This window comes from Pinus tabuliformis, chromosome 9 (genome assembly GCF_031772625.1).
Source record: "Pinus tabuliformis cultivar Carrire ecotype Pingquan chromosome 9, CPIR1, whole genome shotgun sequence".
NCBI classification, from domain to species: Eukaryota; Viridiplantae; Streptophyta; class Pinopsida; order Pinales; family Pinaceae; genus Pinus; species Pinus tabuliformis.
Genome location: NC_142307.1, coordinates 1,480,167,504 through 1,480,239,592, shown reverse-complemented (window position 1 = coordinate 1,480,239,592; position 72,089 = coordinate 1,480,167,504).

Below are 72,089 nucleotides of genomic sequence, written 5' to 3'. Positions count from 1 at the left end.
GGAGGACTTTTTGAGTACTGTCCATCCCCGAGAGGTGGCCACCACAAGCCCCATTGTCGAAATAATTTAAGACTTGCCCATCTTGTTCATGAGTAATGCATCGAAAAAGTATGGTGTTGATGCCTCATCGATAGAGGACATCCCCCAGAAGAAGGTATCGGTGGGCCTGGTGGCATATGTGCATTTGGTCGTCACAAGTAAGATGAGGTTTAAACTTTTGAGTTCATAAAAAGAGGAGGATGTCGTCATACCAGGGGTCATCTGTTGATACTAAAAACAAATTTTCATCAAGGAATGCATCATTAATGGGGGATCCTTTGGTCTCTAGTGGGAGATCAGTGATAAAAACGGTGAGGATAATTTCTTTCTTACTCTTGGGGGAGGCAAACTAAAGATTGAATTATTGCAGAATAATGACCCATCGAGCGTATTTTTGGTTCATCATACGACGAGTGAGAAATTATTGCATAGGGTTGATATTTTCTGTTAAGGTGGTGGTTCATAAGATTATGTAATGTCGAAGGTTTTGTACCGAGTAGGGCTAATGTTATTTTCTTAGTTGGTTCATATTTCAATGCAGGTTTGGAGAGGTTTTTGCTGACGTAGTAGATTACGTGATCTCTATTGTTAGGTCATTCTTGGACTAGCACCCAACGATGGATACTTAATATGTTGAGAGGTAAAGGGTATAGTCCTTATTATGGTTAGTGTTGTACCTTGGAAGACAACCTCTGGCTGAGGAGAGGTCAGTGCCCAAGACATTTGTTTAAAACTGTGATGAAATAAGTTTGTTGTCCCATTGTTTTAAAACCCTAGAAATTATAATTATAAAGACAGTGCCTCTTAATCTTCTATGGGAAAAAAAATCATTCAAAGTGGCCTTTTGATGCTTAATACAATTTTAATGGAAGTGTAGTGAGAAAAGATAGTGGAAAGTCTTCAACAACATGTTGCTTAATGCATAATCTTTTGTATTCAACTTTAGAGGAAATATGTAATTAACATGGAATTATATATAGAAAAAAGGAGCACATAATTAAGGTACTTTTAACTTTAACTCATAGAAATCTGATTTTTTGCAGAATTATAAAATTAAAGGCCAATGGCTTCATTACTCTCTTCTACGAAAGATAAACATAAAATGAAAGTTAATAGGAAACAAATTTTTTACTCAATAGGTGTCTAGAATCACTTTGAAATATTTATTCAAATCCACATGAAGGTTGAGAATACCAGTAGTGTCTACTTTTGAGGTCCAAAACTCAGAACCCTCACTTATCTTTCTGAATTGATTTTACACAAAATTTCAAAAAGGACAGTTATGAAACTATCAATTGACAAAACTGCTAACTTCCTAAACTACTTTGGAATTAATTGTTCTTTCGAACATTACATTTTTAAAAGGAGAAAACATAAATACATCATTTCATAAATATCTAAAAAGAAATTGTTGTATGACAGGTGGCACTGCTTCATTTAGTAATCTAAGACTCTGGTGTAGATGAAGGTCCAGCTTTTTCCCTTGTTTCAGTTGGTGAGATCCATTCTCTTCATTTTTTCTAGATGGTTGTATCTGAACTAGGACTCTTGACAAACCTAGTGTGTGCCATTCTGAAGTTGGTAATTCTGTTGTATGTTGGTTTTTCAACAAAAAGAGTTCTCATTAACCATAAAAGCTGGAAATATTTGTGTAAATAATTCACAATCATTGCTCCCTTCAACATTGTTATTCTTTCATGAGTTGAACTAATTTTTCTCTTGGCCTCCACCAGAAAAGTTTCATAAGTCTCCCAAGGTAATAGATTTCCCTGTTGGTCCCAACATGAAGGAAAACCTGCTCTAGTCCTCTTATCAAAATCAATATTGAACTTCATTACAGCTTCTTTAACCTTTGTTAATTTTATCTTTGTCTTCCTGTACAAGTTTTTCACAATCATCTTATTAATCTCTAAAACATACTCAGTTATGTCTTCAACTCTTAATTCCCTTATCTATTGTGAAGATCTTGAGTTAAGGAAATCAATCATTTTCTTAGCAAACTAAGCTCGCTACTGTAACTTTTTCTTATTAGCAGTGATGAAGTTTTCCAGGTCTCTAATAATGATCTTCTCCTCTTCAACTATAGACAATGATTCCCATATGTTCCTTATAGTATGGATGATATCATTCCATAGAATTTCTCTTTCTTGAATAAGGGACATATTTCCCTTCACCTTCTCCTTTAGCTCTTTAATTTCTTGAGAAGCAACCTGAAAATCATTTCTGTACTTCTCAGCATTCTCCTTGGACATTTCCAAGTCTCTTTCAGTGGCTTTTATAATATTCAAGGCACTCTCATAATCTCTTTGAACTTTCTTCATCTCATTCTCAGAAATTTTTAGCTCAGTCATGACTCTAGTTAGTTTATCAGTTGGGTCTTTAGAATCTGCTTGTACTAAGATAGTACAAACATGAGAGTCAATTTGCTACAGAAAAGAATTAATTTTCTTTATCTTGGAAATCTCATCATTTCTTTGCAAGAGTTCATTAGTTACTACTTCCTTTTCTTTCTCCACCTGTGCTACTTCTGAAGTTGATCCAAATTTAAACAGGAACACAAAAAATTACAAAGATAACCATAAATACAGAGATATGGAAAAAATAATACTTCATTTTGTTAATGTAAAATACTGAAATATGCTTACAAACAAAAATGGAAATAAACTAGCTTGGGAGATGGTAGCTTATCTTTGAGGAGAGATGTGGCGGCTACATGCCTCTAAACTGTCTTACAATGAGGCTTGAAGGCCTATTTATTTTTGAGAAACAATGGAAAATCCTAAACATCCAAAACCCTAACCCTAGGAGATGAAGCGCCAAACTATGGGCCCCGTTTTGGGTAAATTGGTACATCAACTTCCCGAGGTCATGACTTTGGCATACGATCTCTGTTTGACACGCAAAATACCTCGTTAGAAAGATATATCCAAGGTCTACAACTTTGGGAAGAGAAACATCAGTCCATGGACCCATGCTTCTCTTTTTTTTCCTAAAAAAAACGTCGTTTAGGGCCTCAAAACAACTCAGGAAGTTCATGACCCAAAAAACTGCCAAAAATAGTAAATTGTGCTACAAATAAGGAAACTGAAAAATTGAAAGAAACAATGGTGGGGGTCCAAGTGGAATTGGCAGGTGGCCACCAATATCCACTTGGATCATTCCTCCCCCCTTAGGAAGCAATGGTCCTCGTTGCGTTGATTTCCTCCATGAGATGAGGAAACTTCTATTGAACTTGGTCCGTGGTGAGCCACTTGCCCTAGTGAAAGAGTTGGCCTACTTTGACAACTTGGTATAGTTGGATCTTCTACTGGTGAGTGTGCTTGATCTGCGTGTCCATGATCCGATCAGTTGCAGCTTGTTCCATGCAATTTGGATTTAACTCTGTTGGTGTGAGTTGTTCTACAATGTCGGATGTGTCTAGTAATGGTGCAAAGTATGGTTGGAGGCAATCCACATTGAACACTAGGTGTAGGCCAAGGAATGGGGGAATGATGAGCTCAAATGCATTGTATCCCACAACCTTGGTAATGGTGTAAGGACCATATCGAAGTGGTTTGAGTTTCTGATAGGCTCTGGTAAGGCATTCCTTTTGCAAATGCAACCAGAATTTGTCGTCCACCTGAAACTTGTGTGGCACCTGATGTTGATCATGTCACTGCTTGTACTTGGCATTTTATTTCTCCAGAATGTCATGGACCTGCTGGAAGATATGTTGGATGTGCTCAATGAATTTGTTTTCCTTATCTGTTTCAGACTGGACATGAGTCGAATCCGCCTGAGTAGTTTCAAATGGCATGGCCACATCAATGGGATATAGTGGCTGGAATCTCAAGCCCACCTGAAAACGGTTGTGGCCAGTCGAGCTGTGGAGAGCCCAGTTATAGTTGTGTGGAACATAGGGGAGGCTCTCATCCCATGTGTGTGGATGCTTTGAGTTGTACATGTGCAGAATGTGTACGATCATCCTGTTGACAACCTCTGTCTGGCCATCAGTTTGGGACAAAAGGTTGTGGACTTAGTGAGTTTGGTGTCCAACATCGACCAGAGACTAGACCAAAATGTACCGAGGATCCTGTTGTCCTGATCTGATATGATACACTGTGGGATCCCAAAGTGTACCCACACTCATTCAAAGAAGATTTTAGCAATGGCTTATGCTGTGATATTCTTCTTGCGGGCTGCCATAATGGCCATCTTTGAGAACCTACCGATGACCACAAAAAACATAGTCGTTTCCATGCTTAGTAGAAGGAAGGCTCAACATGTAATTCATGGAGATGGATTCCCAAGGTTGACTAGGGGTAGGCAGCAGAGAATAGAGCCCTTGCTTCTTGATGGTCGGTTTGGCAATGGCACAGGCAGTGCAGGATCTGATGTACTTTCTAACATCCTATCAAAGATTCAGCCAATATAAATACTTCTGCAGTACTACCACCATTTTCTCGACCACGAAATGCCCAGCAGCCCAACTGTAGTGTGCTTCCCAAATCATCTTGGCATGCTTGATTGAAGGAACACAAAGGTGACCCAGGTGGCATAACAGGGCATCTTGGAGGTGAAAATCTAGAACATGCTGACCCTCCAAGGGTTTCTGGTATGTGTGGCCAAATTATGGGTTGCTTTTGTAGAGAAGTGGCCAATCATAAGTCTCGTGCCCACAAGAGTTGAGCACAGTGGTTAATGCCATGATCGATGGTTGACTGAGGCAATCTGCAACATTATTGGTGCTACCCTTCTTATACTTGCTATTCAAATGGAACTGTTGCAGGTATGTGGACCACTTCTTATGGCGATCATTCCGCAACTTCCCTTGCATATGTATGAACTACAGGGGCCAGTGGTGTGGGTGGATGACTGTTTCCTTCCCTAAAATGTAATGCTTCCATTATCGGTAGACTTGCACAATGGAATACATCTCTTTGTCATCAGTGGGATACTTCTGGACTGTGTCTAAAAGTGTCTCACTGTGATATGCCACTGGATTCCTTTGTTGAGTAAGAACTGCCCCAATAGCATAGTCAGAGGCATTTGTCTCAATCTCAAATGGTTACTGCAAGTCTGGTAATGCGAGCACTAGTGTCGAGAAGAGGCGATGTTTCAACTCTGTGAATGCCTTCTATTGAGATTCAGACCAAAAGATTTTTACTTTCACTCCTCCCTTGGTGACTTGACTCAAGGGCCAAGTGATATGAGAAAATTCCAACATGAACCTGCGGTAGAAGTTGGCAAGACCTAGAAAGTTGCGGAGCTCTGTCATAGTGGTTGGATATGGCTAATCCCGAATGACTTGGATCTTGGCTGGATCCACATGCACCCCCTGTTCATCAATAATGTATCCCAGATATTAAACCTGGGTCATGCCTAATGTGCATTTCTTCAAATTGGCACATAACGTGTGTTTCCGCAGTGTTTGGAGAACCTGTCGGATATGGTGGAGGTGCTATTCCTAACTCTGGCTGGAAACCAGGATGTCATCCAAGTATACCACTACAAATGAGTTGGTGAATGGCCACAAGATGTCATATATTAGCCTCATGAAGGTTGCAGGAGAATTCATCAACCCGAAAGGCATAACCAACCATTCGAAAAGGCCCTCCTTGGCTTTGAAGGCAATCTTCCACACATCAGAGGGTTCGATTGGTACTTGGTGATATCCTGACTTCAAATCAATCTTGTTGAAATATCTTACCCCCTTCAGTTGGTCTAGAGGGTCATCAATCCGTGGGATCGGGTAATTATTCTTCAGCGCCCGATAGTCAATACAGAGTCTCCAAGTCCCATCCTTCTTCTATACCAACACAATCGGGCTCCCACAAGGCGATGAACTCGGTCGGATGTGACCTTTCTAAAGCAGCTCTTGAATCTATCTCTTGATTTCATTTTTCTCCGGAATGGAGCGCCGATAGATTGGTCCATTGGGCAGCGGCCCACCTGGGGTCAAATCGATGGAGTGCTTGACTTGACAGTGCAGAGGAACCCCTGCAGGGGAGGTGAAGATGTCCTCGTACTCCTTCATGACCTTGTCCATCTATAATTGTCGTGCAAAGGGGCCCTATCTGGAGGTCGTGGCCATCTTCTTCTTATTTCCTTAAGGGCATATCATCAAGAAAACAAATTTCCCAGTTTTGGAAATGAGCTTACTACATTGTTTTGCAGTAACCAAAGAGATGGCGGTAGGTGGTGCTACCTCCGGTATCCTATATAACATATTTCCTAAAGTAACAATAACAGCACGAGGCCTTGACTCATATACAGAATGTCACTTCCACAAGTATGGTTGGCCTAATAATACATCACAAACATTAAGGAGAGCAACGTCACACAATACCTCATTCGTGAAGGGCTTGATGGTGTATGGAAGGCGACATTGTTGACTCATGAGAAGATCTCGTCCTTGGTGAAGCCACCTGATGGTGTACGGTTGTGGATGTGTTGTGGTTGGTAAGCCCAGCCACTTCACGACCTCTACTAAAATAAGGTTCTTTTGGCTCTCGCTGTCAACAATGAACTGTAGCGGGCAGCCCTTTACCCACATATGGGAGTGGAAGAGGCGCTCCTCCTCCTCTGGATCTTCGGGTTCCTCATTCTGGATCTTCGTGGTGGCAATGGTGGCATTGGGCTCCGCATCAATAATCTGCTTCCCTTTGTCATTCCCCTTATTAGGTTTTGACTCAAAGTCTGAACATGTATCTGATTCTGAATACTTTGGCTCAGCCACCAGTGACTACTTGGCACGACACTCACTTATGTTGTGATTGGAGCTCTTATGGAACTCACACCACTTTCCTGTATCCTTCTTTGTCTTCACGGTGTTGTTCTTTTCTTGCGACTTTGGCGGGTTGTCCTGGGCCACCCCACCTTGGCTTTGTCCTTTGTTCAGCGGTTTGGGGGCACCTTTCCCTTGCTCCGAGTTTGTAGATCCAAAGTCTCACTTCTTCTATTTAAACTTCTACTCGATCTTGACAGCATATTGGTACGTCATGTTGTGCGAGGATATGTCCAAGAACTCCATCTCGTCTTGGATGTACCTATTTAGGCAGCCACGGTATTTGAATACCAAATTCAGCTCAGAATCCTTGATACCCAACTTTGTGCGAAGCGTATGAAAAATATTAGTAAACTCTGGCACATGTTGGTCCCTTCCTTGCCGCAGTGTGGTCCACTTTATGTATTTATCCTCATAGCTTTTGACAGAGCAGTATTTCTCCTTGATGGCATTCCAAAATGAATTCCAAGTGGGTGCGGCTAAAAAAAGTGAAGTCGTACTTTCATCCTTCTGCTCGCAATAGGTTTCCCATAAAAGGGTTCAATGGCAGAGCACAATGAGGATTTCAAAAATTTGAATATAAGGGTAAATGATATTCGAGAGAAGCAAAGGATTGATGTCTTCATAGGTACTTTAAAGGATAACAATCAACATGAGGTTCGTCTTTGGGAACCTGATTCATTGGAGAAGGCATTCAGGTGGGCAAGAAAAATTGAAAGCTAAATTATGGAAACAAGGAATCCCACCACTCACGACTATAATTATGGAAGTGTTTTTTCTCCTAGCCTTCCACAACCTACAAGGCTTACACCACAACAATTGGAAGAAAAAAGAGAAAAATGGCTTTGTTACAATTGTGATAGAAAATGCACTAAAGGTCATAAGTGTGCTAAGAAGAAATTATTTTACATAGATTATGAAGAGGAGGAAGAAAAGGATCAAGAAACATCAAAAGAAGAGGATATACACCAGGAACCAACCCCAGAGAAAGAAGAAATAAATCCGACCATATCTTGTAAAGCATTGGCAAGAATTACCACTCCTCAAACTCTCAATATAGAAGGACATATCAAGAAGAAAAAGGTTCAAGAAGTGAAAGATCATATCGAGAAATAAGAAATGTATCCAACCATATCTTGTAATGCATTGGCCGAAATTACCACTCCTCAAACTATCAAGATAGAAGGACATATCAAGAAGAAAAATGTTCAAGAAGTGAAAGATCACATCGAGCATTAAGAAATGAATTCAACCATATCTTGTAAATCATTGGAAGAAATTACCACTCCTCAAACTCTAAATATAGAAGGACATGTCAAGAAGAAAAAGGTTCAAGCAGTGAAAGGTCACATCAAGCATCAACAACAAATTCTCCAACTTTTAAAGGATAACGCCACTTTGGTGCAGAATCGAATGAAACAACAAGTAGATCAACATTACAGTGAAACATGTTTTGATGTAGGTGATTGGGTATTTTTACAGCTACATCTCAAGAAAGCTATTTATGAGAAGGAAATGTTGGCAATACTACATGCACTTAAGAAATGGCAACCTTACCCAATCGGAAGACACTTCAAGGCAAAAATGGATCATGATAGTCTTAAATACTTTCTAGAACAAATATTATCTTTAGAAGAACATAAAAAGTGGGTAACAAATATGTTTTGTTATGATTTTGACATCATCTATAGAAAAGGGAAGCAAAATTTTGTTGCAGATGCACTCTCAAGAAAGGATGAGGATGTGGAAGCATTGTTTTGTGCTATTTCTATTATCCAACCAGATAGGATAAACGAAGCAAGGGATGAATGTAAGAAGGACGAAGAAGTGTGGCCACTCATTCAAAAGTTGCAGAAGATCCCAATTCAAACAATATTGCCAGAACTTGAAGAGGAAGGAAAAATCATATTGGAACCTGGAGCAGTCACAGAAACAAGAACCTGACAGCTACGAAATCAATCAATTTCACAGTATCTCATTAAGTGGAAGAACTTACCTGCTGAAGATTCCACATGGGAGGACAAGAATTTTATACAGAAGCATCAAGAACTACTCAAGCATTGAGGACAACACTTTTTGAAGGAGAGGGGCATGTTAGGCCCCTATATTACTAGTGTAACCCCTTATTGTTATTAGTACAACCCCCTTATTATATTGTTGTACCCATGTAGTCCCCATATTGTTTGCATTGTGCCCCATAGAAGCCCACTATTGTTATTATTGTGCCCTTACATTATCATTGTTATGTCGGCTTTGATTATATTATGACCCCTTAGACTCCTATATATTGAAATGAGGTCTTATCATTTGTATCATCCAAGAATTTTTCATTTGTGTAATGTAAAGGAGGTTGCCCCTCGAAGAGGCTAAATTCTAAGGCGTTGATCTATCTTTTCTATCTTTTTGTGAGCTAGTTTCATAACAGTGGAATTGGCATGTGGCCTCAAATATCCACCTGGATCAGAAGCCATAGGGTGTTCTATAGAAGGGATCTTCAACTTCTTCCTAAGCACCCGAATTTATATTTCAATTCCCTAAAACAATTTCTTAACAACACATCTATCCTCTTGATTGACACCAATTTTAACAATCAATTTCTTTAATTCTTCATTTTGAGTGGTTAAAGCTCTAGAATTTTCTTTTTCTAATTTCAATTGATTAACCACTTTCCCTAACAAATCTTCAGCTTTACTAGTAGGCAAATAACTTTTATTCAAATCACTCTAAATCAGTTCCCCAGTTTGCCTATGTAAGTTGATTTTATCAGGCAATGGTATCTCTTTAGCATTTACTGTCAAGTTAACATTCTTTAAAATTGATGAAGAAGACACATTTAAAGCAGGGGGGTGAGAGAAATCTAGTTTGAGATGAGTTCTCTCCAAATCCATGGTAGAAAGAAATCTAGTTTGGTAATATGAGATAAACTAAGCTTCCAATTGGGACTCCATGCTTTCTTTAACTTTTCTGTTATTTTCTTCTATCTGAGAATACAATTGTTTTTTCATTCAAACAGATCCCTCACCAGTCTCTTCTGGAACAAGAGAAGATGGGGTACAAATAACTTCTCCTAACTGTAATTGAAAACATGATGTTGATGATGAACTACCACCCTCATATAGCTTAACCCTTTTAGTACCTCTGTCTTTTTCTTCCTCCAATTCAATGACATCTTCATTGCCTCTCTTTAAATTCTTTTCACTTTGATGAGGAGTTTTAATCACCACTCCTCCTAACAAACTAGTTTGTCCTCCATTTTCTAGCTTCTTGACATCTGGTCAATGTTCATGTACATAGGGAGCATAAGAAATTTCCACTTTCATGTTTGAAATGATATGGTGAGGATCATACGACCATTTCTCACCCAGTTGCAAATTCATGTCTTCAAGAGCTTTCTGCACTTCTCCTATAGCTTGTATGTTATTCACAATAAAAGGTCCCACTGTCTTTGGCAATTTAAATAGATGCCCCTTCTTTGCTGGAACAAAGTGTACTTGATCAACATTCAAACTCTGCCTGATAAATTCTAATGAAAATAGTCTCATATGCACAAATGTAGGGATCCTGTAGGGGGCAACTTTTGCTCCATATAATCTAATTTTTGCATAATCTTCAAATAGAAACCAATCACCTACTTTAACATCTTTACTGAGCTGAAGAAAAGACTGGGCCTTTGGTAATATGCAAGGTGGAGGAGAATTTTTTATGATTGAGTAAGAAAATGATAAAAAAGAAGTAATAAATTACATCAATCCCTCATTATTTGCAGTACTTCTTACCACATTAGTCCAAAACACCACTGACTATTTGTTGTTGTGAGGATCCATGATATTCAATCCTAGGTGCATAAATATTTCAACATGAGTATACAAGAAGAGGTAAGTAATTACATAAGGAAATATGAAACATCCACTGAGGGAAAGATTTGTGATCCGGATTTAAACAGGAACGCAACAAATTATAGAGATAACCATATACACAAAGATGCAGCGGAAATAATACTTCATTTCATTAATGGAAAATACTGAAATATGCTTACAACCAGAAATGGAAATAAACCAGCTAGGGCGATGGTAGCTTATCTCTGAGAAGAGATGTGATGGCTACATGCCTCTAAATTGTGTTACAATGAGGCTCGAAGGCCTATTTATTGTTGAGAAACAATGGAAAACCCTTAACATTCCAAAACCTAACCCTAGGAGATGAAACGCCAAACGGTGGGCCCCGTTTGGGGTAAATTGGTACATCAACTTCCCAGGGTCGTAACTTTGGCATATGATCTTCGTTTGACGCATACAATAGCTCGTTAGAAAGATCTATCCGAGCACTACCATTGTTGGAACGGGCAACATCGGTCCATTCTATGGACCCATGTTGCCCCCAGATTCCCCAAAAAACGTCGTTTAGGGCCTCAAAACGGCTCCAGAAGTTCAGGACCCGAAAAACTGCTAAAAATAGTAAGTTGTGCTACAATTAAGGAAACTGAAAATGCTGAGAAGGACAATGGTGGGGGTCCAGGTGGACTTGGCAGGTGGCCACCAATATCCACCTGGATCATTCCTCCCCCCTTAGGAAGCAATGGTCCCCATTGCGTTGAGCTCCTCCATGAGATGAGGAAACTTTTGCTGAACTTGTTCCCTGGTGAGCCACTTGCCCTGCTGAAGGAGTTGGCCTGCTTTGACAACTCGATACAGTTGGATATTCTGTTGGCGAGTGTTCTTGATCTGTGTGTCCATGATCCAATCAGTTGCAGCTTGTTCCATGCAATCTGGATTTAATTTTGTGGGTTTGAGCTATTCTGCAATGTCGGATGTGTCTAGCAATGGTGGAAAGTATGGCCGAAGGCGGTCCACATTGAACACTGGGTGCAGGCCAAGGAATGGGGGAATGTTGAGCTCAAATGCATTGTCTCCCATAGCCTTAGTAATGGTGTAAGGACCATATCGGAGTGGTCTCAATTTCCGATAGGCTCCAGTAAGGCGTTCCTTTTGCAAATGCAACCAGACTTTGTCGCCCACCTGAAACTTGTGTGGCACCCGATGTTGATCATGTCGCTGCTTGTACTTGGCATTTGATTTCTCAAAATGTCATGGACCTGCTGGCGAATATGTTGGATGCGCTCAATGAAGCTGGTGGCCTTATCTGTTTCGGACTGGACATGAGTTGAATTCATGTGAGTAGCTGCAAGTGGCATGGCCACATCAATGGGGCATAGTGGCTGGAATCCCAAACCCACCTGAAAAGGGCTATGGCCAGTGGAGCTGTGAAGAGCTCGGTTGTAGCTGTGCTGAACATAGGGGAGGCTCTCGTCCCATGTGCGTGGATGCTTTGAGTTATACATGCACAGAATGTGCACAATCATCCTATTGACAACCTCTGTCTGGCCATCAGTTTGAGGATGGAAGGCTGTGGACTTCGTGAGTTTGGTGTCCAGCATTGACCAGAGACTGGACCAAAATGTGCTGAGAAACCGACTGTCCCGATCTGAGATGATAGACTGTGGGATCCCAAAGTGCACCCACACTCGTTCAAAGAAGAGTTTAGCAGTGGCTTCTGCTGTGATATTCTTCTTGCAGGCCACCATAATGGCCATCTTCGAGAACCTGTCGACGACCACAAAAACACAGTCATTTCCATGCTTAGTGGAAGGAAGGCCTGACATGTAATCCATGGAGATGGATTCCCAAGGTCGACTAGGGGTAGGCAACGGGGTATAGAGGCCGTGCTTCTTAATGGTCGGTTTGGCAATGGCACAGGCAGTACATGATCTGATGTACTTCCCAACATCCTGTCGAAGATTCGGCCAATAGAAATAATTTTGCAGTACTGCCACTGTTTTCTCGACCCCGAAATGCCCAGCAGCCCGACTGTAGTGTGCTTCCCAAATCATCTTGGCACGCTCGCTTGAAGGAACACAAAGGTGACCGAGGTGGCATAATAGGGCATCCTGGAGGTGAAAATCTGCAACACGCCGACCCTCCAAGAGTGTCTGGTATGTGTGGCCGAATTCTGGGTCGCTTTTGTAGAGAAGTGGCCAATCAGAAGTCTCGTGCCCACAAGAGTTGAGCACGGTGGTTAATGCCATGATCGGTGGTCGACTGAGGCAATCTGCAACATTATTGGTGCTGCCCTTCTTATACTTGATATTCAAGTGGAACTGTTGCAGGTATGTAGACCACTTCTGATGGCGATCATTCTGCAATTTCCCTTGGGTCTGTATGAACTGCAGGGGTCGGTGGTCTGTGTGGATGACCGTTTCCTTCCCCAAAATGTAATGCTTCCATTGTCGGCAGGCCTGTACAATGGAATACATCTCTTTATCATAAGTGGGGTACTTCCGGACTGTGTCTGAAAGTGTTTCACTGTGATATGCCACTGGATGTCCATGTTGAGTAAGGACTGCCCCAATAGCATAGTCAGAGGCATCTGTCTCGACCTCAAATGGTTGTTGTAAATCTGGTAACGCGAGCACTGGTGCCGTGCAGAGGCGATCCTTCAACTCCATGAATGCCTTCTGTTGAGATTCAGACCAAAAGAATTTTGCTTTCGCCCCTCCCTTGGTGACTTGACTCAAGGGCCAAGAAATATGAGAAAACCCCAACACAAACCTGCGGTAGAAGTTGGCAAGACCTAGAAAGCTGCGGAGCTCTGTTAGAGTGGTTGGAGAGGGCCAATCCCGAATGACTTGGACCTTGGCTGGATCGACATGCACCCCCTGTTCATCAATGATGTATCCCAGATACTGAACCTGGGTCATGCCAAAAGTGCATTTCTCCAAATTGGCACATAGCTTGTGTTGCCGCAGTGTTTGGAGAACCTGTCGGATGTGGTGGAGGTGCTCTTCCCAACTCTGGCTGAAGATCAGAATGTCATCCAAGTATACTACTACAAAGGAGTTGGTGAATGGCCGCAAGATGTCATCCATTAGCCTCATAAAGGTTGCAGGAGCATTCGTCAATCCGAAAGGCATGACCAACCATTCGAAGAGGCCCTCCTTGGATTTGAAGGCAGTCTTCCACACATCAGAGGGTTCGATTGGTACCTGGTGATATCCTGACTTCAGATCGATCTTGCTGAAATATTTCGCCCCCTTTAGTTGGTCTAGGAGGTCATCAATCCGCGGGATCGGGTACCTATTACGGACAGTGATCTTGTTCAGCGCCCGATAGTCAATACAGAGTCTCCACGTCCCATCCTTCTTCTGTACCAACACGATCGGGCTCCCACAGGGCGATGAACTCGGACGGATGTGACCTTTCTGCAGGAGCTCCTGAATCTGCCTCTTGATTTCATTGTTCTCCAGAACGGAGCGCCGATAAATTGGTCCATTGGGTAGCGGCGCACCTGGGGTCAGATCGATGGAGTGCTTGACTTGACAGTGCAGAGGAACCCCTGCCGGGGAGGTGAAGATGTCCTCGTACTCCTCCACAATCTTGTCCATCTGTAGTTGTCGTGCAGAGGGACCCCGTTTGGAGGCCGCGGCCACTGTCTTCTTCTTTCCTTGAGGGCGTATCATCAGGAAAACAAATTTCCTGGTTTTGGAAATGATCTTACTGCATTGTTTTGCAGTAATCAAAGAGATGGCGGCAGGTGGTGCTACCTCTGGTATCCTGAACAACTTATTTCCCAATGTAATAATAACAGCACGGGGCCTTGATTCATACACAGCATGTCGCTTCCACAAGTATGGTTGTCCTAGTAATACATCACAAACTTCAAGGGGAGCAATGTCACACAATACCTCATCCGTGAAGGGCTTGATGTTGTATGGAAGGCGACACTGCTGGCTCACGCGAAGATCTCGTCCTTGGTGAAGCCACCCAATGGTGTATGGTTGTGGATGTGCTGTGGTCGGTAAGCCCAACCGCTTCACGACCTCTGCCGAAATGAGGTTCTTTTGACTCCCGCTATCAACAATGAACTGTATCGGGGAGCCCTTTACCCACATCTGGGAGTGGAAGAGACGCTCCTCCTCCTCTGGATCTTCGGGTTCATTTTTCTGGATCTTTGCGGTAGCAACAGTGGCGCTGGGATCCGCATCAATGATCTGCTTCCCTTTTTCATACCCCTTATCGGGTTCTGACTCAGAGTCGGAACATGCATCTGATTCTGAAACCTTTAGCTCAGCCACCAGTGACTGCTTGGCCCGACACTCACTTGTGTTGTGAGTGGAGCTCTTATGGAACTCGCACCATTTTCCAGTGTCCTTTCTCGGCTTCGCGGCGCTGTTCTTTGCTTGCAGCTTCGGCTGGTTGTCTTGGGCTGTCCCGCCTTGGCTTTGTCCTTTGTTCTGTGGTTTAGGGGCACCTTTCCCCTGCTTTGGATTCGCAGATCCAAAGTCTCGCTTCTTTTGTTTAAACTTCTGCTCGACCTTGACGGCATATCGGTATGCTGCGCCGAGCGAGGGGATGTTTAGGAATTGTATTTCTTCCTGGATGTACTTGTGCAGGCAGCCACGGTATTTGAGTATCAAATGTTGCTCCGAATCCTTGATACCCAACTTTGTGCGAAGGGTATGGAAAAGATTGGTGAACTCCGGCACGTCTTGGTCCCTTCCCTGCCGCAGCGTGGTCCACTTTATGTATTCATCCTCATAGCTTCCGACAGGGTAGTACTGCTCCTTGATGGCATCCCGGAACGAATCCCAGGTGGGTGCGGCTGAAAATAGTGAGCCAGTACTTTCATCCTTCTGCTCGCAGTAGGTTTCCCACCAGTCCTTGACGTGGGGGGCTGCTTTGAGAAGAGCAAAAACAATCTTTTCCCGACTCGAAAATTCATGAACAGAAAAATAACCCTCTAGCAGATTTAACCATTTATCTACGGCATCTGCGTCTATCTGACCCTCGAATATGGGGATTTCAAAATTAACTTGTACCTTAAAGGGTGTGGCGTTTCCAGAGTAGCTGCTGGAAGCCGATGCGTCGCTTCTGGGTAGCCGCTGAAGGATCTGGGCAAAGCTGTCCATCATCGCGTTCCGTTGTCGCTCGAGGGCTTCTTCGAGCAAGATTTTGATGGGATCTCCTGCCCCCTCGTCTTTCTTCTCGTCCGCCATGGGAGGCCGTCGGGATTTGCGAGGCTGGTCTTGCAAAGGTTCAACCAGTTCAAGCCCTAACTCCTTATATCCCGACCTTGTTGGGGACATGCAAAGAAAAACAGAGAAAAAAGCAGACCGCTCTGATACCACTGATCCGGATTTAAACAGGAACGCAACAAATTACAGAGATAACCATATACACAAAGATGCAGCGGAAATAATACTTCATTTCATTAATGGAAAATACTGAAATATGCTTACAACCAGAAATGGAAATAAACCAGCTAGGGCGATGGTAGCTTATCTCTGAGAAGAGATGTGATGGCTACATGCCTCTGAACTGTGTTACAATGAGGCTCGAAGGCCTATTTATTGTTGAGAAACAATGGAAAACCCTTAACATTCCAAAACCTAACCCTAGGAGATGAAACGCCAAACTGTGGGCCCCGTTTGGGGTAAATTGGTACATCAACTTCCCGGGGTCGTAACTTTGGCATATGATCTCCGTTTGACGCGTACAATAGCTCGTTAGAAAGATCTATCCGAGCACTACCATTGTTGGAACGGGCAACATCGGTCCATTCTATGGACCCATGTTGCCCCCGGATTCCCCAAAAAACGTCGTTTAGGGCCTCAAAACGGCTCCGGAAGTTCAGGACCCAAAAAACTGCTAAAAATAGTAAGTTGTGCTACAATTAAGGAAACTGAAAATGCTGAGAAAGACAATGGTGGGGGTCCAGGTGGACTTGGCAGGTGGCCACCAATATCCACCTGGATCATTCCTCCCCCCTTAGGAAGCAATGGTCCCCATTGCGTTGAGCTCCTCCATGAGATGAGGAAACTTTTGCTGAACTTGTTCCCTGGTGAGCCACTTGCCCTGCTGAAGGAGTTGGCCTGCTTTGACAACTCGATACAGTTGGATATTCTGTTGGCGAGTGTTCTTGATCTGTGTGTCCATGATCCGATCAGTTGCAGCTTGTTCCATGCAATCTGGATTTAATTCTGTGGGTTTGAGCTGTTCTGCAATGTCGGATGTGTCTAGCAATGGTGGAAAGTATGGCCGAAGGCGGTCCACATTGAACACTGGGTGCAGGCCAAGGAATGGGGGAATGCTGAGCTCAAATGCATTGTCTCCCATAGCCTTAGTAATGGTGTAAGGACCATATCAGAGTGGTCTCAATTTTCGATAGGCTCCAGTAAGGCGTTCCTTTTGCAAATGCAACCAGACTTTGTCGCCCACCTGAAACTTGTGTGGCACCCGATGTTGATCATGTCGCTGCTTGTACTTGGCATTTGATTTCTCAAGAATGTCATGGACCTGCTGGCGAATATGTTGGATGCGCTCAATGAAGCTGGTGGCCTTATCTGTTTCGGACTGGACATGAGCTGAATTCATGTGAGTAGCTGCAAGTGGCATGGCCACATCAATGGGGCATAGTGGCTGGAATCCCAAACCCACCTGAAAAGGGCTATGGCCAGTGGAGCTGTGAAGAGCTCGGTTGTAGCTGTGCTGAACATAGGGGAGGCTCTCGTCCCATGTGCGTGGATGCTTTGAGTTATACATGCGCAGAATGTGCACAATCATCCTATTGACAACCTCTGTCTGGCCATCAGTTTGAGGATGGAAGGCTGTGGACTTCGTGAGTTTGGTGTCCAGCATTGACCAGAGACTGGACCAAAATGTGCTGAGAAACCGACTGTCCCGATCTGAGATGATAGACTGTGGGATCCCAAAGTGCACCCACACTCGTTCAAAGAAGAGTTTAGCAGTGGCTTCTGCTGTGATATTCTTCTTGCAGGCCACCATAATGGCCATCTTCGAGAACCTGTCGACGACCACAAAAACACAGTCATTTCCATGCTTAGTGGAAGGAAGGCCTGACATGTAATCCATGGAGATGGATTCCCAAGGTCGACTAGGGGTAGGCAACGGGGTATAGAGGCCGTGCTTCTTAATGGTCGGTTTGGCAATGGCACAGGCAGTACATGATCTGATGTACTTCCCAACATCCTGTCGAAGATTCGGCCAATAGAAATAATTTTGCAGTACTGCCACTGTTTTCTCGACCCCGAAATGCCCAGCAGCCCGACTGTAGTGTGCTTCCCAAATCATCTTGGCACGCTCGCTTGAAGGAACACAAAGGTGACCGAGGTGGCATAATAGGGCATCCTGGAGGTGAAAATCTGCAACACGCCGACCCTCCAAGAGTGTCTGGTATGTGTGGCCGAATTCTGGGTCGCTTTTGTAGAGAAGTGGCCAATCAGAAGTCTCGTGCCCACAAGAGTTGAGCACGGTGGTTAACGCCATGATCGGTGGTCGACTGAGGCAATCTGCAACATTATTGGTGCTGCCCTTCTTATACTTGATATTCAAGTGGAACTGTTGCAGGTATGTAGACCACTTCTGATGGCGATCATTCTGCAATTTCCCTTGGGTCTGTATGAACTGCAGGGGTCGGTGGTCTGTGTGGATGACCGTTTCCTTCCCCAAAATGTAATGCTTCCATTGTCGGCAGGCCTGTACAATGGAATACATCTCTTTATCATAAGTGGGGTACTTCCGGACTGTGTCTGAAAGTGTTTCACTGTGATATGCCACTGGATGTCCATGTTGAGTAAGGACTGCCCCAATAGCATAGTCAGAGGCATCTGTCTCGACCTCAAATGGTTGTTGTAAATCTGGTAACGCGAGCACTGGTGCCGTGCAGAGGCGATCCTTCAACTCCATGAATGCCTTCTGTTGAGATTCAGACCAAAAGAATTTTGCTTTCGCCCCTCCCTTGGTGACTTGACTCAAGGGCCAAGAAATATGAGAAAACCCCAACACAAACCTGCGGTAGAAGTTGGCAAGACCTAGAAAGCTGCGGAGCTCTGTTAGAGTGGTTGGAGAGGGCCAATCCCGAATGACTTGGACCTTGGCTGGATCGACATGCACCCCCTGTTCATCAATGATGTATCCCAGATACTGAACCTGGGTCATGCCAAAAGTGCATTTCTCCAAATTGGCACATAGCTTGTGTTGCCGCAGTGTTTGGAGAACCTGTCGGATGTGGTGGAGGTGCTCTTCCCAACTCTGGCTGAAGATCAGAATGTCATCCAAGTATACTACTACAAAGGAGTTGGTGAATGGCCGCAAGATGTCATCCATTAGCCTCATAAAGGTTGCAGGAGCATTCGTCAATCCGAAAGGCATGACCAACCATTCGAAGAGGCCCTCCTTGGATTTGAAGGCAGTCTTCCACACATCAGAGGGTTCGATTGGTACCTGGTGATATCCTGACTTCAGATCGATCTTGCTGAAATATTTCGCCCCCTTTAGTTGGTCTAGGAGGTCATCAATCCGCGGGATCGGGTACCTATTACGGACAGTGATCTTGTTCAGCGCCCGATAGTCAATACAGAGTCTCCACGTCCCATCCTTCTTCTGTACCAACACGATCGGGCTCCCACAGGGCGATGAACTCGGACGGATGTGACCTTTCTGCAGGAGCTCCTGAATCTGCCTCTTGATTTCATTGTTCTCCAGAACGGAGCGCCGATAAATTGGTCCATTGGGTAGCGGCGCACCTGGGGTCAGATCGATGGAGTGCTTGACTTGACAGTGCAGAGGAACCCCTGCCGGGGAGGTGAAGATGTCCTCGTACTCCTCCACAATCTTGTCCATCTGTAGTTGTCGTGCAGAGGGACCCCGTCTGGAGGCCGCGGCCACTGTCTTCTTCTCTCCTTGAGGGCGTATCATCAGGAAAACAAATTTCCTGGTTTTGGAAATGATCTTACTGCATTGTTTTGCAGTAATCAAAGAGATGGCGGCAGGTGGTGCTACCTCTGGTATCCTGAACAACTTATTTCCCAATGTAATAATAACAGCACGGGGCCTTGATTCATACACAGCATGTCGCTTCCACAAGTATGGTTGTCCTAGTAATACATCACAAACTTCAAGGGGAGCAATGTCACACAATACCTCATCCGTGAAGGGCTTGATGTTGTATGGAAGGCGACACTGCTGGCTCACGCGAAGATCTCGTCCTTGGTGAAGCCACCCAATGGTGTATGGTTGTGGATGTGCTGTGGTCGGTAAGCCCAACCGCTTCACGACCTCTGCCGAAATGAGGTTCTTTTGACTCCCGCTATCAACAATGAACTGTATCGGGGAGCCCTTTACCCACATCTGAGAGTGGAAGAGACGCTCCTCCTCCTCTGGATCTTCGGGTTCATTTTTCTGGATCTTTGCGGTAGCAACAGTGGCGCTGGGATCCGCATCAATGATCTGCTTCCCTTTTTCATACCCCTTATCGGGTTCTGACTCAGAGTCGAAACATGCATCTGATTCTGAAACCTTTAGCTCAGCCACCAGTGACTGCTTGGCCCGACACTCACTTGTGTTGTGAGTGGAGCTCTTATGGAACTCGCACCATTTTCCAGTGTCCTTTCTCGGCTTCGCGGCGTTGTTCTTTGCTTGCAGCTTCGGCTGGTTGTCTTGGGCTGTCCCGCCTTGGCTTTGTCCTTTGTTCTGTGGTTTAGGGGCACCCTTCCCCTGCTTTGGATTCGCAGATCCAAAGTCTCGCTTCTTTTGTTTAAACTTCTGCTCGACCTTGACGGCATATCGGTATGCTGCGCCGAGCGAGGGGATGTTTAGGAATTGTATTTCTTCCTGGATGTACTTGTGCAGGCAGCCACGGTATTTGAGTATCAAATGTTGCTCCGAATCCTTGATACCCAACTTTGTGCGAAGGGTATGGAAAAGATTGGTGAACTCCGGCACGTCTTGGTCCCTTCCCTGCCGCAGCGTGGTCCACTTTATGTATTCATCCTCATAGCTTCCAACAGGGTAGTACTGCTCCTTGATGGCATCCCGGAACGAATCCCAGGTGGGTGCGGCTGAAAATAGTGAGCCAGTACTTTCATCCTTCTGCTCGCAGTAGGTTTCCCACCAGTCCTTGACGTGGGGGGCTGCTTTGAGAAGAGCAAAAACAATCTTTTCCCGACTCGAAAATTCATGAACAGAAAAATAACCCTCTAGCAGATTTAACCATTTATCTACGGCATCTGCGTCTATCTGACCCTCGAATATGGGGATTTCAAAATTAACTTGTACCTTAAAGGGTGTGGCGTTTCCAGAGTAGCTGCTGGAAGCCGATGCGTCGCTTCTGGGTAGCCGCTGAAGGATCTGGGCAAAGCTGTCCATCATCGCGTTCCGTTGTCGCTCGAGGGCTTCTTCGAGCAAGATTTTGATGGGATCTCCTGCCCCCTCGTCTTTCTTCTCGTCCGCCATGGGAGGCCGTCGGGATTTGCGAGGCTGGTCTTGCAAAGGTTCAACCAGTTCAAGCCCTAACTCCTTATATCCCGACCTTGTTGGGGACATGCAAAGAAAAACAGAGAAAAAAGCAGACCGCTCTGATACCACTGATCCGGATTTAAACAGGAACGCAACAAATTACAGAGATAACCATATACACAAAGATGCAGCGGAAATAATACTTCATTTCATTAATGGAAAATACTGAAATATGCTTACAACCAGAAATGGAAATAAACTAGCTAGGGCGATGGTAGCTTATCTCTGAGAAGAGATGTGATGGCTACATGCCTCTGAACTGTGTTACAATGAGGCTCGAAGGCCTATTTATTGTTGAGAAACAATGGAAAACCCTTAACATTCCAAAACCTAACCCTAGGAGATGAAACGCCAAACTGTGGGCCCCGTTTGGGGTAAATTGGTACATCAACTTCCCGGGGTCGTAACTTTGGCATATTATCTCCGTTTGACGCATACAATAGCTCGTTAGAAAGATCTATCTGAGCACTACCATTGTTGGAACGGGCAACATCGGTCCATTCTATGGACCCAAGTTGCCCCCGGATTCCCCAAAAAACGTCGTTTAGGGCCTCAAAACGGCTCCGGAAGTTCAGGACCCGAAAAACTGCTAAAAATAGTAAGTTGTGCTACAATTAAGGAAACTGAAAATGTTGAGAAGGACAATGGTGGGGGTCCAGGTGGACTTGGCAGGTGGCCACCAATATCCACCTGGATCATTCCTCCCCCCTTAGGAAGCAATGGTCCCCATTGCGTTGAGCTCCTCCATGAGATGAGGAAACTTTTGCTGAACTTGTTCCCTGGTGAGCCACTTGCCCTACTGAAGGAGTTGGCCTGCTTTGACAACTCGATACAGTTGGATATTCTGTTGGCGAGTGTTCTTGATCTGTGTGTCCATGATCCGATCAGTTGCAGCTTGTTCCATGCAATCTTGATTTAATTCTGTGGGTTTGAGCTGTTCTGCAATGTCGGATGTGTCTAGCAATGGTGGAAAGTATGGCCCCATGTTGCCCCCGGATTCCCCAAAAAAACGTCGTTTAGGGCCTCAAAACGGCTCCGGAAGTTCAGGACCCGAAAAACTGCTAAAAATAGTAAGTTGTGCTACAATTAAGGAAACTGAAAATGCTGAGAAGGACAATGGTGGGGGTCCAGGTGGACTTGGCAGGTGGCCACCAATATCCACCTGGATCAATTTGTCAATTGAGAATTAACCATATTCTCCCAAAAAGCAGGTATGTCAAAAATTGTTTCAAGATTCATCATCAAACTGAACATTCCCAGGATAGCTCTGTCAATAATAGTAGTATCTTCCCTTCCTAAAATCTTGGCCAAAATTTGAAGAATAGGTCTAACCTCCTTAGAAAAAGTATCCAAAGTAAAATGAGTAGGCTCCATAGGCAAATGCTTCCTAGCAGGCATTAAAAAGAAAGTCAATTGAGCATAATTCGACCTAGATAAGTCTTGGAAGGTAGAAAACATATTTTCTTCTGAGAAAGGAGTATAAGAACTTGAGGAAGGAAAACATAATTCTTGCTGAATCAAAAGGGAAGACACTTGAAAAATATTTTCACCTAATTTGTTCATGACAAAGCATTTTTGAGGATAAAGGGAAGAGACCAGCCAATATATGAATTATGGGAACACATGGGTTTGAGGAATCATGGCAGCTAAAACACTAGACCTAATAGTATTAGAATATACAGGAGACTCAGTTTGGTTGAGAAGAACATGCTGGTAAATTTCTACGTAATTAATGAGCAAAATGGGTCAAATATATCCCTTTCGGTGTCCAATTATGAAATATGGGAAGAAGAACATTTTAAAATGGATTTCTTCGACACTTTGATAATCTTGGATGTTAGAGATTTCATGCAAATACTTTACTAGCAGGTGATTTTGACTGGAGATGCAATTTGTACAATTGGATTCACATAAGTAGGAGCAAGGGACAATGACAAATGAAATGAGTAGAAGAAACAGGATTTTATGGAGAAAATGGAATAACGTGTGAGAAAAATGGAATTAAATGTGAATGCGGGAAATTTGAATTGATGACATGGTTACAAGATGGATGATGTGACAGATGACGTGGTCAATGAGGTGGTGAAAGGGTACAATGACAATCAATGACAGAGCAGTGGCAGAATGGATACATGGTGCCCACGCTCACTTGGCGATACAAGGGCAGACTCTTATATGGAGGAAATCCAATGGAGTCCCTGTGTAACCATTATAGGTCAATGATTTGCGGTCAATAGAGATCTAAAGAATCCTTTGTGGAGGCACTCGGAGAGCTAACCATCAGTCATGTAGTGTCATCGGGTTTGCTCTATCCGATGGGCCCTGCCTGTATTCTCCACTGCATCTAAAAATGTAAATGACATCTAAACATTTCCGATTGTGGTGTATGAGAACCCACCTACATAAACCTTAAGTCAGCATTAATATTTGATTAGTGCAACCTAATCCACCATTATAAATTAATCAAAATTCAAAATCAAAATTTTTTCCTCTTTATTTTTTTTTCTTTTAATTTTCTTTGATTTTTTTTTCTTTTGATTTTCTTATATATATATATATATATATATATAGATATATATATATATATAGATATATATATACATTTTCTTTTGAACACAAAGAAAAGTAAAATGAGCTACAACAATTAGGAGGGCTAATGAAAGGTGCCTGAGACAATGTGTATTTTAGGGCTTCAAATGAATCTTGTGCTTCCTAGTCTAAGTGAAAAGGGATATCCTGACAAAGCAGGCACAAGAAACCTTGTGCACAAGTGGCGCAATCAGGAGAAAAGTGGCATAATAATTTTTCCTTACCCTAGAAGTTTTAGAGTTGCTTTAAACTTTTTGGAGGTGAAATTTCCTTAATGGCTTGAATCTCGAGAGAGTCAACTCTAATAAGTTGTTGGGAAACAATGAATCCTAGTAGTCATCTTGTGTTAACACACAAGACACTTGAGAGGGTTCAAGTATAGGTTATATTGTCGACATCATTGAAATATTAGGTGCAAGTCCTCCAAATGGTCATCACGTTTTTTGGATCGTACAGTAAGATCGTCCAAATAGGAAAGAATGAGATGAGCCATATCATGGAAGATATAATTCATGGCTCGTTGGAAGGTGGCCCCATCATTTTTAAGGCCAAAGGGCATCACTCGAAATGAAAATATGCCCAATGGTGTTTTGAAGGTCATTTTATACTGATCAATGTGGTGAATATGAATATGATTATACCCAGAGAACCCGTCCATGAAGGATAGGGCCTCATGTCCTGCACAAGCATCGATAACTTGATCAATGAAATGTGTAGGGTAATTTTCCTTAGGACATGCTTTGTTTAGATCTCAAAAATCAATACAAACTCATATGGTGCCCTATTTTTTCATGACGAGTACAGGGTTAGAAACCCAAGACGTGTAAGCGATAGGATAGATGAAACCAACTTTGTGGAGTTTCTCAATTTCCTACTTGATTACTTCTACCTTAGAGGGGTGCAATTGATGTTGTTTCTGCCTAACAATATGGGCGTAAGGCCAGGTGTAAATATGATGTTCCAAAATGGTGGGACTGGTTCTTGGCATTTCAGAGTAAGCCCATGCAAAGATATCCCTATATTCTTAGAATAAGGTAGTGTATGAGGCCACCTCGTCTTGGGAGAAATCTGCCCCTAGTGATATCTCTTCAACTATGCTAGGTTTGTTTGAAATGTTGACCTTAATGGTAGGTGAAATATTTTACATGTTCCCTTCCTCAAATGCATCAAGATTCGGTATGGGATTCTTAAACAAATATACCTATCCTGGAAGCAGGAAACATTTTGATTCTACGATGCAAATATCAAGGCTAGGTGCGTAAATAGGTACAAATGCTTTTTCAAGTATAAAGTACAAGTGATGGTGCATGGCATCCCATGTACATTCAGGTTATATCATGGCTTCTAGAATATCTTCTTTTGAATGAAAAATATTATCTAGCGTTGGATTAGGTTGTGACGGACCTTGAGGTTGGGGTTCATACATAGTTGTGTTGGTCAACAAGAAAGAATAGGATTCGGTGGTTGATGTCGTAGAACCTAGTGAAGTTGACATTGTACAGATAGGATGGGGTTGCACTGGCAGTGAAGTTACCACTGGTGTGGTGGGTTTAGCAGTATCGACAACAAAAAATGATGAGCAGACAACATGAATCATGGTTCCTATGGACGAGGAAATAAATCATATGTGATGTTGCATGTTGTCAACATTAGGTGGTGGTAGAATTTCCGTAATGGTGGGTTGACAATGAGTGGGAGGAATTTCTTGCAACCTGGGTGGTGTTATAGGGGAAAATTTTTATTCATCATAAGGATTTTGATGTTGAATCCTAAGTTGTCAAAATGTTTGTAACATATGACATGTCTCGGCACTATGAGAGCTACTGGTGCAAATACTGCACACAAGACTAGTACTAACACTAAAAATGGTGTGAGCGTAAATATCGTCCACAATGTGAGATGATGACGCTTGATTGGTGTCATGAGGTGGGGAAATCCTAGGTGTCGATAACCTCTAGATCTTAGTATCAACATGAGGTGACTTCCTAGCATGGGGTTTGTCTCAATGTTGTTCTTTCTTCTTTAAAACATGGAAGGTACTGACAATTCAGCGTATGATGTGCTTGCGAGCAGATGTGAAAATAAAAGCTTCCGAGTCTCTTTTAGTTTGAGAGATGGATTTGTGGGATGTGCACTAACAAGTGAAATACATCTCTTCTCTTTCCTAATTATCGGCATTGATTTACCAAGTGGTTGGGTCTATCGCATAGGGCACATGTGAGGGGTGATATTTTTGTCTAAGCGACCTAAGATTGTTCGGTATTTTTTTGCAATCTACACCGATGATGGTGAGAGGGAATTTGTTGATGGGGGCTTGGTTGAACTGTTGGTGGCCTTTTTCCCCCAAACACACATAATATGGACCTATATGCTTCATTCCCTTATGGCGTGGTGTGATCTAATGATTCAGTATCTAATTCAACTAAATCAAAATTCTCAGTGATGAATCACCTCATGAATCCTAGCATAGATCAGAATCAGGGAAGATGTGGGAAGTGTCACACGTGATGGTTTCCAACACAAATCTGGAAAGTATGACGTTTGTGCCTAGGTCTGCTACTTTGGGAAACGTGGGTAACCAGATACAATTGGTTGAATACCCATGATTCAAGACATTGGTTTATCTAAAGGTCTAGTTCATCACATAAAGCGCACGTGGATATATGTTGGGGTGTCACTGATTTTGGTTGCCTCTAATCATGGTGGGAGGTTGAGGGACTAGAAGAGGGATATGAGTAAGAATATTCTTCCCTCGTGATATAAAAAAATGGTTTTAGACCCATCATCTGCTAGTAGTAATGGGGTATTGGCTTGGGTGAGTGCACCTAACGTATCTCGATATTGAGGGATTTAGGGGAAATTATGAATGTAATTCTCATATTCCATGCATATGGTGCATTCATGGTTCATGCACAATGCCTTATTACTCACATGTATTCTCTTTTCTCCAGCAAGAGCAGGGTTCACTAGCACTTCTGGGGCATGTAGAAGAGCTTTGAGCTCGTCTAACTCAGGGCACATATTGGTGGGGTTCCCAACAACTTCACACAAAGCACAGGGTGGAGGCACCCTAGAGGAGGGATAATTTTAAGCTTCCACCTTCTTGCCTTTTTTCTTATGCCTTTTTTTGGCACCAACTGGTGTTAGTGTAGGCGCTACTTCTTGCGAGGTGTTATCCTAAGGAGGTATAGGGATAATGCATGTTTCAGTGATACTTGAAATTTCTAACATGGCCTGAGGGGCCATATACCATATCAATATCACCATAACCATGTAGAGCAATGAGAGTGTTGCAATGACTTGGTGTGAGAGAAAACCAAGTGGGGGGAATAAGAAGGGTGTTTGAGTGATATCATATCGTAAGAAAGCAAGATCAGGAATAACATTGTTGCGAGTATATGAAATTGGTTCTTGAACTTGAGGGGTATTTGATGAACTCATCATGCACATTGGTGCTCCTGTGGCTCGAGAAATATTCTCTATTACAGGTGTGTCTCCTAGGAGTGTCCCTAGGAATGTTAATGGTTGAAATTGGTCGGGGCCGATTTCAGTGTAAGTGGTGACCAATTTGGGAGAAGATGTGACGAAAGGTAGCACACCATCAGGTGCAGTGAATGTCTTATTCTCATAATATGTGAGTTGGTCTATTGTAATAATTATCCCATTATGGGGGAACATCATTATCATGAATACAGAATATGCTATTGATGGAATTTCATACATATAACTTCAACCCAGTAGGATATTGTAATCCAATTGTGCATCCAATATTTCGATGTCATTAGCATGGTTTTTCCGACCATTTATACTGGAACGCCTTGTTATAGGCCTACGAGAACTGAAGGAAGTTCATCGTACACTCTGACACTGATGTCAGAAGGTTTGAGTTCAAGGGACCCAAGTTTTTTCCAAACTTATTTGGACATTATACACGTGGATGCCCCTTCATTAACTATGTAATGATGAATGGTGATATTCTGGACTGAGACTAAGATTTGAAAAGTGATGGCTGATGGTAGACGTGGGGTGGCTTTATCTAGGTCAAAGACCATTAGGCAAGAATCGACAGGATCGATTGCTCCTAATGCAGAAAGTAAGGATTTTCATTGGGTTGGGCATGATTGCAAAACTTCCAATGATGACATAGTTGAAGGTGTTTGGGCTAAGTCATCGACTATGCTATAGTTGTGAGCATCCTTTGAGTTCTATCCTACTCATCGTAAAGGACCTTTAACCATATTTTGGATGGGATCCATTGTGTATCGAGGGATTTTTAAAGGTGTTGTAGGTATTGTAGTAGTCAAGGTGGAAGGATTGGTTTCTGGTGGAGTTTCGTACTCTTGGTTGCACGTCTGTAGGAGAACATCTTCTCCTGCCATGTAAATGTCGCAGTTTGAGGAACTTTGCGAACTTCCTCCATGAGGGTTTTGGGAGTGTTCTTGCTAAGTATTTACCACTCCCTAGTGGGGGAAGGGATGTTTTATCACTGTATTTTGTTGGGTTTTCCCCTCTTTCCCCCCACTATCTTTCATCCTTTTCAACTCAGGGATTTTAGGACAGTGATGGGTGTAATCACCATGCTCACCACAAATGGAACAAGCGTGGTTATTCCATAGACTCGTATTATTTTTTTTCATTTGTGGGTGGTTATTGGCTAATCCCTGGTTTGGTTTTCAGCCGGGGTTGCCTCCAACTAGTGCCAATGAAGGTTGTTGTTGATTTCCGCCTTGGCCAGGCTCTCCTTTTGGATTTATCTTTGGTTTTTTCTTAGCAACATTAGGTGGGTTAACTGAGTTTAGTTTTTCCTTTGATTGTTGTTATTGTGCAATAGAAGGTTGCACTATATTGCGTTGGCAAGTTATTCTGTTGAGGTGCGGGGAAAGAGAAATATTGGTTCCCTTGTCCCTAACTAGCATATGTGTTCTGGGGAGAATGAATTGGTTCCAAGTTCTAAGAGGGGTATGGGCCACCTTGCATGGGAAGGTATTAGCCACCCTACATGGGTTGGTATTAGTTAACTTGCATAGCAGGATTCTACATAGGCATATGTTGTCGAGGGTAATATAATGTGTAGTGTTGTGGTCTTGTGGCACCAAATTGTTGGCCACTGTAATTGAATCCAAGGTACTAGAAAGTGTTTTTGGGGTGATTTTGGGCTATGGTCCCAATCAAACCATTATCAACATTGGATGTGCCTGGTGTCTCTTTATAATTCTACAAGCATGGGGCATCTGGAAGCACATGGTAGAGATATCTAGGCTGGGTGTATATAATATCTAATTATTGAGATTTTCTAATGGCTTCTTCCTCATTATGTGGGGATGAATTTTCCACGTCTTTTGAAATTTATGATGTGAGGGATCTCAAAAATAGGTTGAAGAGGAATTTGTCTTCAAACTATGCTTTACACAAGCTAAGATGTTTCTTCCATTCATGGATATGATCTAATATGTGTGTAGCGGGTGTTTACTTTAAGTGGGTGAGGATTTCCAAGCCCGAGTCATGACAAATTGGGAGCTAGAAGAATATGATGAATGTTTTAGCTATGGAACTAAAGCTTCCATGTGACACAGAAGGTTGGTAAATATACCATTTCATTTTTGGTCTAGTAAGGGTGCATTGAAACATTTGTAATAGAATAGTATCATCTGGGATACTATTATATGAACACCACAGGTGAAAAGTCATGAAATAATTTCCTGGGTCTTCTCCTTGTTTCCCTTCGAATTTTGGAATGCCTAAAAGGAGCTTGGTGGGCATGGATGGCCAATTCTAGTCATGCACAATGGGGTCATTAGTTAGCTTACTCAAATCTGGAAGGTTTAAATAAGTAAGAACTGTAATTATGAGTTGTTCACCATTGCGAAACGATTTTTGACAACTATATGAATGAGGGTTCCCTGATGAGGGTGGTTACCCTAGTGAGTGTCGTGTGGACTCCCTGAAGGGCAGTTGTGGGGGCTCCCCTGAGGGCTAGTGTATGGGGTACTTTGATGAGGAGGAGTTCCAAGAAAAGTTGCATCGATAAAGGAAGATCCTATAATGGTATTTGATTAGTGTCTTTTGTGCCTAAATGTCGAGAGACTTGGCTTCCTCCTAGTAATGGAGGAAGGTTTAGAAAATTTATAGAGTGACGAGGAGTCGTGGGATCCCCTATGGTGTCAAGTAGAGTGTGTGCTACTTTGTGTGATTAAGGGAAGGAGGTGATTCTTAAATAAAATATATCACATACATAGGACAAAGTGAAAATAAAATGATTACTTTCCCTTTAAATTTAGACTATGTGATCAATCAAACAAAAAATGGTTTTCATTAGTTTTTTTGTATGATAAAAGATCCTATGAATACCTATTCATCCTTGCCACTCTCAAAGTAACTAGGCCTTACGAAGATATCCTCTGATGCATACTGAGGCAACATCTCAAAAGAACTAGTGACGCCTTCCAACAGCCTAAGAATCAACAAAGGTAATGAATGGGGCTTTGGTACTACCCACACCTCCACCTATAGGGATGGATGAGCTAGATTTTGTCCATCAAAGTACCTTCATCCCACGTGAGCATTCGATTCTTTAGCTTCTTGGTATTCAGTTATTAGTACTGAGCACTAGACAGGTTAGGTAGCCCCAAATAGTACTACACGCACTTGACCTAAGTCGAATCCCCTCTGAATCGAGTCTCTTACATGCTCAGGTATTCTTTTCTATGGGATGATTGAAGGATTTTAAGCTCCCTAAAAATTCAATTGTTATGTCTCGAAGATGTAATATGACCATGGCAGCTTATGGGATGCCTACCCCCAATGGTCCTAAGCTTAAATATAAATTCTTTGGTGGCCCCTATGGGAAATCTAGTTGGTTCAAGTTATGGTTTATTTTAAGGGTCTTACTTTTCTTTAGGGTGTGATATGTAAGCTAAAATAAATTAAGTATCAAAAGCTCCATAAACTAGATACCTTCTAATATGAAGCTTATAGAAGCATATTGTGTGAAGTGTAATTGTGTGCAAGTGATCAAGTGAGCATGCAAAGTGTGAGAAGATGTGGATATTCGGTGATCCATTACAATATCCTCCTAATTACACTAGATTTCAATTGTTCCTAGCATGAAAAAGAAATTATATGTGAATAATGGGTCACTTAGTCTTTCTCCTATTACACTATGTGTGACTAAAGGGAGATGGAAAACACAAGTGCATTGAGGAGGCTTTCATATGTTATCCCAGTTCACCTAAAAGACGCAAGGAAAGCAAAGAATACTTTCTTTCTGTAATGACATTTGGTCCTGGTCCTAAAACTAATGAAATGAAAAAAGGCTTTGGTTAGAAACAAGACTTGTGGATGATAGACCACTTACTCCTTTACTAATCAAGCTATGTGATTTGAAAAAAATAGCAAATAGATTGAAAAATACATGTGGAATTTGGCCACTTACTTTTCTCCCTAATTAAGCTATATGAGAATTGCACATAAAAATAAATATAATCTAACTACCCAACTAATTGTGATTAGTAAAGAAATTAAGTAATCTAAACTGATTGGGAAAAAAAATTGTAGAGGTGAAGGCAATTCACTAAATGATGCCAATCACCTGAAAAAAGTCAAATTACAAGGAATTTTTAGCTTTCTAGTAACCACATAGGATTAGTTATGCACAGATGCAACTTCATGTCTGTCTAAGAAAATACCGCGCAATCAAAAAGAAACTATGAACTAGCAAGCTTCTCGGCCAACAACAAGTCCAAAAGGTCATGCAGAAATTCTAGAGAAATGTTGAATGCCTTGTAAGTTGATCATGCAAACAGAAGGTCCTGCAAACACAGTCGTTTAGATTAAAGAAAAGAAACTAGTGGAGTCGCCAATCTTGTTGTAGCGTTTTGGTAGCAATGGTGTACCAAAATACACCTTCTTAGCAGTAGGTTGTTCCCTGCAAAGAAAAACAAGCATTTTGTTTGTTGTCAGTGGACAAACATGAAGAACAAAGTATTACAAATGGTGGAGACAATACATATAGAAAAATAAACTACAACAAAGAGATGAACACACAAATAATTATTAATGAAGCAAACAAGTCATCATAATTATGGAAACTGGCTCCCGTTATTGACTGTTGGTGGTAGGAAATGAATAAAAATAGTAGAATACTAAACATTTGAAGGAAATTCTTTGAGCAATGGTGCTAAAAAATCCTTGACAATGAAGTTCTTTTCTTCACTCTCTTTGCAAGATTCTCCTCTCTATCCAAGAAGTATCAACACTCTCTCAATGGCGAAATCTTGTCTACACTAAAGTGATGGATTGCTAAGAAGAAATTCTGCCAACACAATAATGCTCTACTTATTTTTCTTCAACAATGAAATGAAGGTTTGCTCCGATAGAAATTTGACCATCATAACATTGTCTCATGTAGTGGTTCTCCCATGGCCTGTTTATGTAGAATTTATTTTTTGAATCCATCTTCCTTCTCTTGGTTCATGAATGATAATGACTTATGAGTAGGCCAAGATAATTCCATTAAGGGTTGCATATCTTCAGGGTGACTCGAATTTGGTTGTCCTTGACGGAAATCTTGTCAGGGATTTGTCTTCAAAGTGTGGGAAGTGGTCCTGAATTGTTGAGTTGTCCCTTCCTTCTATAACATGGCTTTTGAAGAAAATACCACGCATAGCATGACTATCGAATAAAAATTTGTGCCGACAACAATTTTTAAATTCCATATACTTTGGAACTTATGAGAAATAAAAAAAAAATATCTTTATAATGTCTGCAATTTTAATTTATTCACTTGTGCATTCTACTGGACAATTTTGGGCGTCTTTTGGATTGTAAAAATATGTGTACGATTTACTGAGTGTTAATAGTGATGTTCCAATAATGACATCCTATGCTTTGGGTCACTGCATTGGAGTGGGGATTCAAATGGTGTGATGTTGGTATTTTCAAGGGAGCACAGAGGTCAAATATTTGGGATCTCGGTGTAGGGGGCCAGTGGAGGTGACTTTCTGATGAGTATAGTTCAGCTTCGATCAAGAAACATCTGATTATGTTAGTGCACAAAGGAAATATGAACCATACACTTGTGTTTTGTGGTCTGGTAAGCATCTTGAGACCTTCTTTATGGTTCATTGTTGTGTCTCTTATCCATTGCGAGTTGTTTGTACCTTTTAGGAAAGATATTTGGTTTCTTCCTACTATTTCTACCAGTGGGAGTCTTTTAAATCAGTTCTGTAAGGTCTATGGTTGGAAGGCGTTTCACTCTTCTTAATTAAGAGTTTAGTTCTTATCACATTCGTTTGTTTTTTTGTATCATGGTGTTTTTCTCTGGTTTTGGGACTCCCATGTATTCCTAAATGTAGATGGCGGGAGGTATGAGGTCTATAATGGGTATTGGGATGGCTGTCTATTTCTTGAAAATATCCCAGGCTACCTCTAAAGTTGGGTCTTTCAAAATTCAGAAAATGGAGGAGGTATTTCTTATGGGTTAGTGTTGAAGCCTCTTGTTTCTTTTCATCCTTTGTTTGTTACAAAGGGGTCCCCCTTAGAGGTTTCTGGATTTTGTGTATTGATGACGGGGTTTGGTAAAGTGGTGTTAGGTGTGGAGGTTGGTGTAGTGTCATTTAAGCTACAGCATTTCAAGGGTGTTGTAGCCATTGTGAGGAGAATTTCTTGGTAGGGGAGGTTCTGGTTAGGGGTAGCTCTACTTGGTTGTAAATGGAATATTTATATTGACCATCAGCTTTGAGTGGGCCTTGAGGATGGGAGATATAATTTAGTATTGTTACTGGTTGATTTTGTGTCGCTTTAGTTAAGGAGAACTTTTTTTTTTTTTTTTGGTGCGGGGAGGGGTTGTCGGGGGGGGACTTTCAAATTAAGCACTGTCAACTTGGTGGTGCCCGGAGGGGCATAGGCCCAAGAGGACATAGTGAAAATCACAAGACAGCTGATGTTGAGCTGGGGAAGAAGTTGGACCACAACCCAATTCTCTCTCCTAGCAGGGTATATCTTCCACCACCCTTCTATGCTATTGAGAATCAATTGTGGCATGTCACTTTTATTCTTGAACATCTAGGCCAAGATTTCAATGATGATTGAAATGCAGTGATCAGATTCATGAATGATCTACAGTGCAGCCAATGGAACATACAAGATTTGTCAGAAACATTGCAACAAGGCCAGAGGAGGCTCTATGATAAAATGGATCACTTGGGAGGGAGGTTGGATCACATGGAAACTCATGTCCATTGTGGCTTTAAACCCCCATCATCTCTTGGCAATGGACCAGACAACCTAGTGTTGGTTAATTCCTCGGATCCTTAATGGTTGTGGGTTATATTGTTATATTGGATGTATTTTGGTTTCACTAGTCCTTCTAGATTTGGGTTTTTGGTTGTTACTAGAATTTTTGTTATCGATTTTGGTGTCTCCCTTCTGTCCAAAAATCTGATAGGAGTGAGGCCAAAATACCTTTGAAAAATAGGAGAATCTATTGTAATGTATTTTTGAATTAATAGAATCCTTTTGACCAAAAAAAATATTTTATAAAGATTCTATATTATTATAACCCATTTTCCCCAGATATAAAAATCTTGTGTTTTACTACAAACCCATTTGTTGGAATCTAATTTCAAAAGAAGGTTAGAAATCCTAAAATGAAACAAGAAAATCCTAATTTAATTTTTCCCTTGAATTAAATTAGGAATTAAATTGTAAATCTAATTCTCATAGCAACTTGTAATATTTTAACTAAATTAATTTGACTTAATTGACTCAGCTAATTCGAGTTGGGAGTTTATCTAGAGTCAAGTAGAGTGGTTCCTAATGTTTAGGGGCCCAGGTTGAGTTCTTTTGAGTTGTAATTATTTAATTTAGTTTAATTGAGTTAAACTCAGTTTGACAGAGTTAAACATAGTTAAACTAGTTCCAACTAATGGAGGAATTAGTGGGAGATCTAGTAGTGGGGTGTAACCTGCAGTGGTGGTGTGTAACTTTCACTACTCAACAAATAAACTAAAGATTCACTCATAATTAACTCATGCATGTCAAATCATAGAAATACCTTGTTGAGATTGGAGTTCAGGGACAATGTACTATCAATTGTAAAATCATATAAATTAAACTAATGGTGCATGCAGTTAGAAGAAGACTTGTGAGGATTGCACAATTCATAAATGAGGAATTTCTCCATTAAATAGGAGATAATTCCTTGAGGAATAGCACAAGGAAATATGGGATTGGAAGGCAGCAAATTTGGCTAAGTATTGGTTGGAGCTTGTTTGTGAAGCGGTGAGATAAATTTTGATAGTGTAGAGGTTGCTTAGGCTTGAGCAAAGAATTGTAATCTTCTCAAATTTTCTAATTAATGCAATATAAAGATAGCAGGGGTTTTTAGTTATACCTTTACCTAGAAAAAATTTATGTTATGTGTGATTGGATTCATTATCTTTTATGCTACATGATTTCATTGATCATTTATTATTTCCGCTAATGAGTAGAGTAGATTCAAGTTAATTGTTTTAGCATATTCCATTTTTTAGTTTGAATCTACAAGGAATTTCTACATGATATTGAAGCTGAAATCACTATAGAAAGGGAGAATATGAGTTTGTCTTTTGCAGGAGAAATCAAATTTGTAGTATCATACTTCAGATCAAGTATGATTTCGTTCTACGGATTGAGACTCGAATATGCCCTTGTGGGTAGTTCAAACTATATTGCTTGGAAGGGCAAGATGGAGGTAGGATTGGAAGACAATGAGCTTAAGGAATTCATAGACAATGATATTCCTAAGCCTCCAACAATTGATGTTCAAGATCTAACAGAGTGGAGAAAGTGTGTGGCAAAGGCGAGAATGATTATCCTAGAATGAGTTCAAGATCATATTGTCTCAAACCTCCACGATAAGGAAACTCCATTTGCACTGTGTAAGGCCTTGACGGACCTGTTTCAAAAAAACAGTGGCCACAGGAAGCTGGCACTGAAGGACAAGATTAAAAAGATCCAGATGGAGAAGGGTGATACAATACCGAAGTAGTTGACCAAGTTCACCTAATGTCAGTATGAGAATGGAAGTGTTAGTGTTATAGTTGCTGAAGCTAATCTGGTGAGCCTAGCACTTCCAGGACTTCCCAAGAGTTGGCACAGCTACTAGGGCTTAGTTAATGGGAAGGAGAAGCTACCAAAGTGGGAGTGATTGTGATCTGAATTGGTACAAGAAGAGATCCAATGGAACACTAGAGATGGATCCTCATCCAAGCATGATGATGAGGAGAATTGTGCCTTAGCTGGAAAGGCAAACAAAGGGAAGGGGAAGTCATCCCATTCCAAATTAGATTCTAGTCAGGGCGGGAAGAAGGACATGTTGAAGATTAAATGATTTCACTATCACGAGTTGGGACACTATGCCACAAAGTGTCTGCACAAGAAGGCCAATAAGAAGCCCTCACAAGGAGCGGCAGGTGAAGCTCTTGATTCACAATTCGAACTAGATTTCACCCTCATCACTTGCATGGTGATATCAATGATGGGTAGTGTGTGGTACCTAGATAGTGGAGCCTTATTCCATATCATTGACAATAAAGAGTTCTTAAGTGACTTGGAGGAGAAGGACCTCCATATGCACATCGAGATCGGAGATGATGAGAAGTATAGCGCGACAGGCATTGGTACTGTTACCTTTCATAGGGAGTCTCATACTCCTATCACATTAAAATATGCCATGTATGTTCCTGGTTTGAAGAAGAATTTGGTTTCAGTTTCCATGTTGGAGGACCATGGCTATGATGTGATATTTAGCAAGGGAAAGGCTATCCTTCGTCACATAGCCTCAAGATGGGGAAAGTGGATCAGAGTTTGGGTGAAGAACCTCTACAAATTAGATGTAGAAGAAAGCGTTGCTTTGAGCACTAAAGCAGAGATGGTGCAGAGCTAAGACATCGATGAGTTGTGGTATAAAATATTAGGTCACTTGCACCATGGAGCTTTGAATATCATGTAGCAAATTTATATAAGTTTTCCAAAGGGTACAGTAGAGCAGAGAGACACATGCAAAGGGTGTACATTGGGGAAGTACACCAAATATTCCTTTCATGATAAAGATAGTCGAGCACAAGTGATTCTTGATAGATTTTACTCATATGTTTGTGGACTATTCTCAAAAGCGTCCATGGCCACGCACAGGCATTATGTAATATTAGTTGATGATTTTTCTCATAAGTGTTGGATTTTCTTCATGCAAAATAAAGATTAGACGTTCGCTAAATTTTGTGAATTTAAAGCACTTGTGTAGAAAGATACTAGCAGGAAAGTTAAATCTCTCAGAAGCGATAACGGTGGAGAATATGTGTCGAATGAGTTCAATAAATTTTTTGCATCATAAGGAATTCGACGGGAGTTAATAGTACCTCATAACCCATAGCAGAATGGGGTGGTTGAAAGGAAGAACATAATTATTGTGGGAGAGGCATGGGAGATGTTACATGATCATGGCCTACCATTGCACTTATGGGCTGAAGCATGCAACACAGTTGTTTATTTGCAGAACAAATGCCCTCATCAAATTCTTAGGATGAGTACACCATAAGAAGATTTTTTAGGTAAGAAACCAGATGTGGCACACTTTAGGATATTTGGTTCATTAGTCTACTATCATGTTACAAAGGATGCTCAGAAAAATCTAGAGCCCACAGCTGAGTTGGCCATATTTGTGGGGTACACTAATACACCTCACAACTATTGAGTGTACCTTCCATCTAGTCGAATGACACTGGTTCATAGAGATGTGAAGTTCGATGAAGAGAATTCCATGAGATGTTCCCTTGAGAGGGAGATTCAGTTACATGCAAATGAGGAGCTGTTAGCTCCAAAGGAGGAACCTCATGATGATGTGGAGCAGCCATATGCAGAGGAGCAAAGAGTGGAAGCACCCACTCATGCAGAGACTTCCTGAGATGGAATAAAGCACACTAGAGAGGGTGACAGATTGATGCATGATGCTAGAGAGAATGTGAGAGCACCCACATCACAGCGCAGGCAGAGGAGGTCACCAGATTGGTACACTGACTACATGGCTCTGATGAGAAAGAGTGTAGAGGTTGATCCATCCTCATTCAAGGAAGAAGTGTAGCAACCAGTATGGGTTGATGCCATGGTTGAGGAGTATGACTCCATTATCTGAAACAGTGTTTGGGAAGTAGTCCCAAGACCAAAACACAAGTCAGTGGTGAGTTCCAAATGGCTTTACAAGGTAAATCAAATAGCAGATAGGAGTGTGGAGAAACATAAGGCCAGATTTTTGGCCAGAGGGTTCTCTTAGGTGGAGGGAATTGATTATGATGAGACCTTTTCTCCAGTAGCAAGATACTCACCAATCAGATCTATTCTAGCACTGTCAACACATATGGGATGGAAGATACATTATATGGATGTGAAGATAGCATTCCTCAATGGTATCATTGACGAAGAGGTGTCTATTGAGCATCTGGAAGGATTTGAGACCTTCAACAAAGAGCGACATGTGTTCAGACTCAGGCAAGTGTTGTATGGAATGTGAACCTTTACCATATTGTGGTTGAAGGTAAATTATTGATTATAGTATTATATGTCGATGATTTGATTCTAATAGGTAATGAGAAGTTGATAAAATCTCGCAAAGAGGATCTTGCAAGAGAATTCAAGATGAAGGACTTGGGGCTCATGCATTACTTTCTTGGTATGGAAGTATGGTGAGGAGATGAAGAATTGTTTGTCTCTCAGGGCAAGTATGCCAACGAGATACTGAAGAAGTTCCACATGGAGAGAAAAAAAACCCATGGAGACTCCTCTAGCAGGTAACTGGAGGAAAGAAGACGCTACTTCAAATGAAGTAGTGGAGGCTACTATTTATAGACAGCTTGTGGGTTCACTTATGTATTTGGTGAACACATGACCAGGCGTGTTTTACAGTTAACCAACTTAGTCAAGCCATGGTTAAGCCAACCAAACTTTATTGGAAGGCAGCTAAACATGTGTTGAGATACCTCAAAGGCACCACTCAATTTGGTATTTGGTACAGATGGGCAAAGGGAGTGAAGCTTCAAGGCTTCACAGATGCAGATTGGGTAGGGATTCCATCCAATGGGAAGATCACATTAGGGGGAATCTTCAATATTAGGTTAGCAGTAGTTTCTTCGTACAGTAGGAAATAGAGATCAGTTGTACTTAGTTCAGTAGAAGTAGACTACATGGATGCTAGTCAAGCAGCTTGTGAGGCTATCTGGATGAGGAAGATCTTTGTTGGGTTATTTGGTTAGCAGATGGATCCTACAGTGATTTACTATGACAATCAGAGTTGTATCAAAATCTCTACAAATCCAGTTTTTCATGATCAGTCCAAGCATATTGACATATGGTATCACCATCTACGAGAATGTGTTCAAAGGAGAATCATGTTGCTGGAGTGCATTCCTACATTGGAGTAGGATGCAGATATTTTGACAACGGAATTGTCAAGATGAAAATTTTAGTTCCATAGACGAAGGATCGGGGTAGCAGATAATCCCTTTCTCATTGAGAGGGAGTGTTGAAAAATACAACAATAAAATCCTAATTTAATTTTGTCCTTGAATTAAATTAGGAATTAAATTGTAATTGTAATTCGCATAGCAACTTGTAATAGTTAACTAAGTTAATTTGATGTAATTGACTCAGTTAATTCGAGTTGGGAGTCTATCTAGAGTCATGTAGAGTGGTTCCTAAATTTTAGGGGCACTAGTTGAGTTCTTTTGAGTTGTAATTATTTAATTTAGTTAAACTAGTTCCAACTAATGGAGGAATTAATGGGAGATCCAGTAGTGGGGTGCAACCTGTAGTCGTGGGGTGTAACCAGCACTACTCAACAAGTAAACTGAAGATTCACTCATAATTAACTCATGCAATCAGATCATAGAAAGCCCTAGTTGAGATTGGAGTTCATAGACAGTGTACTATTAGTTGTAAAATCATCTAAATTAAACCGATGGTGCATGCAGTCAAAGGAAGGCCTATGAGGCTTGCGCAATTCATAAATGAGGAATTTCTCCATTAAATAGGAGATAATTCCTTGATGAACAACGCAAGGAAATAGGAGCTTGGCAGGGAACAGTTTTGGCTAAGTATTGGCTGGAGCTTGTTTGTGAAGTAGTGAGATAGATTGTAATAGTGCAGAGGTTGCTCGGTCTTGAGCAAAGCATTGTAATTTTCTCAAATTTTTTAATTAATGCAATATACAAATAGCAAGGGTTCTTAGTTGTGGCTTTCCCCAAAAATTATTTTGTTATGTGTGATTGGATGCTTTCTCTTTTATGCTTCGTAATTTCATCAATCATTTATTTTTTCGTTGATGAGTAGAGTAGATTCAAGTCAATTGTTTTAGCATATTACAATCTACAGTTTGAATCTACAAAGAATTTCTACATGTCTTGAACCAACCATAAATCATATTAGGAATTTGGCCATGTTCCATGGAATCATTAGGAAAAAATTATTTAACTTTAAAATTTATATTTTATTTGTTTTCATTAAATATTAATCTTTATTAGATATTGACATCAATAATTTAAATGCATTTATTAGATATCATTCTTCATTAGACATTGAGATCAATATGAATTATATGGAAAACAATAGAAGAAAGGTTCAAGAGACAAGACAAAATCTTTAAAGTTGAATATTCAAAGTATTGACTCATCAATGTGGACATGCTAGAAAATGAAGACATACTATCAAAGATTTGGATGGCATTTATTTGGAACGTTTAATGTCTTAAGGAGGGAGATACCAAAAGGCGAGGTTACAATAGCGATGAGTTATTTGTTACCTCTCTATTATCTTTATTCTTAATATTAAAAAAAAAATGTTTTTAAATATATATATATATAATTGGATTTTGTCAATTGAGTTTAGATTTGGTGGTTGTGTAGAATAGTTGTTATTCTCTCTACCTAGGTTCAAGTTTTGTAAGTTGATATGTTAATGCTCTTGAATAGAGTAATTGTGTTATGCTCTTAAGTAAGTATCTACTAAAAGTTGGTCTAATACTAGCAATGTCTCTCTTTCATTTGGGCTAAGAGGAAGGTTGACTTTCTACTCCAAGTAATACCCAATGTCCAAAGTTTTTCCTAAAAAAAATTTGTTTTTAACTTTAGAATTTTATTTTTTGGTGTGATTATAAAACTCTTCGTAATAATATGTATTTGATACTTTTACTTTATCAAAAATATTTAAATATATATTTTATTTACAAATATGTATTGTCTATCACATATATCTATTTATATATTCACTATCTTAATTGTGATCATTTATTCACTACCCTCGCTATTCACAACTCCTAGTATATGTATTACATATTTTCCTACAAATTTGGCATTGTTTTCACACTAAATTATGAATATTGTTGGGCAAAAGAGACAACAACAAGCAAGCACTCTTAGTTGGCACTGAGAGAAGAGGCGAGGCACAATGGCTCTCAATACTAATGTTGTTATGGATGATGAAATAAGAGCCTCAGAGGAGCAAACTATTTGTACTGACTAAGAATTGAAATCAACTACTTCATCAGTGGATAGTTTTTTCTTGCACAATTTTCATTCCAATAGTATTTGGTAAATCATTACAATATATTTTACGAATTCTAACTAATAGTTTATATTTTACGAATTCTAACTAATAGTTAAAAAGTTAACTTTCCACAAAATAGAAACCACTTTAGCTATAAAAAAAAACTTAGTTTAACAAAACTTACAAGAATAAAGTTTATAATCGTTGTGCAATTCCAAAAAGTTTCATTTAAACATCTTCGAAAAAGGACTTTGGGAAAATATTTATACATAATATCCTAAAATTAAACTTGCAATGTGGCTTTATCAAACATTACTTATGTATTAAGTGGCTCTCAAATCTTATTTGTAAATCGAAAAATATGCCACCATTAATTGCAAATATATTGATAAATTTATCTTCTTAAGTGGAAACACGGGATAATGATAAAAACATTTTCACTTTGAGATGTTATTTTGCAAGATTTCAATTATTCTCTATAGTTTAATTATTATTCCATGTTGAAGGTCTAGATGTTATAGTGATACTTTACATTTTGGTTTTTTAGAGAGAAAAGAAAAATCTAATGATTTATATTAATATAAGTGTTTTACATTTACATTATGTATATATTTTAAATTTTTTCATATCAAATTTTAGAAATAGTATCTAGTAGATAGCAAATGGAGCTCACTCCACATAAAAATTGTAGAAAAAAATAACATCAACAAGAGAATACGTCTAAGATCAGGTTGTCAAAAAGGAAAAGAAATGAAGTCGATGCTTTCTCTATTGAAGATCTCCACGTAAATGTGTCCAGGTTCAACTCCAATTCCTTTTTTAGAGAATGTATCTGCTTCATGATTGATAAGTTACTTGCTGTGTTCTTATTATTTCCACCTTTGACTTTAAAAAAAATGATTTCCAATGTTCAATATAGTATGTAAATATTATTTTTATTTCAATAAAATAAATAAATGAACTTTATTTTTTTCCCATATTATTGGGTTTCAAATTTAAGGCCTTATAGCAAGGATGGCATCAATCTCTTGATACTAGAAAGTACACATTTAATTCTTTTACATGCTTAAATACATTTTATTTACAAATACTTTTTGTTGGTCGCACAAAGCTCACTACATAAATATCTTTTATTCACAAACACTTTTTGTCAGTCACACAAACCTTACTACTACATTTAACATTTGTTTACGAGCATCAGTTTCCCATTGCATAAACCTATCTATCGATTCACCTCCCTATCCATCATCATCCTCCTTGTTCACAACCATTGATATTTGCCTTACATATTATCCTAGAAATTTGATATTGCTTCAAGATAACTAGTCTAGGAATATTGTTAGTTGAAGTAGGTGGGTAGCAAGGATTTTTAGTTGACAAGAAGAGAAGAGATGTAATGGCTTTTGATAATGATGTCATATGGATGATGAAATAAGAATCTTGATGGGGAAAATTGTGCATATTGACTAGGAATTGAATTCAATAGCTTCATCTATGTATGTCTTTTCCTACATAGCTTCCATTGCAATATAACTAGCAATTAGATCACCATATTATGTTTTATGAATTGTAACTGGTAGTTTAGAGGTTAGGTTAAGTTGGTCAAAATAGAACCAATTTAGTTGTAAAAACAAACTAGACAAAGCTTGGAAGAATAAATTTTATATTCATTGTGCAAAATTCCAAAAAAAAAATCAATTAAACATCCTTTGAAATAGAACTTTAGAAAAATAATTATACATAATAGAGTAAACCTACAACAAAGGCTTATCGGACATTAGTTAGTTATTTATGATCTTTATACTAAGTGACTATGGTATCTAATTTGTAAACCAAAACTATGCAACCATTAACTACAAATTGATTAATAAATTATCTTCTTCATTGAAAATAAAGGAACAAAAAAAATCGGGTGATGTTTTGCAAACTCTTTCAATATTGACTGTGGCATAATTAATAAATTTTAAGTTCATGTGAACAAAAGCATACTACTGCAATGATAAAAGAGGTGTGCTAATGGATGGAAAGCATGATAGCTTGACGAATGGAATGGTGAATCCAATATAGTGCATAAATTGTCTCCCTAAAATACTTCCTAAACTTAAATAGCCTGAAGAATGGAATGTTTAATACAACATAGTGCATCATTTAACACCCTAAAATATTCCCTGAACTTAAATCAACCCATTGCAATCAATAGGCTCTTTGTCCCTTCTGGGCATACACCATTGAACTCCAAACTAGTATCTTCAATATAATATTCATAGACCTTGAAATGTACCAATATTAGGTTATGCTGCAAGGAAAATATTTAGAATTGAGAAAATAAAACAGCTACCTAAAAAATCGAAGAGAAACCACAAAATTAAAGCTCAAATATTATGTTTGCATCATCACATTTCTTATAGCTTATACTACTTCCATTTATATCTTGACTCTCTTTAAAGAACTTTCTGATTCAATGTTATAGACAAAAATTGAAAAGAAATGGTGGCATCATTAAGAAAAAATAATAGAAGAGTGTAACATGAAACCCTAAAGACATTTTTTTTAACCTCATTGGTATGAAAATAAAACTCTAAAATAAAGTAATGCACCCAAATGAAACAAATTAAAATTCATAGGCAAAAGGGGGGGAGGGGGAGAGCGGATTCATGGCTATTTTATAAGAGGGAATGAAAGAGAAAACCTTACAATTTTGGAAAATAGAGAAAATGAATAATATTTTAAAAGGAACAAGATGAAAACCTTCATTGATTACATGAGCTTTACCAGTTAAATGTGTTTACCAAAGAAAGAATATCCCAAGCTTGTACCATATTCCAATGCAAAGATATCAAATCCATGGACACTATGTATCCTTTGATATGTTGATCAAGTTCTTCACTCCAAATATTTGGATCTTCACGACTAGCATTTAATTTGTTATGTCTTAGACTATGAACCCACCCTTTGGATTGCATCCTTTCAAACCTTGTTTTCCTCATAGCAATCATTGAGTCAAAGCTAAACAATTTCTTGTACTTTTTTTGGTTTATGACTAAAAGAAGTGTTTTCTTAACAGTGCCTCTAACCTTTCTAGCAACAATAGAACAGATGCATAAATGGAATCTGGAGCAAATAATTCAAGTGATGTTGCATCAATAATTTTATGTCTGCATAAGGTCTATTTTGCTAATCAAATGCTTGCCAATATTTCATCTTTGTGAGACCAATACCAATGCACTTTAAGTGTGACACTCAATAGCCATGTTGTTTGCATGTTAAACATGTACATTATTTGAGACAAAAGAAGATAATTTGCTTGAGAATTATGATCTAGGTATATGATATTTATATTTTTTTAATTATATATTCAACAATCAATTTTAAAACCTACACAGTGACATACTTAATGACTTTAATGTTGCTTATAATATAATTAATAATAAAAAATGTGAACTTCGTAAAAACTTTCTAAAAACAAATTGTACCACATTAGTAAAAATATAATTAATTTTATTAAATTTTTGAAATAATAATAAATCTCATATATCCATTAATACATAGCCATTAATCATTATTAGGAATAATTTAAAAAATATAAATCACTTAAATTAATAGCAAGAACTTAGACATCAACATGTACCAAAAGTTAAATAGTATTAGGCATCATGAGATCAACATATACCAAAATTTAATAACATTACCATCATGACACCATCCTAAAAAGTTATTTCATAAGTTATGCACTCATAATTTTGATTAATTATTTCTTCCAGAATATTGATCTTTTAAAAGGGCTTGAATCATGTGATGGGTTAAAACATATGCAAAAAGATGTTACTTTTATACATAGACATAAATGCCTTAATGCACATATGTTTAATGTAATCTGAGGCACATTCTTAAATTCCCCTGCAAATCTATTGGCAAGTTATGTTGGATGATCCTAAGATGACATTACATATTCTAGGTTGGAAAACGTAGAATTTCAAAGATGGGATTTCAAGACTTTCACATCATTCTTAATCATCAATCGGATTTTTAAAATTAAGGTTTGCATTTTCGTGAATAAAAATAGCACACTCTGACTTTTGCTATAAAGAAAAAATATGAAACAAAAAACTTTACCACATACTAGTCAGTTGAGAAAGGCTTTGATTTTAGGATAGAAATGAGTGAAACACTCAGCTGAGAAAGTGAAACAGAAAGTAAAAGTTCGTAGATTTTACAACAAGATAAAGCATTTTGTAGCTTATCCAAATATTAAAAGTTTGATATATGAGAATAGAAAATGGAAGCACTCCACTAATCACCAAGTAGTGATAAGGAAAAATGTGAGACTAATGGTCCTAGAAGTAATAGGACAAAAATAAATTTAGTTTCAAATATATCTAACCAACCACCTCTCTTGCTGATACTTATATTGCTATTGACTTGTGCCTATCCAATTCAACCAAGACTACCCTACTACATATTTTAAAAGATTACTTGAGCACGAGGGCCCAAAATAAAATAAAAATCTTCCACATCATGACTAGTAAAACAAGGTTGTGATGCATGGGATACCTGCCTCATCATACTAGAGTATAAGGTATACATTTAATCTACCTTAAATTTATATAAAATTAAAATAGAAAAAAAACTACTTAGTTTAGTAACAGAGTAGGTGTTTCAGCTAAAGAAGACTTAGTCTTTATTTTCTTCTCCACATTTTGTTGCCTTGTATTTTTTTTCCACACCTAACTTCCCATCATGTTTCCTTGTTACAAAGAACATAATAGCAAGCATGATTGCATTAACAATTAATAGCCTTACTATTGCAATAGTAGCAATCCTCCCACTAGCTAAATATTTGTCTTTCTTTATGGGGATGATGAAAGTTAAGAATCCTCATACTCAGGTTATCCACAATCCAAAAATGGTCCAACATTACAGGGTATAAGTTTGCAAGTGTTTATAAGGCTGACAGATTGCTTGTGGCTCAAAACTCTTTTGCTCATAATTTCCAAAAATTCCACATTGCAGTTCAAATAGCCACTCTCCTAATAACCAGCCGTTAAGAAAACCCAACTTGACCTTGGGAAAGAACATAAACAGTTAAACCCTATTTAGCTTTACTGTGAATTCCCTAACAATAGGAGCAGCACTATCCCATACAGGTATTGGCTAATTGGAACATAATTTTTAAATATGTTTCAAGCACAAATTTGTAACCTTTGAAACCAAATTGCCCATTGTTTTCCTTTTCTTTTCAAGGATGCACACATGCACACATATATATAGTTCAATGGAAGTCTATGGCTAATTAATCAATTCAATTCTCAAATAAAAATATAAAAAAAAAAACACATATATATAGAAACCCCACATATATATAGTTCAATGGAAGTCTAAGACTAAATAATCAATTCAATTCTCAAATAAAAATCCCAAGTAAAAAAAAAAAAAACCCGACAAGATATACTACAAGTAAGATAGGAAGATCGTGGAAATAATTTGCACTAATGATAGTGTATACAAATAGGTATAGTTTTCACAAGATTTTGCGATTCCTCAAATTATGTTTGGGCCATAAAACAAAGTTTCGATGTAAATGTAAATGAGAACTTGCATTCTTGAGAGCAAACCCAGATATCAAAGAGAAGAATAATAGGAAAAAGGTTTCATATAGTCAAATAGTGAAGCAAGCAATAAAACATTGACACCCTAGCCTGGCCAAGGCTTTTACAACAGTGATAATTGAATGCTTAAATGACTTACACCTCCCATTTTGATTGAATCCTTAAATGACTTACACCTCCCATTTGTTCTTGGCCATTGGAAACAGTGTTGTTATATTGCAAATGAATTTAATGTTACTTAACATTACTCAAGGTTTATAGATTATACATTTGTCAACACCTTTGGATTTTGGAATCCAAATGAAGCACATTATCTTGGGTATTTCAGGCACATTCTTAGGGTAAGGGTGAGGGATTTGCAACCATTAATCAGTGACTTTGTATGCCTGTATGAATAGTGTCAGGTGGACATGCAGGGGATGTAGGAATACAGGCTAATTTTGGAACATATATGCAATACCAACATAGCATGTCCAAAACAAAAGAGAGAGTACTCAGAAAATTCATTTATTGATGATCTTCTCTAGGCATCTCGCTATGCGACTCTTCAACGCAATTCATAAGCAAGCCCCAAAATATGTCCATGTTCACAAAAAAAAAAAATATGTCAGTCATCACAATACCATTTTAAAGTTAGTTGAATAGGTTGAGTCGAGTTGCAGAAAATTCCTGTCAAATAGCAAGCCTCCAATAAGAATTTGAAGAGAAACAAGCAAAATAACTTCATAAAGGAAAATATTGAATGACTATGGAATGTTACTACAGAAGTTCAAATAACTATTCAAAAAATTTAAATATTGGGGCTGAAATTAACAATATCATTATTCTAACTTGGCCACCAACTAGAGTTTCCAAATCCAAAACTTATTAATGTTCCATAATTTTGATTAGAAATAGTAACACCCATTTTGAAAATATTATGCAACATTGATTCATCGATGTGCTTATATTAACATAGAAAGACCAACCTTACAACATGGTTGGGAACCTTCCACAGCAATCAAGCCAAAATATAATTGAAAACACTTTATTATCCAACAGCAATACAACTATAATGAACAAAACGATCTCTCCAAACTCTTTTATTTAGGAAAAGAAATTAGCTTCATGTTGCAACTTCATGGTTAATATGCACCAAGAATACCCTCTCTCAACAAACAAGCAGCAAAGGAATAAATGATCCTAGAGGAGACCAGATAAAAGATGGATTCTCCTTCTCCTTTGTATACTCTGGATTTCCTTTCTAGGGTTGGGTATGTGACACGCTCCCACAGGCTTTGGTATAGCATGTGAAGCCTTAAGCACCAACTCTCCCTGGGAAACAACAATCTATTATTTTAGCATTTGTTTCATTGGATTTTGTCTCTTTTTACCACTTTGGAAAGTTGTTTTGAGACTAGGTTTTGAGAAGGAAACTCTCTCTTTATTTTTGTTTTCATCTTCTCTCCTTCAATCCTTATTTCTATTACCGAGTGTGTCATTATTTTCAAAGTGAGCAACGAGCCTTCCAATTTATTTCCAGCCCATGTAGTTAAACATTGATGTTTCTAAAGAGGAGCTTCTTCTTATGTCTACAAACAATACTTTTGTAGGGATGGCATTAACCTCTCTAGACATATGGTAGGCTTATCTAAGAAATTATAGGTTGGAAACACCGTAACCACTCGGCCTCATTCAAAAAACAAAGATGCAGAGAAATGAAAATGATTAACTATATGGGACATGAAGCAAAACCAGTACCATAAGCTTGTCCTGAGCTATGTTAGAGAAATGTAAACAGTTCTATATGGGAACATGAAGCAAATACAACACCAAAAGCTTGCACTGAGCTAACTCAATATTTTTTTCAAGATAATAAATTAAGACAACTTATATTTTTCCTCCCGAACTAAATCTCTGTAACACCCTCCGCCCACATCTACCCAAGTAACCAACCAACCGGGGCAAACATGTGACGAGAGGCTACTGTGATGGGATTCAACCTCCTATGTGACCTTAAGGAAGTGGAATCGATGGAAACACAACATACATACCTTCCACATTAGTAGCAAGACTCCCAAGAACCTTCCCAACCTTTTAGGTAACCAGCCCCTGGGTCCCACTGAGTTTTTAGACCAATTAAACCTCAGATGCTCCCATGATATGGGCATGCTTCTGTCTAGAAGGCTCTGGATGCTCCCATGATATGGGCATGCTTGTGTCCAGAAGGCTCTGAGTGCTCCCACAGCATGATGTGCTAGCGTACAGGGAATATTTTTATCAGAGTTGTGCTAGCATCCCTGAGATTTGAGCCACTTTTTCAGGCCCAGGGCCAGAGTCACCACCCAGAATTAAATGACATCTTCATAATAGAAATATAACAAGGGAATTATGGTAAAAATGCAATTACTTGAAAAATCCCTTGACTGGACCCATACTAACCATGACACACATTTCTTCAAACATATCACAAATATGTAATCTAGAGGAGTAAACAACAAATTTGAGCATAGGGGTCTCATACTTATCCAAGAATCGCTAAGAAGCATTGTTCCCTTATATCATTAGTTGCATTACCATCTATTAGGTCATAGATACATTGTTCATTCATTTACCAATTAAAACATGAGGAAATCCATACATCATCATTGTCATAATACATGCTTATAACTAGCATAATAACAACAGAAATATCAAGGATACATCAACCATAAAATCCACATATAAACCAGTACATTTATACATACGATATCAAGGATAGAACCTCTTATTATTGAATGAAAATTCCAACCCGGGATGGGACTACCACGTTCCACACGACCATAGAATGGTTGAGCCAAATCTCTCTTCAGCCATTCACCCCCATGCCATATTCCAAGCATGAATGTGGGACTCAAACCAAAAGAACCAACTAGGGAATCCTGAGGCTAAACCACCTCACCCTCATCACTAGGCCAACAAAATAAACGTGTAATAAAAGGCTTTACCATGATCTCCACCATATCACTAGGCAAGAACAAGCATGGATGCCACCGGATTTCTCCACCTACACCATGAGGATTTTTCTTGTCTCCTAGTCTCTCAGGCTTTACTGCAATCCACAATCTGATCAAGGGATCACTAGGCCCTAAATTGAGACACCACCCTCTAGACTTTACCATATATCCCGCTATCCACTGGAAAGGATTCATAGGCATAATCAAGGACAAACACCTCTAGGATGTATCATATATCGCGCCATTCACCAGTGGATGATTCCTACGGCCACCGAGGCAACACAAAAACTGGCTTTACCGCATCCCATAGTCCGGTTCAATGGTTACTAGGCCATGTGCTATATCATTTGGAGATCCACCTCACTCAACTTCGAATCCATCCGCCAATCTAGCTCAACCAAAACATGAGAACCCCATCACACCATGACTATCCGAAAATGACAAGACTAAGTTGAAAACATTGTCACACTTGGCAAATCCCATTCCATAACAGCAAAGAACCACATGCAATACCATGCATGCCAATTCTAGTAAGGAAAACACACATGAAAATCGATACCTGCAAAAAATCTTGTTGTAGCTTCTTGATCTTGCTCTTCCTTGCTTGCTCCTTCCTTCATCTTGTCTTCTTTGCCTTTCTCGATCCAATACCAAAGTGCTCCAAGAAAAATCTAAGTGTCCAAGAGTGAGAGAGAGAGAGAGAGAATAATGAGAGAGCTCCAAAACTGAACTGACAAAAGGTTACAAACTTATCCTCAGAAGATTTTTTATCAATTAGACCTCTACTTTCTTCATTTTCCATTATTTTCCTTCATTTTCCTCCTCACATGCAACCTGTGACCTTTCACCTTACTTTTCTCCTAATTTACATTATTTTCATAAATAAATGTGCCAAAAAATCCATTTTTCCTTTCCAGAGCCTTAGCCTTTGCCTTTGCCAATTTCCTTAGCCATAATAAACTAATGAACAACCACACTAGGATGTATTTCCCAACATTTAGCTTGGAATAAGTGTCCCATCAACCGTGATTATTATTTTTCCTTTATTAACTTTTATTACATGGAATATTTAGCATGGTTGTTACAGAACCCTCCCCCTTAGGGGACATCGTCCTCAGTGTTCGACCACACCTATACCTTAGCAAAACCAATGAAAAGAAATCATACTGCCCATGGAGATTTATAACATAGCTCAATATAGTTTTTACAATGATCACCCTACTAAAAAGCAAACCAACATGAAAATTGTAATGACATGACACCCATAACGCTTATTGGAGCTTTATAACATAGCTCATGGCGGTATTTACATCCATATACATATGTACATATATCAAAGCATCACCCAAACAAATCCCAAAACCTATACCAAACATCATACCAAAATTGCTTTGCCTCAATCGGAAAACAATGAAGGACACATAGCCCGCATCTGATCTTCCATCTCCCATGTAGTTTCATCGGGCCCAAAGTGCTTCCACTGCACTTTAACCTGCTTGATTGCTCAATTCCAGAGCATGAGCACCTTTTTCTACAATATACAATGAGAATTCGGTTGGAATTCTCCCTCTGGCTCCACTTGCAACATAGACTAGTCAATCACATGATCGATATCTTTAACATACTTCTTAAGCAATGACACATGGAAAACATCATGGAATTTCATTGTCGAAGGCAATGAAAGTCAATGGGCTACTGGCCCAATCCTCTCAATAATCCTGAAAGGTCCACAAAACCGTGGTGCCAGCTTGGCACATGATCTAATCTACAAGGAGCTCTTCTTTGGTTTGATGCGCAAGTACACATGTTCCCCGACCTGGAACTCCTTGAACAACCTATTCCGATCTACATAGTTCTTTTTCCTATCATGTGCTACTTTCAAATTCTTCTTGATTACCTGCATTTTCGCCTCCATGTCTACCAACCGTGTCCATTCCAATCAACACTCTGTTAACTGGATCACTCCAACTGATGGGAGTATTGAAACTCCACCCATACAATTCCTCAAACATACTCATCTTCAAAGATTCTTGATACCCATTGTTATAGGCAAACTCTACCAGTGGAAGATACTCTTCCCACTTTCGTTGTTGATGCATCACATACATCCTCAACATGTCCTCCAATATCTCGTTAACCCTCTCAATCTGTCCATCTATCTACGGATGATAAGTTGTATTGAAGGCAAACTTTGTGCCCAAACCTACAACAACTCCTTCCAAAACTTGGAAGTTTGCATCCCTGTTTGACACAATCTTCTTCGAAACTCCATGCAATCTGACCATGTCCCTGATGAAGACCTGTGCTACATCACTAGTTGAGAATGTAGACTTCACTGGAATCAATTGTGCTACCTTTGTCAACCTGTCCACCACTACCATGATGGAATCATGTTATCTCACTGTCCTTATAAATCTTGTGATAAAGTCCATGGAAATGACCTCCCATTTCCACTTTGGAATCGCAATCTGTTGTAGCATTCCACCTGGATGCCTACACTCTGCCTTTACCTACTAACAATCAAAACCCTAGCCACGAACTCTTCTACATCCTTCTTCAGATTTTGCCAATAATAGAATTTATTCATTGTGGTCAATGTCTTTTGATAGCCTGGGTGACCTTAATATGGTTTCACATGAAACTCCCTCAAAATCACCTTCTTGAGCTCACTGCTGTCTGGCACATATATCATGTCTCTAAACTTGACCAGTCCATTTTCCATGAGATGATAGCCCATATCCTGTGCACTTACACCTGTACCTATACATGTACCTATACCACTACCTATACTCATATATGTACTACTACATGTACCTATACCTGTACTCTGCTACAACCTGTCCACAATCTCCATATACCATGCATCCTACTAACATGCTTGCAAGATCCTATCATGTAGATATGTCCCATAGGAACTCATAGTTGCTATATGATTTACTTGTATTTGCCTGCTAAGAACATCTGCAACCTTGTTCTCCTTTCCTTTGATGTATCTCATCTCAAAATCAAACTTATTGATTATGTCCAACCATCAAGCATGCCTGCAATTCAAATTCAGTTGGTCAAATAGATACCGCAAACCAATGTGATCACTCATCAATACGAACTGCCTGCCAAGAAAATAGTGCCTCCACACCTTCAATGCATGTATGATCACTACTAACTCAAGATCATGCGTTAGATAGTTCTGCTCATGCTCATTTAGTTTTCCTGACTCGTACCATAGCACCTATCCATCTTGCATAAGGACTCCACCAAGTCCTCTTTTGCAAGCATTTGTACATACTACAAACTCTTTATTCGGATTTGCAATCTTTAACAATGGTGCATGTATCAACAACTTCTTAAGCTGCTCAAAACCAACCTCACACTCCTCTGTCCACTCAAACTTCTTACCTTTCCTCTACAATGAGGTAATAGGATAAGCAATCTACAAGAAGTTCCTGATGAACCTCCTATAGTAACCTGCCAATCCCATGAAAGGTCTCACCTCATCTACATTCCTAGGAGCTTCCCACTCCATGATAGCTCTTATCTTCTCTAGATCCACTATTATGCCCTCCTTAGAGACAACATGTCCCAAGTAATGTACCTGAGTCTGAAATAAATTTCATTTGCTAATCTTAGCATACAACTAATGCTCTCTCAACAACCTCAACATTGCTGCCAAATGCTTGGCATGCTCTTCCTCATTTTTTAGAATATACCAATATGTCATCAATGAACACAATAAAAAACTTGTCCAAATAGAGATGTAAAACACTATTCATCACGCACATAAATGTAGCTAGAGCATTAGTCAAACCGAATGGACTACAATGAACTCATAATGCCCATACCTAGTCCGTAAATTTGTCTTGTAAGTGTCCTCTTCCTTGATGCGTACCTGATGGTATCTTGATCTCAAGTTGATCTTCGATAACATTTTTGCTCCCTTCAGCTGATCAAACAAGTCATCAATCCTCGACAATGGATACCTATTATTGATGGTCACTTTGTTCAACTTCCTATAATCAATGCATAATCTGAGAGTACCATCCTTCTTCTTTACAAATGATATCGATGTGCCCCAAGGTGATACACTTGGCCTAATGTATCCCTTGTCCAACATTTCCTTCAACTGCAACCTCAACTCTACCAAGTCAGGTGTGCTCATCCTGTAAGGTGCTTTTGATGTTGGATTTTCCGCTTGCACTAACTCAATAGAAAAGTCTACTTTCCTGAGAGGTGGAAACTCTTAAATCTCTGTGGGAAGCACATCCTAAAGCTATTGTATAACTAGGTACCTTCTCAAAACATTTACATCCTCAACTTCCTTACCTTTGTCACTAGAAATATGTACTACAAATAACACACACCCTTTCCTACGACTGCACTTTTCCTGCATAGTTGTCACCATCCTAACTGATGTGCCTTTCTTCTTCCCCTATAAGACTCTTGGTCCCCCATTGTAATCCACACACTCAATGAATTTTTCATAACAATCCACCTTGGTCCTATAAAGATATAGCCATTCCATACCCAATAGCATACTATATGATCCCAACGGAAATATTTTCAAGTGCATTCTTGTAGACATGCCATTCAACTCAAACACACAAGCTCTTACCCAATGATGAACTCTTTTCTTTGTACCTGTAGCCAACTGCACTAACCAAGATTTTGCATGCACTTCTTTATTCAAACCACACTTATCCACCAAGTTAGGACTAACATAAATATAATTAGATCCAGTGTTAATCAAAATAGAAACAACTTGATAACAAAGCTTACCATCCATCTCAATGATAGAAGCATGATTGTCTACATGTTCGTTATCCAGTGCTGCATAAATGTGAGGAACACTCTGACCAACATACCCAATAGTATGTGCCTCCTATGCACTATATATCTTAGGCCTACCACCCTAATTTCGTCGACAATCTCTCTTAAGGTGTTCCTTACCGCATGTCCAACACTCCAACTGTCCAGTACCATCACCTCTATGTTGTTGTTGTGATCCATGTCCATGTCCAGCTACATTGAACTTATTTTTTGTTGCCACATTTTCTTTCTTTTTTTCATTATGAGGCCTTGTTATTTTCGATTTCCATTTACCCTTACCTTTATCCTTATCCTTCCCTTTCCATCATTGTTGAGATTCATTCTTACACTTTGACTGTTCATAGCAATTCTTCAATTTTCCAATAGATTCCTCAAGTGACTGATGCTCATCATACTCAATTCAATCTCTAAATGCTAATGGAAACCCACTGACAAATCATTGAACTTTAACCTTCTCATCTTTAAGATATGGTACATACCTCAATAGATCCAAGAACTTGGTCATATACTCTTCATCTGTCATTGATCCCATATTTAGCTCATATAATTCTTTGGCCTTACTGTCATAGTACCTTTCTAACAAGTACTTCTTCCTGAAAAGCCTCTTGAACTCATGCCAACTTAAGTCCTCTGTCCTGATGTCTCTGACACACTTCACATCTTCCCACCTGATATCCGCTTTACCTTTCAGGATGAAGATAAAAATTCTAGCCTTCATGTTTTCTATGTACTCATGCAACTCAAAGAACTTTTTCATCCCATGTATCCAAGCCTATTCATCTTCTGATTTCTTCAAGTCTCCATCAAAAGTAGGTGGCTTTGCTTTCTTAAACTCATATGGAAAGTATCCCCTATCACTCCTCTTATAAGGGTGATAATGATGACAATCATGATGTTTGTCAGAACCAAAACTAGAATAATACATGTATCCATCACCTCTCCTATACCAAGTATCCAACAACCTTCCATCTCTAACTATGTCATCTCTATCCAACCTAAGACCACCATGAGACCTACTACCATATTCCCCATTAGTTATGTCCTCCTATCCATGGTTGATCCAAAGTGGCCCTTGCCGCTGTAATTCTGACAAATGCTAGATACTACCAAAGATACAAATGGAACCTAACCATACATGTCCTCCAATTACATCTTCTAGATTGTCCACGCTAACGATCCATCCTTCTGGAGTATCACATAAATCTCTACATGTTTCTCTTGTGCCTGTATGATTTTTTCATTGTCTGCCTTACAAATCCTTATTTCTTCCTTCAAGCTTCTCAACATGTTTGCTAAATCAGAAGAGTTCCCAATACCAAGCTACTCATCTGACTCATAGTGATAATCTTTGTATTCTACCATATTGCTAGCCATTTTGATCTCTTTCCTACAAGGCATACTATGTCAGCTAAACCAAATCCCAATAAACTAGCATACCTTAGCATAATTCAGGGAGGATATCTCATTTGCAAAATCAACTAACCAGCGTAATATATGTATAACATAATCATAAGAGAATATAGACATATAACAAATAAGTGTATCAACACATAAACATCATTCTAGCTAGAGTCTAGTCGTCAATGCATGACCATATCAACTACACATACCATGATCTCATGCATGACAACAACAACCATACCAATGTACATTGACAATATACAAGCATAAACAAAATGTAACCCATAGTACACTCATGACGACACACCCCACAATAACAACATCCTCCTTCACATGGCAACATCACAACAACCATGACTGACAACATGCATATGCAACAAGCATATAAAGCACAAGGATGATTAACACACGTGCAACCAACATGAATGCATAACCAACACACACCGTCCATCCAGTCCAAGGGGTGAACCATGCTCTAATACCACTCTGTAACACCCTCCTCCCACATCTACCCAAGTACCTGGCCAACTAGGGTAAACACGTGACGAGAAGCTACTGTGATGGGATTCAACCTCCTATGTGACCTTAAGGAAGTGGAATCAATGGAAAAACAACATACAGAACTTCCACATTAGCAATAAGACTCCCAAAACCTTCCCAACCTCTTAGGTAACTAGCCCCTAGGTCCCACTGAGTTTTTAGACCAATGAAGCCCCGAACTCTCCCATGATATGGGCATGCTTGCATCCAGATGGATCTAGACGCTCCTGCAGAATGGTGTGCCAACATCCCCAAGATTTGAGCCACTTTTTTAGGCCTAGGGCCTAGGTCACTGCCCAGAATTAAGTGACACCTTCATAATTACTTGAATAGGCCCTTGACTCTACCCCTATTAACCATGACAGACATTTTGTCAAACATATCACAAATATGTAATCTACAAGAGTAAACAACATATCTGAGCATAGGGGTGTCATACTTATCTGAGAATCACTAAGAAGCATTGTTCCCTTATATCATTAGTTGCATTATCATCTATTAGTTCATAGATACATTTTTCATTCATTTACCAATCAAAACATGAGGAAAGACATACATCATCATTGTCATAATACATGCTTATAACTAACATAATAACAACAGAAATATCAAGTATACATCATCCATAAAATCCACATATAAACCAGTACATTTGTACATAAGATATCAAGGATATAACCTCTTATTATTGAATGCAAAATCCAACCTGGGATGGGACTACCACATTCCACCTAACGATAGAATGGTTGAGCCAAATCTCTCTTCATCCATTCACCCTCGTGCCATATTCCAAGCATGAACCACCTCACCCTCATCAATAGAGACCAAGATTTAGCGTAATCCATCCTGGATCACTAGGCAAACACAATAAATATGTAATAATAGGCTTTAGCATTGATCTAGGTGGCTCCAGAGACAGGCAGAAGTCCTAGAGGACTCAGAAAGGGTCAAACATCAAAGTGTTTAGATTGTCCTCGAACCAGGTTCATGTTGAATATCTCGTCATCATGATCATGGTGGTGCAAATGGTTCGTCAAACCAAGTCCGTATGCGAAAGTTAGGAGTAGTCAAAGTTCAGGGTTGACTTGGGTGACTAGGCAAGCTTATGGAGGCAGCAATTTGGACAAAATCTGGCCACAGGATTCTAGCCAACCTGGGCCCGATTCTAGGTGAATTTGTGACCTACTTAAAATGACTCCTTCGGTCCATTTCCTAAATTTTCAAAATGACCATGGTTTTTATTTAAAAACAAAAAAATATATATATTTTTGAGGTGGTGGGCCACCAACCCTGCCACCCCCCCCCCCCCCAACAACCAAAACAATATTTTAATTATGGGCCAATGGGGCATGACCCCCACTGGCCCTCCCTCACCCACCATAATCGTAGCTCACATTTATAGTGGGGTGGGCAGCCATGACCCTGCCACCCTGGAGCCCTCACAACATTTTAAAGGTGGGGGCGCGGGTTGTCAACCCTGCCGCCCTGTCCACCCTCCCTTTACACATAACCACCAGTGGGAAATGGGGCACAACCACCCAAAATAGCGGGCCCCCAACCTTAAAACGTAAAAAATATATATAATATGTGGGTTAATTTAGGAGGGGCAAGATTTGATCCCCCGAGCCCTCCTCAACTATTTTCTAAAGTTACCAATGCACCCAACGGTACTCCTTTGGACTATCAGCCCGCCAAATTATATTTAAACCCTCATTCATTTGAGCGCCCAAAGGCAGGAAGGAGCGGGCATGCATTTCTATGCAGGGGGAACCGTGAGCAGTGCGGAGAGTGGGGCAGAACCATGATCTAAGCAATTTCTCCAGGGGGCAAATTTTACTTTGTCAGTTTTCGACAAATTTTATATGGTTTCAGCATTTCTTGATGCCATGAACTCAACGGTGTTGTCCGTTTCTCCATCAAAGATCTGTAATTTTCAGGATTCTTCAATTTTGGAGGTATAAGGTCGTCATTTTGACTTTTGATGTATTTTCATTATTTTTCCATCTAATGAAAACAAGGCCTCCCCACTAATTTGAGCAGGGCCCAGAGACGTAGTCCCTCCTAGACGAACTCCGATATCAATCCTGTGTCTTCTATGCATGACTTGCTATTCTTTCCTTCCTCTTCTTTTATGCGCTTGTAATTTCATGGTTAAATGCAAGCTTAATATGTAATTCTTTAATGCATCTAGAAGCAAAAGATCTTGGATCAAGTGGTATCGGAGCAGGTCTTTGTAGATGTGAATTGCATGTTTGTATGCTAACAAGAAACAAACTCTGAAGAGGTGAAGGGAAACTAAAGCCTTTTGATCTCGAAGCAAGGCATGTATATCGAAGGAGAAACATGGCAGACGAAGAAGCTCGATATGAAGAGGAGGTAAACTTCTACAAGACTTTCTACACAATGGCAGATCGTGTTGAGAAGATGTTCTCAAGACTTGAAAAACTTCAGAGTGCAGGGGAAAAAACTCCAGAAGGACAAGGGTCGGTGCACAGAGATGATGGAGGATATCCACCTCCTTCTCCGCCAGCAAGTGAAAGTTCTTCTTCCTCTTCTTCTCACCATAATCATAGGAATACAGGAAACACATCTAAAAAGCCTTTCTTTAAGTTAGATGTAGAATTTGATCTTACCATGTATAACGGTGAAAGTAATACATAAAATATTAATAACTGGATTAAGAAAATTGAGCTCTACTGTAGGATTCAGAAGATCGAAGAGGACGAGGTAAAGATTCAATTGGCCTCTCTTCGGCTGAGTAGCACCACTCTCGTCTAGGGGAGAGAAAATTGCAAAGCAGTAAGAGTGTGGGTAATCTTCTTTCCTCCTGGCCTAGTTTCATTTCTGCATTAAAAGAACAATTTTATCCCTTGGGGTATAAGCAAAAAGCCTTAATGTAGTGGAAATACTTAAGGCAAGGCAAAGGTCAAGATGTTCAAAGCTTTACCGAGGAGTTTAGAAAACAAGCACTTAATTTGGGCATTGCACTTGACTCACCTGAAGTAGTAACTAAGTATATTGGATCATTACATAGTTACATTAGACATTCATTATTATTGTTTGAACCTACTACCATTAACTCAGCCAGCGTAAAGGACATTCATCTGGAAAACAGGGGAACACTTAAATGAGATGACCACCCAAAGAGAAATGCAACAACCAAGAGAAGGGGAGCAAAACCCTCTTGTACACATTCTGAGAAAGAGGGGCATGATGAAGAAAATTGTTGGAAGTTTCACCCTGAGCTGAGACCTGAAAGGAATGACAAAAAGGGGAAGCAGAAGACCGTCACCACCGTGCAGAAAAACCAAGATTCTGAGATAGAGGAAGATGAGAATGTCACAGCTGTGAGATTGGCACGAGATAGGCCCATTGACTTGGGGTCCAATTCCGGTGATGAAACAATGTTTGCAGCCCTTGGGATCGCGGTAGGAGGACCCATAGATTTGGGGTCTGATTCCGGCAATGAATCAAGGATTTCAACAAACATAACGAAAAGGGCACTCCCCACAGCAGGACTCCAAGAAATTGAGGAGATCAACCACTGCATCCAAGAAGAGAATTTTGAGCTAAGGAGGCTTCTACAAGAGGCAAGGGAAGAAAAACAAAGATTACTATGCTAGTTGCAAACCAAGGATGAGGCCTTGGAAAAGCTGCAGCATAGCTATCTGGAGGTAAAAAGTGATTCTCCAATTTCATATGATTTTAATGATGATGAATTCGCTGCTTTTGAAAAACATACTACAGGTATTGGATCCAAACTATTGAAGAAGATCGAGTATCATGGAAAGGACCTCAGCATCAAAGGCCAAGGCATTGTAACCCCATCGAAGTCAAGGAAATTCCATGTCGTGCGGGACTCGGATATGCCAGAAAGGAAATGGGATAAAGCTCCAATACAGCTAGTAACCAGCCAACGACAAACAATGAAATTCCTTCCTCACCGTCTAGCGATAGTGAAGGCCCCATGAACACTTATCAGAGGAACACCCGGGAAAGCACCCCAAGGAAGCCCTGAAAGTTTGGAGGAAAAAGAATCGTTGTAGTCATTGCAACAAAGAGGGACACCAATAAACCACGTGTCCAATTCTCCATGCTCTGGAAACATCGCTAGAGGAGGCGAAAGGTGAACATGTTCAACAAATGAATCCACCCCATTCACAGTGGTCCACTTTATTAAGTTGGTTTTTTTAGAGGTAGTAGCGTGTTAGGGCCACCATTGTAAATCATACGTTGCAAGTAAATGTAAAAGTGATGGTGTGTTTCCCATCACTTCAAAATGAGACAATGATATTTTGGCATTTCCTTATTAGTAGTTGAGGTATTGATTACTTTTTATGTAATCCTTGGCTAATGAGTGTGTGCTATAAACTCTTGGCAAGGAATGGTTGTTGAGTCATGTGTGGTGTGCATGATTGCAAAAGATGTACCAATTTCGAGTGCATATTTGATTGCAAAGGACACAAACAATGTGTTAAGTGCAAATGCTTTTGGAGGACCAAAAGCTCCTCAGTGGGGAGGATTGGTCCAAGTGGCTCTAGAGACAGGTAGAAATCCCAGAGGACTCAGAAAGGGTCAAAAATTAAAGTGTTTGGATTGTGCTCGAACTAGGTTCATGTTGAATATCTCGTCGTTGTGATTGTGGTGGTGTGAATGGTTCGTCAAACTGAGTTCGTATGAGAAAGTTAGGAGCAGTCAAAGTTCAAGGTTGACTTGGGTGACTAGGCAGGCTTAAGGAGGCAGCAATTTGGACAAAATCTGGCCACCAGATTCTGACTAACCTGGGCCCGATTCCAGGTGAATTTGTGGCCTACTTAAAATTATTCCTTCGGTCCATTTCCTAAATTTTCAAAATGACCATGGTTTTTATTAAAAAAAATGAATATATATATATATATATATATATATATATATATATATATATATATATATATATATATATTTGGGGTGGCGGGCCACCAACCCCACCACCCCCCAACAACCAAAACAAGATTTTAATTATGGGCCAATGGGCCATGACCCCCGCCGACCCTCCCTCACCCACCATAACCGTAGCTCACATTTATAGTGGGGTGGGCGGCCATGACCCCGCCACCCCAGAGCCCTCACAACATATTAATGATGGGGGCATGGGATGTCAACCCCGCTGCCCTCTCCACCCTCCCTTTACACGTAACCGTCGGTGGGAAATGGGGTGCGGCCACCCAAAACAGCGGCCCCCCCAACCTTAAAACGTAAAAAAAAAATATAATATGTGGGTTAATTCGAGAGGGGCAAGATTTGATCCCCCGACCCCTCCTCAACTATTTTCTAAAGTTACCAATGCACCCAATGGTCATCCTTTGGACTATCCACTTGCCAAATTATATTTAAACCCTCATTCGTTTGAGTGCCCAAAGGCAGGCAGGAGCGGGTACACATTTCTATGCAGGTGGAACCATGAGCAGTGCAGAGGGGGGGCCAGAACCATGATCTGAGCAATTTCTCCAGGGGCCAGATTTTTACTTTGTCAGTCTTCGACAAATTTTATATGGTTTCAGCATTTCTCGATGCCACAAACTCAATGGTGTTGTCCGTTTCTCCATGAGAGATCTGCAATTTTCAGGCTTCTTCAATTTTGAAGGTATAAGGTCGTCATTTTGACTTTTGATGTACATTCATTATTTTTCCATCTAATGAAAACAGGGCCTCCCCACTAGTTCGAGCAAGGCCAAGAGATGTAGTCCCTCCTGGATGAACTCCGATATCAATCCCATGTCTTCTATGCATGACTTTCTATTCTTTTCTTCCTCTTCTTTTATTCACTTGTAATTTCATGGTTAAATGCAAGCTTAATATGTAATTCTTTAATGCATCTATAATCAAAACATCTTGGATCAACCATGATCTCCACCAGATCACTAGGCCAAAACAAGCATGGATGCCACTGGATTTCTCCACCTACACTGTGAGGAATTTTCCTGTCTCCTAGTTTATCATGCTTTACCGCAATCCATAGTCTGATCCAGGGATCGCTAGGCCTTAAACCAAGGCACCACCCTCTAGGATTTACCATATATCCCACCATTCAACAACAAGGATTCCTAGGCCTAATAAAGGGAAAACACCTCTAGTCTTTACCGTATATCCCACCATTCACCGGTCAAGAATTCCTAGGCCCACCGAGGCAACACAAAATATGGATTTACCGCAACTCGCAGTCTGGTTCAGGGGTTACTAGGCCGTGTGTTCTATCATTTAGAGATCCACCTCACTCATCTTCGAATTCATCCAGAAATCCAAATCAACCAAAACATGAGAACCCCATCACACCATGCGTATCTAGATATTTCAAGGCTAGGATGAAAACATTGTCACCCCTGTAAAAACCCATGCCATAACAGCAAAGAAACACATGCAATACTATGCATGCCAATTCTAGTAAGGAAAACACACATGCAAATCGATACTTGCAAACAATCTCATTGTAGCTACTTGATCCTACTCTTCCTTGCTTTCTCCTTCCTTCCTCTTGCCCTATTTTCCTCTCTTGATCCAATGCCAAAGTGCTCCAAGAAAACTCTATGTGTCCAAGAGTGAGAGAGAGAGAGAGAGAGTAATGAGAGAGCTCCAAAACTAAACTGACAAAAGGTTACAAATTGATCCTCAAAATCCTTTTTATCAATTAGGGCTCTATTTTCTTCATTTTCCATTTTTTTCCTGTAATTTTCCTCCTCACATGCAGCTTGTGACCTTTCACCTTCTTTTTCTCCTAATTTCCATTATTTTCATGAATAAATGTGCCAAAAATGCCATTTTTCCTTTCCAAAGCCTTTACCTTTGCCTTTACCAATTTCCTTAGCCATAATAAACCAATGAACACCCACACTAGGATGTCTTGCCCAACACTCAGCTTGGATAAGTGTCCCATCAACTGTGGTTATTATTTTTCGTTCATTAACTTTTATTACATGGAATTTTCACTAGGTTTGTTACAATCTCGAGGTATGTTTGAAATGCAGTAACCATGAATTGTGAATTGTGTGGTTGCATGTTATAGTTGTTGAACGATATATGCAGTAAAGGGAGGATGAGTTTTATGTACCTCTCCTACATCTCCAACTCCTATTGCTATTGGTACTTATTCAATAAATGTTTTGACTTGCTCTGTTAGGCTACCTGCTTCAATAGATGTTTTTACTCCACCTGTCAAGTTGCACTTTCGAACACAATATTGAACACTTTTGAAAAAACATATCTACTTATGACAATGCATCTACCCTTGTTTCTACTCGTTTCATGTAACTAAAGAAAGGTCTTTTTGTTTCATTTATTTTCAAGAGATGACACCATATTAGACATGATAAAGCGGTTCTTTGTTTTTCTGATTCTAGACCTAGTTGACTCACTTATTCCCACCTCTCGCAATTGAGTGTACATACCGGAATATATAAGTCCTGGAATTAGTTGTTTCTTTATGGATTCCCTTCCTAGACTATGCTTACACTAACAACATATTACATACAATAATAGTTCTAAGAGAGAAAAATTAGAGGGAGATTAGTACTCATAGGCAGAAAGAAGAGGACAGGAGAACGAGAGATATAGGCAAGAAGCTGCAAAATAAAGTAGGAAATGGCACAAAATGAAAGGGAAATATCCATGGGAAATGGCATGTCAAAGAACCATGGCGAACATAAAAATCCACATTGAACTATGAGAGATGGGCAGATGGCAAACATGCAAGAGCCGTTGTGTGACACAATTTAACATGAAACTTTGGTACAAATTTCTTTGCTTGCTTTTATATGAATTAATACTGAAGACAGTAAGATTTCAATTCAAACTTTTGTTAAAGAGTGAGATAATTTAAAACAGATGAGGAAACTTTGGTTAAAGGCATAGATTATTTAAAATGGAAGAGGAAACTTTGGTTAAAGGCATAGATAATTTACATCGGAAGAGGAACGAAACTTTGGTTAAAGGCATGAATTATTTACATCCAAAGAGGAACACTGCAATACGAGCTCAAAGTTGTTTGGCCAATGTTCATTAAGGTAAATGATATTTAAAATTTAAATTAAATGAATTCTTATTAAAACTTAGGTTAATTTTTTGAAAAAGGGGATAGTAAACCATCAACTAATACCAAGTAAGTGGTGATTGAACAAAATATACCATGCCTATCAGTAGGTATAATAAAAAAATGCTTTCATTGGAATTTAGGGTTTTTGCATCTATATTGATTTAGGAACAGTAGCATGAAAAGGGAATTCCATTGAGCATATTGTTTGTTGCATTTTCTATGTTGCATATTGTTTGTTTAGTCCCTTCCTTAGCTAGATTTTTATTGAAGAGAGATTCCATTTCCTCATGCCATGTTTGCATTTTAGGGAATTCAGGTGAATTTGTGGTGAGCCACAAAAGTAAAACTTAATTCAAGATCAACTTAAAATTTACTAAATATACCTAAGGAGCATTTGTAAAATTAACACAAAAACATAGAGATCTAGGCAAGAGACATGTTCCAGCATCATTAAACGTAGGAGCTGTCGTTGTTTTCCAGTGTTGCATCTCAGGGGTGAAATCTTGTTCCACGTATGTGAGTGTATAGGATCATAATCCATGTACCTTTGGGTATATTGGTGTCACTCCATGCATGTAAAGTATATGGGAATGCTCTCATCGAACGGTTACTACTATGGACTGCATTCCCATGTATCGTCGAGTATATTTTGGGAGTCCCTAATAGGTTGCTCTCCATCCATAGGTAACTGAGTATGTCACCTTGTATACTATGATACACCGAACATAGCATTCAGGGAGATTGGTTGTCATATGTTAAGTCTTTTGCTTTCCAAGGTGTATATTGTAGTTCACAGTTGCTTGGTAATCCTTTATGCCTAGATTACCCTCTTTTTGAATTTTTTTGTGTTCTAAAATTTACTATCCAACATGGAACAAAAAGATCCCCCACTCTGTTGTTCACGTAGATTACAAAATAAGTCTCCTTTTCCACCAGAGGGTACTCATGGTCGTCATTAGAAGCATAAGAGAACACAAACTACTGAATTAGAAAACTCGAGAACTACTTCTAGTCCTCGATCAACCATAATCATATGTCCCCTTGAGTACCGAAATTGAGGTTACATCTACTCTTGTCGGTGAAACTGACACAACTGATACTGAATTACCTGAAACTTTGTTTCCTGAGGTTATAAAATCTAACCTTCCTGAGTCAAAAACTTTATTTCCTGAGGTCATCGAACTTGAGGAGCCTCAGTCATCTTTACCTGTTACTTCAAGTATTTCATCTACTCTTCCTTTGTCTCAGACAGACCCGCCTATCATATATCTCGGCCCTGACAGTGAACTGCTTCCACCTGGACTTGTGAGTATCAAGGAGATCCCACAAGAAGCACCTCGTCCTTCTAATCATTTGGAGGAAATTTTCATTTGTCCAACTCATCCTCTTTTTCCTCCTCCACCTCCTATACAAACTCCTTTACCTAGTTCTTTTAACTCACCCACCAATTTCACGTGGAAATATACATTGGGATTATTGACCATGATTGGAACTGATATGGCCTCCCATCCTACATCTACCACTATGGTTGAGACCAAATGTCACTACCACATATATGTTTTGAACATCACTAGAGGCACATATGTATGGTGGCCCAACCATCCCACTAGGTTATTAATGTTTATCTGGTACCTTCTCTGGTGCATGTTCTAGTTTATGTACATTCCTTATGTATTCCACTTTGGTAATTCCATCTATCATTTCTCTTATGAGTGCTTCTCAACCTTCTCCTTCTCCTCCTCCTACACCGACAGTTGAATACAAGGTTGGCCCTTATGTTAGTGCACAAGGTCCTCTTCAACATCCTAACTACCCTTATGTTTGTTACCCTCTGCATGGGGGAAATTGCCTCCATCATCCCCTACCCCTTTGGCAAGGGGGAAACTTGTTGTTGGTATACCTCAAATTGGTAACTAGCCTTATTATGGTCCTCCTTATCGAGGGATGGCTTCTATTGTTTGGAAGCCTACTTTTCCCATTCAACTGGTTGATGTTGGGTTCATTATTTTTTGCCCAACCTCTTCCCTCTTCATCTCAAGTTCATATTCCTCAATATGTACCTCAACAAACTCAAACTCATGTAAATCGACCTCTACGAGCTGCGATCACATCTCAAACCATTCCTTCAGTATCCGGTACCTCTCAAGTCCCACTTATTCAGCCTTTACAATTTCCTTTGCAATCTCGATCTATTGCGCAAGGTATTCTGAAAATTCTAGTAGGAAAAACTATGTATGGCATGGAACTACCTCAATCAAGCCCTCTTTATCATGGGACAATGCAAACTCCCATCAGGCAACAGTATAGACCTTATCAGGGTATTCCTCAAGTGCCTTTTCAAGGCTAGAAAATTCATGGTTACCCTGGGGTTGGTCAATAAGGTCACTTGTATTCTGGCTATCAGAATCCTCCTTATTCTAGTACCTAGGTTCCTTATTACCATAACCCTCCTTATCCAAGAATGTAATTGTTTGTTTCCCAGGCTATTCCTTCATATCCAGGTCATCCTCCTTTTGTGGCCACTCTCAAGTTTCCAGATTGGACTTGGCTCACCAATGACCCCATCGCTCATTCACCTTTGTGCAGATTATTCCTACCAAAATTCCTTTTGATATCCCTAAATTCAATTGGAATCTAGGAGAAGACCCGTTGACACATGTCAAGACGTATCATCTATGGTTTTCATCAAACTCCCTTAATGATGATTCTATTTGACTTCGTATTTTTTAAAGAACACTTATGGTATCACTACTAAATGGTATATCAAGTTACCTACAGCTTCATTCCATGATTTCAACTCCCTAGCCACAACCTTCCTCACGCATTTCCAGTTTCCCATCGAATACAAAACTAGAACGAAATTGTTAACGAACTTCAAACAATCTGATTCTACTCACATTTCAAATCACATTCATGAGAGGATGTGTCGTCACCGGTTTGTCAAAACATATGTTGCTAATCAATTTCTCACTGAATGGTTTACCAAATCTCGGTTTGCACCCATAACAGAAGATGTGGCCAAAGGTGTACTTGTGAGTGAAGAGAAAGTAATTGATCATGCACAATATTTTGATCTGGTTTATACCCAATCTGGCACGCTTTATGATAATATATTGGATGCTCTAAGATGTTTGAATGTTGTTCCTCCTCCGCCTGGTAAAGAATCTCATGTTTCTGATGGCATTATTGGTTCTACCAACTTGCAGACGAGGATTAAACCATCTGGTATTTCTCCACCTCAAAACCCTCAATCCCATCCTCTTGCAACTTTTGCTTCCGAGATAAATTTTGTTTCATATGATAAAGGCAAGTTGGCAACAACAACCTGGAAGCAAGAAGAAAGGAAAAGGTAAGGAAAAAAATATCCCTCTCCACAAGATAAACAAACAAATCATCCTTCTGATGAGAAACAAAAGCCTCGATATCCTTGCTTGATTTCCAACGAGAAACACTTTACATGTGATTGTCCTCACTGCACTGAAGTGAATAAATTTCTTGAGTCCTTCATTTCTCCTGCAGTGTTTACTGGCCCATTTTCTAATCAAGAGACTCATATGGTTTCTCGGGACCCATCTTCCTCTAACAAGGTTTTGATGCTTACCTCCTCAAAGATTATATTTGATGTTTTGGTAGCTACTTGGAACAAGGATTATGGTAATGTGAATCCACTGAATGGTCAAGCTACTAATCAACTTGCTAGTTCAGCACCATCCTCGTCAAATCCCACTCCATCGTCGATTCCTTCTGAATTGACTATTAAACCTCTTAATGACATTATTCATAATTCAGCTTTCAACCCTCATGAAAGAGCCACTCAAAATTATAACGTAGTTGAAGACTTGTTTTAGTCTCCATTGGCTATGTCAACTCTTAAGGTGTTGCAGAACTACCCTGCCCAAAATAAGGCTTTAATTTTGGCTATCAAGTGTGTGGATCCATCATATTCCAACCTTGTTGTTTTCTCTCATGAAAACTATACCTCTCAACTTCCAACTCATTTAGCTTTTATAATCCAAGTCGTCTTTTGTGATAAGAATATTCACCATTCTATCATGGATGAGCAAGCCTTGACTTGTATTATGTCCATATCTTGCTGGAAGTTGATTGGTTATCCTCAACATAATTAGTCATCTACCACATTGAAATCATTTGACGAGAGAACATACAAACCTTGTGGGATTTTGAACTCCCTGCAAGTTGAATTAGGGGGGCAAATTGTGTCAATAGAAGTCGAAGTTATTGATGGACCTCTCGATTACAATATTCTTTTAGGACGTACATGGGTTTATGCCAAGGATGTTATCATCTTGACGTACTTTTGTATGATTGCCTTTCCTCATAAAGGCGAGATTGTAGCCAAAGACCAACTCACATTGTTTGCCTCTGATTCACATGTTACTGGAAGTGTCCCTCCTGTAGGGGAAACTCTACAGTCATATCAACTTGTCAGAGTTGGATTGTTGAAAGATTCTTCACTTATGGGAAAATTTTCACTCCCTCCTCCTCTCCTTCCCAACAGCTCATCTCTGGTAGCCTATATCAACACGATATCATCTTCTACTATCATGGTCGATCCATGGATTGTATTAGATGAAATTGATATCAAAACTTTTGGCGACCGAATGTCACTAAGCCCCATTGAGTGTTGGGTTGTGTTATATTCTTTCCATGACTAGCCCACGTAGTTAACCGGGGGGTTAGAGGGGGGGCGGAGCCCCCTTCGTTGAGTCGATTGTGTAGCGAGGGGGGTCACAGGGGGTTTGAGGTGTACTCGTAACCCCACTTTATGGGGTTTGGGGTAGTGCCTTGGAAAATTTTGGTTTTGGACCCTATGTTAGGTTGGGCGGACCCACCTATGGTTTTGTGCATGATTTTCACACACGTTTTTCAGACGCGATGGTTTTCGGTCCATGGTATTGGACGCGATAGTTTTCGGTCCATGGTATTGGATGCTTCAGCATTTATAAATATGTATTATAACATTGAAAGGAACATAATGAAAAATCAAGCTGGTAGTCTTTGGGATCCAGGGGAAATCTTTGTGTATATGTGTTTATGTGTTATGCTCTCGCATTGTTTATTTTCTGTGTTTTAGAATTCGTATGCAGGTAATTTCTGTACAGGGTTAAAACCTACATTTAGTATCAGAGCAGTTTTGGTTTCAAGGGGATGCCTTTGTTGCTGAGGGGTTTCGCTCGGACCTATGGTAGACCCTGTTCAGTGGGAGATCTGCGCGATCGATTCTGGCGGTGAAATAAGATGGCAAGCAGTGGAAAGATAGAGATCAAGAAATTTAATGGTCAGATTTTTGAGTTGTGGAAACTCAAGATGGAGGATTTGTTGGTGGATAAAGATCAGTGGATCGTGGTAGATCCGGGTACTAAACCAACGGAAGTGTCTGATGAAGAATGGAAGAATTTGGATGGGAAGGCAAAGAGCACAATACGATTGTGTCTCAAATTCAGTATTGTTGAATGTATCAGGGGAAGCTACGAGGAAGGCTTTGTGGGACAATTTAGGGACTTTTTACCAATCTAAGTCTCTAGTGAATAAACTGTTCCTGTGGAAAAAGCTGTCTAACCTGAGGATGAAAGATGGAGACTCGGTGACAAAGCATCTAAATGCATTTAGTATTGTGGTAAGTCAGTTAGCATTTGTTGATATTAAAAGTTCATATCAAGATAAGTGCATCAGTTTGTTGTGTTCTCTACCAGATTCGTGGGATATTATGGTTATTGCAATAGGTAGCAATGCAATTGCCTTGCAGTTTGATGAAATAGTCTCATCCTTGCTGACGGAGGAGATGAGAAGGAAAAATATGGAGAGCAAGAATGGTGATGCCTTGTCTATACGAGGGCGGTCCCAGAACAAAAACAAAAATAAGTCATCGAGGGGAGATCTAAATCTAGAGGGAGATCTAAATCTCCAGGAAAACCTGTAAAAGTGGTGTACTGGAAATGCGGAAAGGAAGGGCACTACAAAAGGGACTGTAAATCTAAATCTCCTAATAAAGGAAAGGGATCTGATGATGCTCCTTCTGCAGAGGCAAAAAGCACCTCAGATGAAGGTGGGGATGTGTACTTGGCTTCTTCAAGTACACATGTAGATCATGAGGCATGGTTGATTGACTCAGTTGCATCCTTTCACTTCACTCCCCATAGAGAGTGGTTCTGCGAGTATGAGAAATACGATGGTGGTGATGTCTTCTTAGGGGATGATAGGAAGGCTAGAATCATTGGTCGCGGAAAAGTAAAGTTGAAGTTGCAAGGTGGAAGGGTTAGAACACTTCTGGGTGTTCTGCATATTCCTGCATTGGCCAGAAACTTGATTTCTGTAAGCAAGCTGGATGATGCAGGTGTAAAAACAGTGTTCAAGAAGGATACCTACAAAATGGTTTGGGGAGCACTGGTATTGATGTGGGGATTTCGAATTGGAACTTTGTACAAGTTGCAAGGTAGCACTGTTATTGATGGGTGCAACAGTTTTGTGGTTCCTGAAAGTGGAGCAGAAAATCTAGTGGTCTCTGGAGAGAAGACCATGTTGTGGCATCAAAGGTTTGGACATATTGGAGAGAAGGGCCTTCGAATACTTCATGGTAAAGGTATGGTAGAAGGTATGAGTAATAGCTCTCCGGATTTTGATTTCTGTGAAATTGTGTATATGGGAAGCAGAATCGGGTGAGTTTCCCCTCTGGTAGTAAGATGGTGAAACGGATATTAGAACTTGTGCACAGTGATGTGTTTGGACCTGTGAAGGTTCCATCACTGGGTAAGTTTGTGTACTATGTATCATTTATAGTTGACTTCTCAAGGAATACATGGATATATTTCCTTAAGAAGAAATCGGAAGCCTTTGATAGGTTTAAAGAATTTAAGGCTCTCGTGGAAAATCAGACAGAGAAGAAGATAAAGGTGTTGAGGATAAATAATGTTGGAGAGTTTTGTAGCAAGGAATTTGAAGAATTATGTAAGAAGTGTGGTATAGCATGACAGAAGACTACTCCATATACACCTCAGCAAAATGGAGTTGCAGAAAGAATGAATAAGACGTTGATGGAAAGGGCCAAAAGCATGCTCAGTGATGTCGGGTTAGGACAAAAATTCTGGGCAGAGGCGGTGGATACTACATGTTACCTGGTCAACAGGTCACCTTCATTAGCGTTGGAGGATAAGACTCCACAAGAGGTATGGACTGGTAAGAAACCCTCTCTTTCACATCTAAGGGTATTTGGATCTGATGCATATGTACATGTTCCAAAGGAGAAACGAACCAACTTGGATAGTAATTCTGAAAGGTGCATATTTATTGGATTTAAGGATGGTTTAAAGGGTTATAAGCTTTGGA